The sequence below is a fragment of the Arachis stenosperma genome, chromosome 3 (assembly GCF_014773155.1).
Source record: "Arachis stenosperma cultivar V10309 chromosome 3, arast.V10309.gnm1.PFL2, whole genome shotgun sequence".
Taxonomy (NCBI): Eukaryota; Viridiplantae; Streptophyta; class Magnoliopsida; order Fabales; family Fabaceae; genus Arachis; species Arachis stenosperma.
In genome coordinates, this window is record NC_080379.1 from 141,556,019 (window position 1) to 141,626,959 (window position 70,941).

At 36.8% G+C, this 70,941-nt stretch overlaps 5 protein-coding genes across 13 annotated transcripts; 4 read left to right on the forward strand and 1 right to left on the reverse strand.

Annotated features, from left to right (window-relative positions):
• The first annotated feature begins 6,636 nt into the window (after positions 1-6,636).
• Positions 6,637-14,542, forward strand: LOC130968579 (protein MEI2-like 1). Of its 5 annotated transcripts, none has more exons than XM_057893930.1 (16): positions 6,637-6,913; positions 7,011-7,186; positions 7,922-8,090; positions 8,248-8,299; positions 8,886-9,212; positions 9,398-9,813; positions 9,922-10,080; positions 10,226-10,342; positions 10,428-10,564; positions 10,823-10,905; positions 11,065-11,469; positions 11,814-12,393; positions 12,661-12,745; positions 12,857-12,925; positions 13,038-13,217; positions 13,687-14,542. In XM_057893930.1, exons 3-16 carry the CDS (start codon positions 8,013-8,015, stop codon positions 13,822-13,824), a joined length of 2,826 nt encoding a protein of 941 aa, XP_057749913.1. In that variant the 5' UTR covers positions 6,637-6,913; positions 7,011-7,186; positions 7,922-8,012; the 3' UTR covers positions 13,825-14,542. The 5 variants fall into 5 exon arrangements, with proteins under 5 accessions (XP_057749913.1, XP_057749912.1, XP_057749911.1 ...); XM_057893929.1 differs by having other exon boundaries at positions 7,925-8,090; XM_057893928.1 differs by having other exon boundaries at positions 6,637-7,186.
• Positions 14,543-15,933: 1,391 nt separating this feature from the next.
• Positions 15,934-24,354, forward strand: LOC130968466 (PHD finger protein ING1-like). Of its 4 annotated transcripts, none has more exons than XM_057893748.1 (10): positions 15,934-16,389; positions 18,220-18,422; positions 18,532-18,654; positions 19,315-19,511; positions 19,671-19,742; positions 20,612-20,799; positions 21,365-21,428; positions 21,550-21,649; positions 23,739-23,895; positions 23,961-24,354. In XM_057893748.1, the coding sequence occupies exons 4-10, from the start codon at positions 19,484-19,486 to the stop codon at positions 24,069-24,071; spliced, it is 720 nt and encodes a 239-aa protein (XP_057749731.1). In that variant the 5' UTR covers positions 15,934-16,389; positions 18,220-18,422; positions 18,532-18,654; positions 19,315-19,483; the 3' UTR covers positions 24,072-24,354. The 4 variants fall into 4 exon arrangements, with proteins under 4 accessions (XP_057749731.1, XP_057749734.1, XP_057749732.1 ...); XM_057893751.1 differs by having other exon boundaries at positions 19,435-19,511; XM_057893749.1 differs by having other exon boundaries at positions 18,282-18,422.
• An 11,190-nt stretch (positions 24,355-35,544) lies between these two features.
• Positions 35,545-40,751, forward strand: LOC130965306 (PHD finger protein ING1-like). Of its 2 annotated transcripts, XM_057890059.1 has the most exons (7): positions 35,546-35,816; positions 35,976-36,047; positions 36,917-37,104; positions 37,728-37,791; positions 37,911-38,010; positions 40,122-40,278; positions 40,344-40,751. In XM_057890059.1, the coding sequence occupies exons 1-7, from the start codon at positions 35,789-35,791 to the stop codon at positions 40,452-40,454; spliced, it is 720 nt and encodes a 239-aa protein (XP_057746042.1). In that variant the 5' UTR covers positions 35,546-35,788; the 3' UTR covers positions 40,455-40,751. The 2 variants fall into 2 exon arrangements, with proteins under 2 accessions (XP_057746043.1, XP_057746042.1); XM_057890060.1 differs by lacking the exon at positions 35,976-36,047 and having other exon boundaries at positions 35,545-35,816.
• A 14,025-nt stretch (positions 40,752-54,776) lies between these two features.
• LOC130966781 (protein BONZAI 1-like) lies at positions 54,777-65,654 on the forward strand. Its single transcript, XM_057891604.1, has 6 exons — positions 54,777-54,903; positions 55,046-55,122; positions 55,208-55,345; positions 55,428-55,592; positions 55,856-55,906; positions 65,637-65,654. The coding sequence occupies exons 1-6, from the start codon at positions 54,882-54,884 to the stop codon at positions 65,652-65,654; spliced, it is 471 nt and encodes a 156-aa protein (XP_057747587.1). The 5' UTR covers positions 54,777-54,881.
• A 1,409-nt stretch (positions 65,655-67,063) lies between these two features.
• Positions 67,064-69,114, reverse strand: LOC130970120 (magnesium transporter MRS2-3-like). Its single transcript, XM_057896113.1, has 3 exons — positions 68,112-69,114; positions 67,810-68,026; positions 67,064-67,420 (listed from the first exon to the last, which is right to left on the reverse strand). The coding sequence occupies exons 1-3, from the start codon at positions 69,053-69,055 to the stop codon at positions 67,133-67,135; spliced, it is 1,449 nt and encodes a 482-aa protein (XP_057752096.1). The 5' UTR covers positions 69,056-69,114; the 3' UTR covers positions 67,064-67,132.
• Between the last annotated feature and the right edge of the window lie 1,827 nt (positions 69,115-70,941).

Consider the following 70,941-nt stretch of genomic DNA (forward strand, 5'->3'; position numbering starts at 1 on the left):
AAAAATATACTAAAAACTAACTAAAACATACTAAAAACTACATGAAATTACCCCCAAAAAGCGTATAAAATATCTGCTCATCAATGTGTCCTTTGAGTAGGACATCTTTTATATTTAACCTCCCTCTCATCACGAACCATACAAGCATTTTCAATTTTGGAGGAATCAGGCCACACCATATATCATCAAACATGTGCTTCATTGTTGGTAAACTATATGCTTTTTCTGTGGCTATACTGGTAAACGACTTTGTAGAATATCTTCCATTCGTATTATATGACCATGCCAAATTTTTTCTGTAACCTTCACAAAGAAACGCACTATTTAACTTATTTTGTTACTTTATAATTTGTGTTTTTTCTCTCTCTCAAAGAAATTTTTTCGCCATTGGAGGTTTTAGATCCACTCGGAGTCAATCCACACACTACATTCACTAATGTAACTCTCCTTCATGTTGGACACTGTAAATAGTCTTGGAAACTTCTCTTCTAAAGTTTTATTGTTCACCCACATATCCTTTCAGAATTTTATTTTTTGTCCATCTCCAACACACATTTTTCACCCTTCTCTGCAAATATTTTTTATTGCATTTTTATTTGCAATGTCAACAATGTCATTCCACAAACCATTAGACCTCTTGCACTTATGCTCACCCACAAATATATTTCCGTCCATATCATAGCACGAACTAATCATCATTTTTTACAATGTATCATTCTCATTTGAAAATCTCCACCACCATTTAAAAAGTATTGTAGCATTTTTCATTGTCATGTCATCTACTCTCATCCCTCCATGCTTCTTTGGCTTCTGTATAATACTCCACTTTATGTTTGGCATAACTTTTTTGTCTATGTTGTTTCTCCAAAAGAACTTATATTGCAGTGAGATAATCTTCTTCTCCACCTCTTTTAGAATATTGAATAGTCCAAAAAATACATTGGTAGACTATTAATAATAGACTTTATTATTACCAATTCTCTTGTCTTTGTTAGTAAGCTGACTTTTCATGAACTCAGTTTCTTCTCAATCTTATCAATCAGCGGCTTTCACGTGCTTACTCTTCTCGGATTTACCCCTAACAAAATGGCAAGATACGATATGGAAAAGTACCCGCATTGCATCTCATTGCAATCTTCAAATTATTTATCACCTGCTCATCACAATTTATTAGAATGATTGTTGACTTCTCAAAATTTATCTCTAGACCCAACAGTATACCAAAACGCAATGAAATTCTTCTATAGTTCCTCACGACCTCTAGTTTAGATGGACAAAAAGAAATTTTGTCGTCTGCAAATTGAAGGTGCAATAACAACACTTTCTTTTTACCCACTTCCAATCCTTTTACCATATGTGCACCTAGAGCATAGTCAATTAACATATAATGCACATCCGCAACCAACATAAATAGAACAGGTGATATAGAATCACCTTGTTTTAAACTTCTTTCCATCTTAAATGGCCTTATTAGGGAGCCATTGATTAAAATTGACATTTTTGTTGACTCTAGTAAGTTTTGAATCTAACTATGCCACACCTTTTCAAACCTTTTTCTTTCTAACATGTGATCAAGAAAATTCTACCTAACTGAGTCATATGCCTTTTTGAAGTCAAGTTTGATAACCATCCCAAACATTTTTACTTTCTTCAGCCACACTACCGTCTATGCAGTCAACGTACCATCCAAAATTTGGCGACTTTAGACAAACGTTGTCTAATTATCACCTACTAAATCATCCATGAGAGGCCTCAATCTTATAGTCATCACTTTTGATATAACCTTATATATGGTTCCAACTATACTAATAGGGCGTAGATCCTTGATCTCTCTTGCAGCACTCGACTTGACAACCAACACTACCCAAGTCGTGTTAACTTTTCTTAGCATTTTTCATTCAATAAAAAGTCTTTTTACTATATCTGTGAACTCCACTCCAATAGTGTCCCACACCTTCTTCACGAATCTTAAATTGTACCCATTTGGCTCTGAAGGTCTTGTTGATTCACATGATCGAACTACTGTCCTTATTTCATCATTCGAGGATATCGCTTCAATGCTTTGTGATTGATCTCCTTAATTTTAGGCATTATCCCATTCCGAATTCTAATACCAGACATCACTTTCGGAAAATATAACTCTTTAAAGTATCTTCTCACTACTTATTTTATTCTACTTGGCTCCCTAATCATCCTTCCTCCCACATGTACTTCATTTATCTAACTTTTTCGTATACATATCATTTTTTTTATTTATCTAACCTTCTTATTACTTTATTATATTTCTTATAACATATCTTACACCAATAGATTTATTGTTCCACTTTTATTCAAAAACAATATCTCTGTAAATTTTTTTTGGATCCAAAAGAGAGTACTTGAGTATCATGCCTGTTAAAATTATAATTTATTGATAAAGCATTGCTATATGAATATCTCCTTTTGTTATTTTTTAATTATAATTGTATAAGCTAATTAATTAATCAATTACAAAGTCTCACAAGATTATTAAAATATAAATTTTTTAAATTTTATTGAACCAAAATCAAATTTTTTCTTTATAGAAATTAAAACAAAAAAATAGATAGTCTACAAAAAACAAATACTGATTTAGGTCTTTATTTTAATATTATGCTTTTAAAATATAATTAACTATCATTATCATCTTAAAAAATAAAATAATATCCTTTCATAAGGAAATAAAGTAGTAGTACTATTTTGCTGAATAATTAGAACATAATTCAAGAAACACTGATTAAATCATCACTCTAGCTTTAGCTTGGTTGAAAATTATAGTACTACTATGATCTATTGGCTTGTAAATAAAACAATTCCTGCTAGTACATAAATTGTCCTTCCAAGACAAAACTTTTCTCCAAATATATATTACACTCACCTCCTGCTCCATCCAGAGATATGCACCAATTAAATAAGATCAGATGAGATTCAATATTGTGGATAAACGTCTAATGTATTTTTCTTAAATTATTAGCACAGGATATACTACTTTTTAAAAACAAGTTGAAAACTTGAACTCCATGTTTGTTTTAAATTTTTAATGGAAAAACGCCAAAAGAGGAAGGTAAGAAGAAACCGAGGAAGATCTCTTTTTCCATGAAAGGAGGAAGAAATGCAAGATTACGTTAATGGCTTTGGTTTAATTTTTATTTTCATTTCAAGCCATAGATGGATTCCGAAATTTTAATATCCAGGATCAAATTTCAAACAAAATTTTTAAGTATATTTTTTATTATATTAAAATAATTTAGATATAATATATATTTTTTATAAAAAAAATTTAAAATGCATTATGTGATTATTAAAATATTTTTTTGGTTGCACCCGACAGGTCAAAGACTAATCCGCCGCAGATCTGAGCTCCATTTAAGGGTTTGTCGTTGGTCAATGAGTTGCTACATGTACAAGACAAGATTCAAACCCCCGACACTTGTTTAAGGGGATGAGTGAGCTGACCACTCGACCAACCCAAGTTGGTTATACGATTATTAAAATATAATGATATAAGTCATTATTAATATTTTATATAATAATATAATGTTAAATATGTTAATATTTGAATATTATTAAAAAACAAATGAATTTTTTAAAAAGAGATATAAAATTGAGCATATAAAAATTAATTTAAAAAGTATAAAAAATTGAGTTATGATATTAAATTGGTTCAATAAAAAAATTAAAACATAAATATAAAAAAATACATATGAAGTTATTAAATTATATAATATTTTTTTAAAATACATATTTTATGGTAATTGACTGATTATTATGGTATTTAAAAGTATTTGTTTAGCTTATTAAAAAAATTAAAAATTAATATTTAATTTAAAAATATAAAAATAAATAATTATTAAATATTTAAAATTTGTCATAAAAAAATAAATTATATAAGAAATTAAAACTAAATTATAGATACGCTAAAATTCATAAATCATATATTGATATAATTTTTTAAAATTCTAGGCTATGAAGGCTACTATTTGCCCTTTATATATCTGTCCCTACAGCTGGACATTAGAAAATGATTATCTTTCGTACATGGAACAAAAAATAAACTGCTTGTAATATATTTTAAAAAATTATTCTAAAAGATTATTAAAAAGATTTAATTATTAAAAAAATTAATACCAAAATTATTAAAAAAATTAATTTTTGTAATATTAAAAAAATTATTTTTTAAAAATAAAGATAAATATATCTTTAAATTATTATTTATTTTTTTCTATAATTATCTATTATATTCAAATTTTTATTAATATAATTTTATCTATAACAAAAATTTATTATTGTAAAATGTAAATCACCAATTTATCATTAATAAATAATTTTATTGTTTTACTGCGCTCTTAAAATCTCACCCAGCAACAATATAAGAATAATAAAAAAAATTACTTTCATTAATTTTTTCAAACTTGAAATGGATAGCTAAACTATAGCTCACTTTAGACATCATCATCATCATTTCTTCGTTGTTATAATTATTTATATATATTTTTAAATTAATTTTGTCGCTTCTTTTTGTAAGGAATTAACCTTGATGTTGTTAGATAGTGTGAATTTCGTCTTCATTATTAACCGTACAAAATTAAATTTTATTATAGGATTTAACATGACTATCAATATATATAAAAGCTTTATGAAATTAGTACATTATAATTGGAGTAAGTTACATAAATAAATAGTGAGAGATTAAATTTATAAAAATATAACTTTTGAAAATAGGTAACATTTTTAATTTTAAACCAACTTTATGTAAATCGCTACGTTTTATCACGGTTTATTATTCATATGTAATCATTATAGGTATCACAAATTACACTCAAAATACACACCATCATAATTTACTATACCGCGAATTATGACTATAGTAAATTACACGTAAATAATAAATTATGATAGAATGTAGCGATTTACATAAGAATTAATTTAGGACAAGAATGTAATTTATTTTTAAAAGTTATATTTGTATAAATTTAATCTTTAAATAATTTATTTATATAACTTGTCTTTTTAATTAAATTGAGTTCTTTTCATAATTCACAAAAAGTAATAATAATAAAAAAATGAAAATATATATTTTCTATCTTCCTCTCTTAGTTTTTGTTCTGTGGTCGTTGTATTGGGTTTGAGTGGGTAAAGTAAAAGTATAAAATAAATGACAAAATTATTTACAATAAAATTTAAATAGAAAGTAGAGTAAGACTAAAAAATTAATTTGATGTATAGAAATATAGTTAAAAAATAGAAAAAAAAGATTCAATTAAAAAAATGTCTTTAAGAAATAAATAAATAAATAATTTAAAAATATATTTGTTTTTTAATAAAATATTTAATTTTTTAAATATTTTATAATTAATTATTTTTAATAATTTTGATAAAGATAGATTTCTTTTAATAATTAAAATTTTTTTAACTATTTTTTAGGAGAAATTTTTTATAGAGTAAAAATTCAATCCGTTTTTTATTCAAAAAATTTTTTGGCTCTTAACCATTTCATTTTAAGATAGTACGATCTATCTGTTAAAAAATCTGTTAAATAGTAACGAAAATTAGTTTTATAAGGATTTTATTTGTAATTTGTGGAGTTTTAAACTTTCACAAACTATTGATAAGTTTATTTTTAAAAATTTTTTCAATGATGGTAGTTAAGTAGAGAAAGACCATTGCTGAAATTGATATCACATGAAAAAAAAGTAATTACAATAGCAAAACCTTTTAAAGAAAAAAAATAAGATCAAACAAAAAATGAAATAAGATAATATTAATGTTGATGATATTTGTAATGGTAATAATGATAACAAAAGAAATAATGATAGTGATAAAATATGGTTACACAATAGAAATAATAGAGGTACAAAAAAAATGATGAGAATAAAAAAAATAGTAATAGTAATGGTCATTGTTTGATTATATTATTAAAAAATTTCATAAATTATAAATAAAACTTTAACAAAATTAAATTTTATTATTATTTAACAGATTTTTTAATTGAAAAATTATATTATCCTAAAATAAAAGAATTAAAAAATAAAATGCTCTGTTTTTGAACAAAAAACACCTCATTCTTGATAAAAATAGATAAGAATCGGGGGGTCTTTCCTCTTTTTTATATTTTATTTCATAATGTCTATCTCATTTATATTTTTGAAATTTTAAGTTCAATTTGTATTCAGTTTCAACATGAAAGAAATATATAAAATAAAATATACAGTTGTCAAGTCAAATACTCAAATTAGACTAAAAGTTGAATATAATTAACTTATCCAAAAAGCAAAATAAAAGAATCAGATCAGTTATAATGAGTCATGAGAACAACACACGCATAAGTAATAAGATAAGACAAAACATTAAAAAAAGAAAAGAAAAGAAAAAGGTCCATGTACGTAGCAAAAAATCTCTCCTCGTATTTAGAGAGAGAGAGGGATCTGTACAAATTCTATTTCCCAAAATCACATTCCATTATTACAAAATAATGACTACAAAACTAGGAATCCACTTGTCAAATCTGTCCTGTCACAGTAGTAATTTCATTTCTGGTTTCGTTTCGGTTTTGTTTGTTTTGTTTTCTTATTATTAAAAAAAGGCCAACTAACACGCTTTTCTTCTTTCCCCCTCTCTTTTCTTTTTCTTCTTCTATTCTCCTCTTTTCTTCTTTGCCTCTGTCACAAGTCTCTCGTAACATAACACAAACTCTCTCTCTCTTTTTTCTCCTGTTGAGTCGTCTCTTTCTCTCTCCTAAAATAGACGGCGACCGGCGAGCGCAATCTCGCCGGGGCTTCGCCGGAGATCAGCTTTCTTTAATTTCTCTCTCATTAATTAATTATCCGTACGCATAAACCAACAAGAAAAGAAGATAATATTTAAGGAAGAAGAAGAGAAAAGAAAAAAAACAAAGGTCCGGTTCTGTTCTGTTATGTGTACGAACGTATAAGCGTTTCTTTCTTGGTTTCTTGTGTATCTCGTGTGGTGAGATTAACGGAAAAGCAATGCAGGCGAGAACAGAGGAGATTTGGCCCAAATTATCATGAGATCTCCCCGCTTATGAATTTCCTTATGTCGTGTAGCCAAGGTTCAATTTTTGTTGCGGGTTCCTCTTTGTCTTTCTTCTTTTTGAGTTCAACTTCGTTGAATTTTCGGGAAGAAAAGAGACTCTGTTTCAATTTAGAAGGTGAGCATTTTATATCTTATGTTATGCCAGTCTTTCTGGGTTTAATTACCGTATTCTCTTTTTGAATTCAGCTCAGAATTCAGAAGTCTTTTCGTGTAGCTGAATTTCAGCTTAATGTGCAAAACGCTTCATCATTCTCGCAAAACCTGGATTCTTCTTCTTTTTTTTTTTTTTAATTCTTTCTGGGAGCTTGATCTATTCATAGTTACGGGGTTTCCTGTAAAATCCCCTTGGTTTCTTACATAGACAGGCTGGAATATTTAAACTTTGGTAGCTGCAGTTGTTTTTAATGCTCATATGAATAGGAATTTCCTAATTTCTATGGATGCTTTTTGGTTCAATTTCCAACTCTTTTTATTTTGAATTCAGTGCAAAAGAATGGTCCAATTGGATTAGGTCGTTGGTAGGTAAGCAACGGGCTTTCTTCTTTTATCCAATTTCATCTATTTTCAGGTGGTGTTTAGTTGAAGATGCAACTATTTCTAGCTTAATTTTTGTACCAATCCCTTTGAATTTAGCAATTAGAGTCTTAGGTAGAACAGTTCCAATTAGGGGTTGAGAGTGATTATGCCAGCAGCCAAGAACTAGGTCAATGTTACTGTCTTAGTCTGAGATTGCATCAAGTTTAACTCTTTCTTGGTTTTGATTCTGTTAGTGTTGTGGTCACTATGAATTTGCAATTTTTCCCCTTTCCTTTGATCAAGCAAATAGCCTTAAAAATAATTGAATTTCCAGCAGATGATAATGAGTAGAGCCTAACAAGCAAGCACGTGAAGAGCTTTTCCACAATACTTCTATTTCCAGATTTTGTTTTTTTTTTTATGGGATGCCTTCTCCAATGGTGGATCAGAGGGGAGTTTCTGCTTCATCTCACTTTTTTGATGACATTTCTTTTCGTTCTGAGGTAATTACATTTATTATTGTTCTCCCCACCCCCGAGAAAAAAAAAAAAAAAAGCTACCTTTTTCTAAATGTTATGTAGCTTCTCTATGGCCTAAATGACATTACCTATGTGAGCAAGCTGTTGGTTTTCTAAACCTGTCTCGAACTCTTCTGGGCAGAGGGATGCTGGAATACGGAAGCTCAAATCCATTCATGATCAATATCCACAAGGTGAGGACCAACAGCGGAAGTTCAAACTTAAGTTACTTCTGTCTGTGGCAGAACAGTTGTCTATTTAGAAATTTTCAATCAATCTTCCTCTTATATGAATAAATGAATTATGTCCACAATTATTAAATGCATCTTTGCTCCTGAATATTTATTGTTACTTATCAATTTAGTATGTACTTTTTAATACAAGCAATTGCATCAAACCTAAACTAACACTTCTGTTTCAGTTTGTGGAAATACCTAATTGCAGTAATTTCTACGTATTCAATGCCTTAATAATGCATGCAAAAGTGTCTTCCATGTTCTAGCAGCTCTTTAGTAGTAGTATAGCTGGAATAATGATGGTGATTTGATGTATATATATGCTGCACTCTGCAGGATTCAAGCTCATACATGTAATTTTTATACAGAAGATATCTAAAATTTCAAAGTTTTTACATCATGCTAATTTGAATGTTGTAATACCCCCCCCCCCCTTTTTCCCTGGCATACTTCTACATGTGATCTATATTTGCGTTTGTTCATGCATTTGCATATGCAGAAGATGTAGATGGATAAATGAATTTTGCTATATTCATTTTATCAGGAAAAAATGGAATGATAGCATCCCCTGGAAGCAATTTGAATTCTTCATCTGTACTGGAAAGAAGTGCAAAATCTGGTTTGCCAATGTCATGCACCAGTCTATCTATTGAAAATGTGGAACAGCTAAAATTTAGTGGTGAAGGCATTTTTGATGCGCTGATGGTTTCCAAGGAATCATCACATTATCATCACAGATCAAGGTCTGATGTATGTATGCGCTCCGGACCGAACTCACCTGGTGTAATCGGGGACAAGTTTGTTTCCAGTGCAGCCACATGTGAAAGTACTCTATTCTCGAGCTCATTGTCTGATATGTTTTGCCAAAAGTGTAAGTATGCGTTACTAGTAATGATTGTTACAGCATAGTCAAATGATCAGCACTTATGCCCTAATATGTTTCTATTTTCTAATGCTTGGAAACAATTTTCTGTTGCATCAGTTTGCTTGTATATCATCATTAGGTACATCTTAAGGTATTTTCTTATCAGTGTTTATATGCATATCATGATGCAGTGAGGTTGTTCGGGAAAGATGCTTTATCTGATCAGCCCGATATTATTGATTCTGTTCCCGAGGAAGAGCCTTATAAATCTCTTGAAGAAATAGAGGCTGAAACTATAGGGAATCTCCTTCCTGATGAAGATGATCTGTTTTCTGGTGTCAATGATGAGTCAAGATATAACAATACTAATGCCAGAAAAAATGATGACTTGGAGGATTTTGACTTGTTTAGCAGTGGGGGAGGCATGGAGCTGGAAAGAGATGAACATCTGAATGCAGGATTAAGAACTAGTGCTCTGGAGGGAGATTCAGGTTTTGTTGGAGGTCCTAAAGGAAAATTTCCTTTTGTCACACAACCTTCTAGAACACTCTTTGTTCGGAACATTAATAGCAACGTAGACGACTCTGAGCTAAAGGCTCTCTTTGAGGTGCGTCTTTGTTTTCCTTTCATGTTAGATGTTATGTTAGGATTTTCAGGAAGCATTTCACAACAGTTATCATAAAATGTAAAAGGACTATTATGTTTGTTCTGGCAGCAATATGGAGATATTAGAACCATGTATACAGCTTGTAAACATCGTGGTTTTGTCATGATTTCTTATTTTGACCTAAGAGCTGCACAAAGTGCAACGCAAGAACTTCAAAATTGGCCACTGAGGTTAAGGAAACTTGATATACATTATTCAATTCCAAAGGTATATTTCTGAGAAATTGTCAAATACGCATAATTCCACTCCATTGCTGTCATTTGTAATATTGTTATAGTATTACACTTTCTTTGTGTTCCTACTTCCTACCTTTTTATGCTTTGCTGATATATCTACCTTGATGGCATGTTAGGTCAATGCTTCTGAGAAGGATATTGGCCATGGTACGCTGATGCTATCTGGTCTTGATTCATCTATTTCAAATGATGAACTCAAACAGATTTTTGGATTTTATGGAGATATTAAAGAAGTGAGATGTCTATTCACCTATTTTTGTTGCTTATATCATATGAAGATAATACATGTTTCCTTTAATATTATGTTGTTAATTGCAGATTTTTGAATCTCCTGAAATGAAACAGCACAAATTTATAGAGTTTTATGATGTACGAGCTGCAGAAGCTGCTCTTCGTGCATTGAACAGGATTGACATTGCTGGGAAGCAGATCAAGATTGAACCAGGACATCCTAGGTTTGCAACATGGGGCCCATTTCTACTTTTTATATTTTAGACTGATTTTTTGTCTAACTTATAGCTCTTCTAATTATTTTCGCATTTTATGTGTACCTCTATATAACCGATGTTGTGTAGAGAAAGGTTATATTTTGGATATGCATTTATTCTTACCTCCTTTAATATTTATTTTGACTATGTAGATTATTCTTACCTCCTTTAAAGAGCACTCTGAGAACTTTCCTTAAAAGAATTATTTTAACATTTCTTATGCAGTTTCATGCAGCAGTCTCATAAGGGGCAAGATGAACCAGATCTTGGTCATAGTATTATTGACAACTTTGCACTGAGACAGAAGAGTAAGATCTTGTCTTTGTCAACTTACTCCTCCTCCCCCCCCCCAAAAACCACACGCACACACACACACACACACACACACACACAAACAAACACACATACAGACACACAAAAAAAAGAAAGCAAACACTTCTGGTGTTCTAACTGGACATCATGTGCAGCAACTGTGTCTGCTGGAGTGATTGGATCTGGCTTGGAAAATGGTTACAATCAGGGATTTCAATCTGGAATGGCGCAACCTTTAAACACGTATACTGATAATGCATTTGGACATATAAATTCTAGCATTCACAACACAGTGAGAGGGTCATCAGCTTCAAATGTTTCTGGCGTTTCTGAGTCCAATATATTTGTTGACGCAATAAAATTTGCTTCTAGTCCGAGATTTCATCCTCATTCCTTACCCGAGTATCATGATACTTTAGCTAATGGTAGTCCTTATAACTTTTCAAGCACCATTAGCAACATGACTAGCAGTGTCAATACTGGAGTGACCGAAGCCTCTGACAGCAGGCACATTCAGGGAATGGGCTCAACTGGGAACTTGGCAGAATTTAATGCAGGAGGTCAGTGCAATGGATTTTGATAGGCAAAAATAGCATAATGTATAACTTTCCTAATGCGTAACAGTTTTGAAATGATTCTTGTTTATAGAAAATTGAGATAGAAAGGAGTATAATTATTATCAAACCGTTTACTTTGGCACCCTAGCAATTTAAAACTCTTACAATACTAATTACTGTTTGATAGTTGAATTATTCAATTAAACTATTTCAGAGTTGCCTAACTATTGGGAAATTATAAGTGGTTGAAACTTGGTAATTGTATACTTGATATATTTGTTATGTGTATTTGGTAGGTTTACATTGAAATCTGGTTTGAAATCATTGTTTTTATTTTTAACCGACAGGAAATGGGATCCGGTCACATCATGGACTTTATCAGATGTGGAACAGCTCCAATTTGCATCAGCAGTCTTCATCAGGTACCATGCTGTGGCAGAAAAGACCATCATTTGTTAATCTTCCACAGATGCCAAGCTTTGCCAGAACACCACCTCATATGTTGAGGTCACAACACATGGACCACAATGTTGCATCAGCACCAGTGTCACCTTGGGGAAGGCAACATTCGCACCTAGCAGAATCCCCTGATGCTTCTGGTTTTGTGGGAAGTGGAGGTTTTCAGGGTTCCTGGCAATTGCTTTCTCCAGAATTTTCTCCTCGCTTGTTTCCTCATGCCAGTCCTAAAGGCACTGAACTGCCATCCAATGCTGGGCAGAGTTCTCCTAAGCATCATGGTTTCCCTGGAAGACATTCTATGAATTCAACGTCAAAATTTGATTCTGCCAATGAACGGATGAGAAGCCTTTATCACCGTAGGAGTGAAACAAACAATGCTGATAAAAAACAATTTGAACTTGACCTAGGTCGCATAATGCAGGGGGAAGACACCCGAACAACACTTATGATAAAAAATATTCCCAACAAGTACGTCACTGTTTGGATCTTGCGTTGCTTACCATGTTATCTTTTCACGTTCTGTTTACAACTGAATGTTTCACTGGTGAAATTGTTAGTTATCTTAATTCCAATGTTAAGATTGGGAAAATAAAATATCTGCATAAATTCATGTTTTGCATCATCATCTTATTGAAGTTGGCACTTGAGAATTTCTTATACTTCCATTCATTCTGTGTTCATTTGAGATATACCTTGTGTTTGACTCTTGATTTGTCCTACTTCTCTTTTCGCTAGGTATACCTCAAAGATGCTTCTTGCTGCTATTGATGAGCGTTGTAGGGGAACTTATGATTTTCTGTATTTGCCAATTGACTTCAAGGCATGTATTTACTTTTGTTTTTGTTTTTCTTTTTGTTGTTTTTTTTTTATATTTTACTTTAGAGGAGAATTCATAAATATGATTCTGATTCAAATCTACATGTGATTGCAGAATAAATGTAATGTTGGTTATGCATTTATAAATATGATCGATGCTGCTCAAATTATTCCTTTCCACCAGGTTAGTTATGAATTCTTATGTACTAGTAATATACTTTTGTGGAGTTCCTAGGTCTTGTTTTTTATTGTTTCTTCATGAATTGATGGAACTAATGTCAATAAGAATTATGCAGGCTTTTAATGGGAAAAAATGGGAGAAGTTCAATAGTGAAAAGGTAGCCTCACTTGCATATGCCCGAATTCAAGGAAAAGCTTCTCTCATTGCCCATTTCCAGAACTCAAGCCTGATGAATGAAGATAAACGTTGCCGCCCTATTCTCTTCCACACTGATGGTCCAAATGCTGGTGATCCAGTGAGTCCATCTTTTTCTTTAATTGCAGTTATTTCCAGTTGCTAAATGCTGTAATGGAGCTACCATATTTCCTTCTTTGTTTCCCCTTGATATTTCGCATTAAATACCAGTCTTGGCAAGAATTTATGTCAATCTTCAAACCAGCAACCGATATTTAATGTTAATACAGTAGCCATGCATTTTTTCCATGCACTGCGTGTTGGTACTATCCAATGCTTGAAGAGATTTCATGAAATTTGATTGGCTGAAAATAATGCGAGAGTATTGGTAATAATTGCTGATAGAAACAGCCTTCTCTTAGGAATAGTCACTAGAAGCACATACATGAGAACTAAAGTATAATGTCTCTATTTTGTTGGTTGAAAATTGTAAACCTTTTTTTATGCATAACATGTAAATTGAACAGATTCAACCCCTCCTTTAGAAGGCTAATAGAGGGTAACATTATTGACGAACTTTGTCTCTGCAGGAGCCTTTTCCCATGGGTACCAATATTAGAGTGAGACCTGGAAAATCTCGCACTGCTGGTAATGACGAAAGTCGCAACCAACCAAGTCCAAGAATTTTGATAAATGTAGAGTCTCCTAATGGACTTGACTCTGCTTAGACTCTTCATGAAACTCTAACTGATTAATCCTGGGGTCCTAACTGTTCAATATCGCATCATAAGTTATGTTCAACCCCGGATATGTACATTGACCTCTTTTTGTACTAGAAGGAAAAAAAGAAAAAAGAAAAAAGAAAAAAAATAGAAGAGAGCCGGAGCCTGGATTTCAAGCGGCTAAAATTTTTTTGCCTATAGAGAAACACTTGAACAAGTTTTCAGAGGCTGTAAGTACATAACCAGAATGAAATCACTGATTCTAGTATTTTTTTCCCCGAAATTTTTGCATGGAGTCCTGTTTATCATCTCACAACTTCAGAGTATTTGATATACTGAAGCTCAAAATTTTGGCCAGCTGATAAAGAGAGGTTTCACAATTTACAGAAATTTCCTTCACAAATCATTATGGGGTTCAAGGGACTTTGCTGATTTCGTTTTGATCATTGTTGTTAGAGGAATGCTAGGGACCAGCACCTTTTGTGTTTTGTAATCATCAATTGGCCATCGATAGTATTTTTAATGGTGTGAGATTATATCCAATGGTGAGAGATCACTCACTTTTCTTTTGATGGTTAAGTGCTGGCCACAAAACACAAAAGTTGCTGGCCCCTAGACTTTTCCTTATTGTTAATATGTAATTTTGTATTGTATTTTACTTCTGGGAATAGTTTTTGACTATAGGAAGTGATTGATTATCAAAAAAAAAGATACTTAATTGTAACCATTGTTATTAAAATCCGACCGGACCGGACGGTTCGACCAAAAAATTGATGAACTGGATCTTATACCAATCCGGTCTGATATTTGGACTGTGTAAGGCAACGAATCAATAGAAACCGGTTAAATTCGAATTGAATCATTGAAAATCGGTCAAATCCGATAAAGACCGGTCCGACCAAACCGATACGAATTGGCATTTTGTAGAAATGCTAGAGGCAGGATTCAAACCCCTTCCTTCATAAATGGAGGCGCCATTTACAGCCACTACTAGGCTGCTGTGCTCTCCAATAATATATATATATATATATATGCAAATTATATATATATAAATGGAGGCGCCATTTACAGCCACTACTAGGCTGCTGTGCTCTCCACTAATATATATATATATATATATATATATATATATATATATATATATATATCATCAAATTACTTCTATTTAATTTATTTTAATTTTAGTTATAAACTCACTCATTCTTAAATTAATTATATTTTTATTTAACAATAATTGTAAACTCATTTATTTTTTTTCATAATTATATAATATCAATTAATATTATTTTTTCAATAAATACATGTAGTATATAATAATACAATAAATATAAACTAATTAATAAATTATTAAAATTTAAAAATAATAGTTATTTTAATATAAAAGAAAAATAAAAATATTTATGATAGAATAAAAATAATAAAATATTTATTGTTTCTGTTTCATATTATTTTAAAATAACTTGATATTTTTAAAATGTTAGTAAAAATATGTATTTTAAATTTTTAAAAATTTTTATTTTTTATTTATATAGGACCGAGTCAACTGGTTCAACCAGTGACTCACTGGTTGAACAAATGATCCAGTGACCCAGTAATCTGACCGGTTTGATCATCGATTCTGTTTGATAACTATGATTGTAACCAATGTTCTGAAAATCGGATCGGACTGGTTGGTCTAACCGGTTTAACCATGAACGATCAGCTAAAATGGTTCGGTTTGCCATGCAAAACCGTTAATTTGAAAACCGAATTTAAACCACTGAACCGACTAGGAACCGTTCAGTCGGACCGGATTGGGACCCAGCTGGTTCTCATCAATCGATGTCGTTTTGCGTAAAAACTATTGTACTGAAAACTGAATCGGACTGGTCGGTTAAATCGGGTTAACCGAGAATCGGTCATCTAGCCGGTTGGATTGAAGTGCAAAACCGTCCGACAAAAAATGATAAAAAAAACCGGTCAAACTGGCAGTTAACCAATGAACCGTTTGAACCGAATGGTTTTTTTTCCCGGTTTTCTATTTAAAAAAATGAAAAAATAAAAAATGTATAAACCCTCCCCCATTTTCTCTCTCTTTCACTCACGCCCAAGACCCAGCCCCCCCCCCCCCCCTTCTCTATCTCCACTACACGGAACCCTAGCCCCCTTTTCTTTCTCTCTCCCGCCAACAGCAGCAGGAGGCCAGGAGCCACCGCCTAGTGCCCAACGCCGTCGTCGCCGACGAACTCGTCTCCTCAGCCAGCGTCCAGCCTCGTCGTCGCCGATCCTCTTCTCCTGGATCCCATCTCCTCGCGTCGCTAGGTCTCATCGCCGAACGGGTGGAGGGTGCTGTCGCCGCCGGGTGGAACTGATCGTGGTGGCATCAAGAATCATCGCCTGTGGAAGGTGAAGGTATACTCGTCGCCTGTCATCGTTTCTCTCTGTCGCCGTCGAGCTCTCTCTCTGACGCCGTCGAGCTCTCTCTGTGTCGCCGTCGTGCCCTCTCTGTGTCGCCGTCGAACCCTCTCTCTGTGTCGCCATTGAGCTCTCGATCTCTCTGTGTCGCCGTCGAGCTCAACGACCCTTCCTCCGGTAAATAATGTTGATTTTGTCCTTTTGTTAATAATGCTGATTGAGTTGCTGGTTTTACTATTTTAGTGATCTTGATTTGCTGAGTTAATAGTATTGAATTACTGATTTTGATTATTTTCTATTATCCTGAGTTGTTGAGTTGTTGATTTTTTGAAATGATGTTGCTAACTGGAATAATACTGTTGCTGGTTTTCTGGTTTTCTGATTTGGGTATGGCTGATGTTGTAAGTGAGTGGCAAGTCCATGCGGAGGTTCAGGCTCCTGAGAACGCCAAGATGGATCAAGTGAAGACATCCATGGAGAATGGTGTTCTTTAGTGTCACTGTTCCCCAGGCAGAAGTTAAGAAACCTGATGTTAAGCCCATTCAAATCACTGGTTAAACAATATAATTTTTTCTTAATCCTCCCTTCTGGTTTCAAGCCTGTGTTTGGGTTATGTTGTGAATTGTGATTGCCTGATATCTATGATGTTCATGTCCTAGAAATATAAATCATTTAATAGTGGTGAGTAAGAAAGCAAGATTATTATGATATGAGATGTCATCAAGTATGTAGTGCATGAATGGAACTTTTTCTGTGGCTATGCTTTGAAAATCCTATCTACGATAAAAATCCTGAAACTAACAATGATGATTATGATTTTTGATGATTAGAGTTTTGTTTAGTTAAAAAAGGTGAAATTTTAAATTTTATTAGATTAGAAATTATTGAATTTAAATATTTGAAACTATATATTTAATTTTTAATAATTTTGTTAAAAATTTATTTAAACCGGTTGAATCTCGGTCGAATTATTAAACCAGTGAACCAATTATCTTACTGGTTCATTGATCGAACCGATTTTCACAACCTTACTAAAAACCAAATAGAAGCACGCGTGAAGCCAGCAGTTAAGCCACAACCAACCCGTTCTCCAATTCTTCCATCTCCTTCCTCCTCTCCAAAGAAACAGAAACCCTAGCCTCACCGCCGCTGTCGCAGGTGTGAAGCACAGAAGCCTCACCTCATAACCCTAGAGCCCCTTCTCCGGTTTCTTTTATCTCCTTCCTTCTCCCCAAACAAAAACGGAAACCCTAGCCTCTTTGCCGTCCGTCGCAGTCAGGGGATCCTCTCTTCATTCTGTTGGCGTCCTCCAAAGAAGAACCCCTGTTGGCTCTCAGTCTTCGTTCTCTACTGTCGACGTCGTCTGCTCGCAATCGTCCTTCGAAGGTCAGTGCTCACTGCTCGCAGTCTTCGTTCTCTTCTACGCCGTCCGTCGTCCTGCTCGTCGCCTGGTCTCCGTCTCCGCTGCGCTTCTGCCCCTCGGCTCAGATGGCTCAGAACGAAGGCAAAAGCTTCATTTTTTTTTAATTTTGGTTCTCTGTTCTTCATTCTTTACTCAAAACATTGTTTAAATTTGAAATTTGAATCTAGCTGTATTATTCTTTGTTTTCTTGTTTTGGATTGAGTCATTAAATGATTAGTTGATTTATTTTGGTGGTTAATCTTTGTTAAAATTGTGCTGATTCAGTTGATTTAGTTCACTAGTTAATCTTGTTAATCTTCATTAAAATTGTGTGCTGTCTTTTGTTTTGTGTCATGATTCAATTGTGCTTAGATTGTGACTGACTTAAACTTGTGCTTAGATTGAATGATTAATTGATTATTGATTAGCTATGGCTGTTTTGATGTGTTGCTGTTTTGATGTATTGCTTAATTGATTATATAGGATAGTTGTTCTGCCATGCAATTGCTGCCTATATAAGTGTGTAGGTACCACTAAAATTAGTAACCCTCATTAAATTACCTCAGCTATACCATCAATTAAATATCCTGATTACTAATATGCAGTTGCTATTTCAATCTACATTCTGCATAATACTGTCTAAACATGCTGCTGCTACTTCAATCAGCATTCTGCAATATGCTTTAATGAAATGGCTCAAGATTGAAGATGATGAGGCAATCTTCTTCAGGAAGCAACACGTACAGTGAGATTACCACCTCTAGAAGAACTGTTTCTCATGATCTCAAATCTGTGTTTTGATGTTTTTGTGAGTTTGATCACTGTCTTTTCCTTCATTGTCTTGTCTTTTTGCTCCTTTACTACTCTCCAATACTCTATGTTTTTGCAGTGTAACCTTAGGCTATTATTTGTTGCAGGATTTGGTGCTTGATGTTAGTTTAGAAGAAGCCATTTTGGAATGAAATCAGATTTACATCTTATTAGTTTGGTGTTTGTTGACTGAACCAGATTGGTAGGAAAATCTTAACCAAAAATTATAGGTAAAGTTTTTTTTTTAATTCAAAATAAAAGATACACCAAAAATTACCAAAATGCATTTTTGATTGACTTATTATTGGTCATGATTTTATTGGTAGATTCACTACTTTTAACTAGCCTCATCAATTCTTCCTAGATACGAACTGTACATTCTTTTTTATTTTTTTTTGTCTATATAATTATTTTGTGTTTAACTTTATATAAATTTGTGTCCATCAAACTTCATAAAATTTTATATTTATATATATATATATATTTTTTTATAAAATTGTGCAAACTCTTGATTCATTGTATCTTTCTCAACCTTAATTTTGTTTATATAATTATTTTGTATTTAATTTCACAAATTTCTATACCAACGTTCATAAATTTTTGTGTTTTTATTATTTTTTATATAGAATTCTACACTTTCGGTTTTATTTTTTTGTTTATCTTCTTTGACAATAAACATGAAAATGTTTGAAGAAAACACAACTTTATAAACAATAACATAAAAAATGTGTTTTTTCCTATTCCTATTCCTACTCTTCTATTTCTACTACTTTCTTTTATTTCTTTCTCTTAGAATAAGGAAAAAAAATAATAAAAACACTAATTATTTGGGTACCATTTAGATAGTAGAGAGTTTTGTCGTAATATGATCTTCGGTACTATTTTGGTAGAAACGTCCCCCAACCTGCCTCTAGCGTCGTCCGCGCTCGCTTTCCTCTGTCACAGTCGGCTCTTCTTTTCTGGTTGAATGCTATCTCTCTCTGTCTAATCGTCTCAGCCGCATAACACAGGCCTGACAAAGCAGCGGAGACATCGGAGTCCGGACGGAGCACAGCCCTAATGTCGTTCCTTGAGGAATTTCAAGCCAGTAATTAACTCGCTTCCTTTCTCCATATCCTTTTCATTACTAACTAATTTTTTTAATTAATTTTTTAGGGTTCTAGAATATTTGTACCTTTAATTTTTCTTTTCAATTCACAATTATAACAATCTCTTTGGTTTTTTTTCCATCCTTGTCTACCTGCAGATTTGGAGTCTCTACCCGTTATTCTTCAGAAGAAGTATGCCTTGCTGCGTGACCTAGATAAGAGTTTACAGGGTATTTGTCCGTTTTTATTCCTTGCTATATTCTTGTTAAGAAAGGCAATTATCTAGTTTGTTCTGGTACAATCTTAGAAATTGTATTTGGTGGTTCATTGACATGATTTAATCGTGAGGCGAGCTGCCATTTCACACTCAAGGCGCATTTGTTGTGTCCCAAACTTGTAGTAATGCTGTTGAACTTCTCCTGGAATTATATTATTCTTTTAAATAAAGGTGAAATGTACCCAACCTAATTGGATAATTACATCATTGGCTTTTTCGGCGGCTTGAATTGTGACGTTGAGGTCACACGGAGATAACTTCATCGTTGCTCCAATGCTCCCCTTATAGGCGCTCACTACTATAAAAAATAAAAATAATGGGTTAGAAGCAACCAGAATTAGTTATTAGTTATGTGGTATATAATACACAAATCCAGTGTGGTGGGTGTTTAGAAACTTGTCTTAATGTCATAATGCTTGATACTTTGTTAAGAAAATGAATTTAGCACCTTTCTTATCTAAAATACATTTGTTAGGCTGGATTGTTTTAATGTGCGATGGGAAATTACCTAGGTACACCATATTTACTATTTAGTTTGTGATGGGAATTTAGCCTGTAGTTTAGCTCAGATATTTTGAAATCCATGTTTTTGGTTAATTTGATTCTAAAGGCTTATTACATTGTCTTAGTTTGTATATTTTATGTTGCTTACTTTGCTAATTGCTAATACTTATAATTAGTTTTTAGATATCAAATTAATGGCATGTATGCCCTTTATTATTGAAATCTTACACTCTGTCCAAAATGTTCTCCTGGAAAAAGTAATTCCCTTTGAGTCGTGTTAGTTTTCCTCCACATAACGACTCTGATCTCTGTGAGCAGAGATCCAAAGGCAAAATGAACACCGTTGTGAACAAGAAATTGAAGATATTAGGCGAGGAGTTAGGTCTGGAAACATCACACCCGATACTTCGGTTATTCGATTTTCCAATGAAGCACTTGATGAGCAAAAGCATAGCATTAGGATTGCTGATGAAAAGGTTGCCCTGGCTGTCCAGGCATATGATTTGGTAGTACACTTATCTTGCTACATGGAATTTTTTTTCAAGACCTTTGATTTATTCCTGGCTTTAGATATAATTGCTGGAATAAGTATTGCAGTTTTGTGGTAATACTTGTTCGATATAGCTAAATGATGGATTGTATTTGTATTTGTTTGACCGTACTATGTTTTTCTTGCTAGTTTTTTAATTTTATTTTTTTTTCCTCAATGATTTTGTTCTCAGTAGTCAATTATTTCACAATGACTTCATTGTACTCATGTACTGTAAGATTGATCTTCTCACAATGCCATAGTTATGCCCTTGTGAGTTTGGCTGCTCTTTTTAAGAGAGGCACGTACTGGCAGTACAATAATTGTTCAGATATGATTGTATGTTATTTTCATTTGCTTTTTTCACTTTTTGTCTTGCATTTTTAAATTTGGATTAAGAATATATATATACATATGATTTGGGAAAACAAATTTTGGTTTTGGAACAAAATATAGAGGAGTCAGCATTTATAACGTAAGTACAAAAACTTGTTGGCTTGTTGGTGTGGATTTTGTAATAATATATTTGTGATTTTTTGCAGGTGGATACACACATACAACAACTTGATCAGTATCTGAAGAAGTTTGATGAGGAGCTTAGGCGCGGTACTTTCTTTTATTCATCTCATGATCTATATAAGTTGTTAATGTGTTATATCGTAATTGATAACAAATGAATCTAATTATTTTTTTTTAATTAAGCATTTATTTTTTTTATTTATATCAGAAAGGGAAAATGCTGCAATAAGTGGAGTTCCTGCTTCAGCTCCTGATGGCAATACAAAATCTGGAAGGGGTAATGAAGGTGGCAGAGGAGGGCGTAAAAAGTATGAATCTTCTAGGACTATTTATGATTCAATTTTTGCTCACTTATCACATGTGTTTCTATGATTTTCAATTATCTTCACTTAATAAGATACCTTCTTCCATGGTTTTCCGTTATGGATTCAAATGATGGGCATATCTTCAAACGGACCATAATTATTTAGTAAAATGTTGAATGAAATAGAAGTTAAGACGTTTGGGAAATATATTTCCTGTTTTGGTAGCATTTAGGAGAAAAAGTGTTCAAACAGAGACATCTTAGTATGTGATGCCCTTGAGTGAATAGACAACTGGCAATAGATTGCAAAAGGAAAAACATTAGTCTCGCAAACATGCATTCCTAGTTTTCTTCTTCAGTTAATGCTTCTTTTGTTCACAATGGAGGTTGAAGTTATGTGATCTTATTGTAATGATTAGAGCTTGAAGATATTTTAGATACTATGCCTTTACAATATAATCTGCCATTCTGTTTGACATTCTTACATATTTCTTTGTAACGCTCTGTTGTCTTGATATCTGATATCCTACATTCCTGTAAGTACTACAAACTATACATAGAAATTCCAAATAATCCAAATCCTTTTGATGAGACGAAATTGTGTTGTCAAGCAACACTTGCCTTGGTTGGAAAACCAGGAATTAGATAATATTATTTTACCTAAATTTAGAAAGCCAAATATTTATTGCCAAGATAATTACTTTAGTGACTAAAGTGTTGTCATTATGCATGATTAAATTTGGAAGTTTATATATTTTATATAACATTTGGAAAATATATCTTAGTAATTGAAATAATTAAATAACATAATAGTGTTTATAATTATATAACAGAAACCATAATAGAAATATTAGAAATCTGGATTGAAATCAATGTGAAAGAGATGTTTTTGAGCAAGTATAGAGTGCTCATTGCTTCCGAATACCGAACCTTAACCTAAATCCTGGCCTAAAAATGTAAGGTTAACCTCCCTTTCCATCATATACCCTCTGCAGCATTCACTCTTTCCACATGCTACTGCCACTTCAGCAGTTAGTCACACTTAGACCCACTATAATTGCCCAAGTTCCCCTAGCTTCATATTAGTTTAATATTGGCCTATTTTAACTTGATCACAAAATAAGTGAAATAAACATCTTTAAAATATAACTCGAGACTAAATATTAGTATTTGGCTAGAGAGTAACTCTTGTACCTATAATGAGAAAAATTCAGATAGGCAAGCATTGTATTGTAGGATAGACATCCTTCTTCTACTTGGTGCAAGGCACATGGTCTCTTTAGAAACGTATCCCACAACAATAATTTTTTTCCCAATATTGAGAGATTTGAAAGTTTTGCAATTGTCTCCCCTAAAAACCAAATCTTTTGTATTGGATCTCTTGTCCTCAATACCTTTTATATTATCCTTCTCTCCTTATTAATACCAATTTTTTTAGAAAATGTAGACAAATATCCAACAAAAGTGGCAAAAAGGTGTACATCTTAAGGGCAAAAGTTTGAATGTGAACTTATAAACTTGGTTGTAGAATCATGAGTTTTGCAATTTTATTAGAATTTATGTAAGGTCATGAGTTTGACAAAGAGTGAGTTCTATGCTAATTAAGTCTATATGCATTTTTTTTTCAGAAAATAAAAATATAACTAAATTTTTTTGTATAAAAATTAGGTTACTAAGTTAAACAAATATTGCATAATCATAAGTAAATGAATATAAACTTATAAACTTGTGGAATCGATTAGTCAGTGATTTTGTTTCAATTTACATAAAAACTCATTCGAGTTTAACGTTAATTCATTTTTGCATGGTAATATTATGAAGAGAGTTAAAATATTAACTCTTGACTTTGGCTACTATGGTTTAGAATTGTATACATAATGAAAATTTGTTTCTTGAATTAAAATTTTGAATTCCACATTGTAGTTGTTAAGACGGACACGTAAAAAGGCTTATAATGTGACATGTCACATATCTATTGTTTCCGTTGTTTGTGTATGCCGCATGATGCATGTATTTATACAGCATTTATGGTATGATAATGGAAACAAAATGCAATCTTATAGAAATAACTTGATTCACAATTGCTATTGCAGACGCCAAACATCTGTTGCAGTGGCAACAGAAGCACAACCTGCACCTGTGAACCCAACTGGCATGGAATTGGATTTGCCAGTTGATCCAAATGAACCCACATACTGCTTTTGTAACCAAGTTAGCTATGGCGAGATGGTTGCCTGTGATAACCCTGACGTAAGTATTTAATTTACTTTCTTTCTTTTATCCCTAACATATTTTGACAATATTTGGGTTTGCAGTGCAAGATAGAGTGGTTTCATTTTGGTTGTGTTGGTCTGAAAGAACAACCAAAAGGAAAATGGTATTGTTCAAATTGCGCAGCAACAAAAAATCGTCGCAGAGGCAAATGAGGTTTGACAGAAGAACAAGATTAATAGTAAAATGGGTGACTGTATATTGTTAATATGTTTAGAAGACGCAACTTTAATGTTTCAGGGCCTTGAAACTTTGCATCACCGGCCGTCTTTGCATCTTACGTTATTGATCTTGCAAATGGAGCTATTATTTCGTTGTTAGGTCAAGCTTTCATAAAGAGAGGATATTTTTGTATAGATTTTGTGCAGAATGTAAACTAAAATTATTACAAAGTTTACTTGAATTATAGTTAATTCACCTAATAAGTTGACCAAGAAACCATCCTTCATTTACTCTCTATATTTATGTAAAATACCGTAACTACTTTTGAACTAGATGATACAATGTGGGAGAGTTCTTAGATGGTGAAAGTTATTTTGTGGTGTCTAAAGGACCAAGGTGTTTCGAGAAATTGTGAACGATTTCAAGCCTAATTTGTAAATATGGGTTTTTTAGCATAAGTTTTCAAATTCTCCCATGGTTTAATGAAGCAGGTAGATGTTATTATCAGGTTTTCTGTTACGTAACACCAACAATTATATTCATGCCATGCCAGTATTATTATTATTTAAAAGATACAAAATTATTATTAATTAAATACTATTTAATTTATATTAGAAAAAACAATTCTAAATATAAATGAAAAAATTTAATAATTTGAATTAGATCAATAAAATTTGTTAATTTTTTTATAATATAATTGAGAAAAAAATTTTCAGTGGATTTTAGAATAATAGCGGATAGAATAGGGTTTAAACTTCACTCAAATCCTATTTGTAGGTTTAAACATTTCAACTTAGGTTTAAACATTTCAACTTAAGCCCTGTTGTACTCTAAATTTTTTTAACTCAACCTGCAAAATAAATTTATTTTCACTATTTTCACTAAATATAATATTTAGTCATTTTACATTTCACATTAATGATACTAGATTCTTGTATGCAAAGGAGGAGACTTCGAATTTAAATCTTCGTTTGTTTAATTATATGTATTCGTATTTTTATCAGCATAGAAATTATATATTAAGAGTACACTATATCAATTGGGATACATCTAAAAAGTTAGATTTTCAACGGGAACAGGGCGGAGTTAGATGAAATATTTGAGGGAAATATTTGAGGGAGTTAAAAATATTTATATAATAAAATAATATTAAAATTAAATTTTAAAAGGGCTAAACTGAAATTTACATATAATTTACATGTAAAAAATTAAAATTAGGGGGCCATCGTCCCCTTGCTGAGTATGTAGCTCCGCCCCTGCCGGACATATTTTATTTTTATGATTAAAATATTTAGTGGTTAAATTTAAAAAACGTATTATACCATACACATTTGAACTTGCAATTATAGGCAAAGTTTTTTTTTTTAATACAAAATAAAAGATACACCAAAAATTACCAAAATGCATTTTGATTGCCTTATTATTGGTGATGATTTTTGTTACGGTGGGTAACCGGAGATTAATAAGATGGATGACGTTTGATGGCCCAAGTGTATGAAGGAGGAGAACTCCGGGTGTATCTGCAACTCGGGAGGCTCCGTCTGACCTGCGCGCGTGCAGGAATGGGGGGTGGTACCTGCAAAGACACTCCGATGCCTAAGTTAGCAAGAGTGTGAGCAGGTCTAGAGAGTATTAGGCTTAGCAATACCTGATTGGTGTCAGTGTACTTATAGTGGTGAGCCAATAACCACCGTTGGTGTAGTGCCGTATCTTTAGGGTGTTAACCGTCCCATTATCTTGGGGAGGTTAAGATATGGCTTTATGAAGTGGTTAGAGAGATTTTCGGGGCGGTTACTCATTTGAATGGGTGTTTATCTGCCAGCTAATCTCATAACCGACTTCTTCATACTAAGTCGTGGTTGGCACCGACTTCTTGAGTGGAGGTCGGTGCTTTTGCTAGGCTTAATCTATTGGATCAGGCCTTTTGGTTGGACCTGGGCCCTTAGCATTGGGCCAGGGTATGAACAGTGCCCCTACTTGAGCCCAAGATCCTTTTAAGGCTTGGGTTCAAGTATTCAACTCGGGTTCGTAGCCGACTTTCACGGGTTTTGGAACCGACGTGATTTTCGCGACCTTTTGTTTCTGACAGTTACGTCAATTCAAGCGTCGTGTCCGTTGAGGGATCATTTAGGGAATGAGGGCTTTGGTAACGGTGCAGTCTCATTAATGACTGCTTTGTTTATACCATTATGCCCCTTAGCCTATTTATAAATACTTTCCCTCTCTCTCGTTTTTCCGTTTCTGCAATCTTTCAAACTTCTCCTTTCCCTGCTTGTGCTGTATTCTTGTGCTTGAAGATTTCCGCTCTCTCCAACCTTCATTTCTTGGATAAAGGTTAGTTTTGTTTCTTCCATATCATGCTTTACATTTGCATGTTTTGTATTGTGAGTAGATAGGTTGGCCTGTAGATTCTTGGTTTCGCATCCCTCCCCTTTAGGGACCGTGTTTTTTATTTTCTCTTTTCCTTTTCCCTTTTGTAGGTTTCTGCCACTTTTCTTTATATATAAAAAATGGCTTCCGTAGACGTTCTTTCTCAGTGGGTTGATGTTACGGTCCTTGGGGAGGAACCGTTGGTCGATGCTGAGTTTATCACTCATCTTCGCACTCATCACCGGCTCTGTACTTCGGAGGAGGACGAGCCAAAATATGAGCTGATAACCCCGGGTCCTGAAGACCGGGTCTGTTTTGGGAGAGTTAATGAGGCGGCCCCTCATTTTTTCTTCATGTATGAATGTATGATCACCCGTTTGGGTGCTTTTCTTCCTTTTTCGGATTTCGAGATATCTGTCTTGCACCACTGTAGAGTTGCCCCTACTCAACTTCACCCCAATTCTTGGGGTTTTTTGAAGATCTACCAGTTTATTAGCCACGCTCTGGACTTTCCGACCTCTTTGAGGATTTTCTTCTTTCTTTTCCATATGACTAAGCCCTTTAGTGGGCTAAACAACAAACAGCAGTGGGTATCCTTCCGAGCCATACAAGGTCGGAGGATTTTCACCCTTTTCGACGAATCTTTCCATGATTTCAAAAACTTCTTTTTCAAAGTTCAAGCCGTAGAGGGTCACCACCCCTTTTTCCTTGATGAGCACTCCTCCCCTCGTTTTCCCCTTTATTAGTTGCCGGCCTCCCCTTGTGAGAAATATGGTCCAGATGACCTGGACGAGGTGGAGGCGGCCATTGTGGGGTTTTTCCGAGAAGCGTGGGGGAGGTCCCCATACTTGGATACCAGGAAAATCCTTCAGGGAACGCCGACTTTTGTTCAAACTCAATTAGGTAGTGCATGCATTCCTGATTTCCGAGTTGTTTCTACCGACTTTGAACATTACCGATTTGAACATTACCGACTTACGACTGTTGGTTGTTTTTCTTGTAGATATGGCAAAAAAGAATGCTCAGGAGGCTTACCAAAGGGTCCAGGAGGCTAAGGCGAAGTCCCGGGCTAGGTCGGGGGGTGCCAGGGCGATCACCTCTCCTCCTCCTCTTCCTCCTCTGCCTACAAATACTGGGACTCCTTCTCAACCTATTGTTATTTCTTCCTCAAGTTTGTCTCGACCACCCCCTTCTGCCCAAATTCTCTCCGAGCCAGAGAAGAAGAAGCGCAAGACTTTAGAGTCTGGCTCTTCTTCTTTTGATGGTGGGGTTAAGGCGGATGCTCTGGCATTCGTCCGAAAGAACATCTATCCTTTTATAAATATGAATGATATTTCTGTTCGAAACCACCTCACCACCATGGCCGAGGAGAGTTTTAGGACAACGGGTGTTTGTGGCAAACTTTTGGACATTTTTGAGAAGACTCCCCTCAGCTCTTTGGGGGCATCCTCGAAGGTTGAGGAGTTGGAGGGGAGGATTCTTCTTTATGAAAAACATGAGAAGGAGTTGAAGGAGGAGAGAGATAAGTTGAAGAAGGAGAGGGATCACCTTAAGGAGGAGGAGGGTAAGCTGCGGGCTCAATGTACTTTGGAGGCGAACTTGAGGAAAACGGCACAAGACAGCTATCACAGTTTATTTCAGGATATTGTGGCCGTGAGGAAGGACTTACTGAATTCTCGGAACGCATACGCCGAGTTGGAGGACTCTATTGCCGATGGTGCCGAGGAGTCTTGGAGAATTTTCTTGGAACAAGTCAGAGTTATCGCTCCCGACTTGGATCTTTCTCCTCTACATCCTGACAAGGTAGTTATTGATGGCGCCATCGTTTATCCTCCTGTCCCCGAGGTTGTTTCCGAGTCAGATTTGAAGACTCGGGGGCAGAGGATAATTGAGTCTCCTCCTCGAGATCCTCCGAGTTCGTCCTCCGTTCCTCCGACTTCCTCTTCAGCTCCTCCTCCTGGGCCTGGTGGTGGTGGTTCCTCTACTCCTCTGAAGAAATGACTTTTTATTTTTATGGCTATATGGGGGCCCGGCCTGTGGGTCCCCTTTTTTTAAACTTATTCATTATTGTTGGTTTGTGTGAACAATTTCTTTTTGGCCTTTTAAGGCCGTAAACAAAATGTTCTGCTCTGTGCCCCTTTTTTGGATAAGGGCTTTTAAACGAAAGTGAATGCCCCCTTTTTTGGATAAGGGTTTTAAATTACCATATGCGTGTATGCTTTTTCTGAGTTCCCCTTAGCTTTTTCTTGAAAACCTTTCTTTTTTGGATTGTTTGTTTTTCGTTGAGGACTTTCGAGGCGTCCTTGAAACTTCTCCTTAGGTTTTCCTATCTCTTTTTGTTATTCCTCCTACTCAACTTTTGTTTTAGCGAGTTCTCATGACTTAGGTTATTTCTGCGATGCGTTTTTCTTCTACTCGGTTTCACACTTCGATCTATGGATCGAAGTGTTTCCAAGCTTTCCTACTCGGGGTCTCGTTCCGACTTATGAGTCGGGTTGGTTCCCGAGTTTTTACGATCAACTCATATAACCTCTTTACACCGACTTGTACCTCGTCGTTTTATCCTGACGACCATCTAGGTCGATTCATGGGATTTTCACGTTTTGTCGAGCTTAAGTCGGCGCGTTTCGTAGAAAGACTTAGAAAAATAAAGGAGGATATTATAAGAGATATTATAAATGAAAAAGATCTTTATTGATTGGGGAGGTACCTTCTTTCGCTACTAAGGGTTTTGATAGTCTATTCCCTTAGTCTCTACTATGATGCCTCGTTAAAAACCCTTCTCCAGAAAAAACCCTCTTTTTGGGAAAAAATCATGAAGTTGGGAAAAGAGTACATCAGGGAGTAGAGTTCGCTTTTAACTGTAGTACCTTTTCATATTACAAGCATGCCACGACCTTGGTAGCTCGGTGCCATTCAGGTCGGTTACTTTATAATAACCTTTTCCTAACACTTCCTTGATTTTGTATGGCCCCTTCCAATTTGCGGCGAGCTTTCCTTCTCCTGATTTGTTGGCTCCAATGTCGTTTCTGATTAGGACCAAGTCGTCTAGGGCAAATGTTCTTCGAATGACTTTCTTGTTGTACCTGGCAGTCATCCTTTGTTTTAATGCCGCTTCTTTTATTTGGGCATTTTCTCGGACTTCGGGGAGCAGGTCGAGCTCCTCTTTGTGCCCCTGTATGTTTCCGACCTCGTCATGGAGAATTACCCTTGGGCTTTGCTCATTGATTTCTATTGGAATCATAGCTTCCACGCCATAGACTAGTCGGAAAGGTGTTTTCTCCTGTGGTGGATTGAGGAGTTGTCCTATAAGCCCATAACACTTGAGGGAGCTCTTCAGCCCAAGCTCCCTTTGCTTCCTGTAGTCTCTTCTTTAGTCCTGCCAGTATGACTTTGTTAGCCGCCTCGGCTTGCCCATTGGCTTGTGGGTGTTCAACCGAGGTGAATTGATGCTTGATTTTCAAACTGGCTACTAGACTTCTGAAGGTAGCGTCGGTAAATTGAGTACCATTGTCTGTGGTGATGGAATAAGGTATCCCATACCTTGTGATGATGTTTTTGTAGAGGAATCTGCGACTTCTTTGGGCGGTGATAGTGGCTAATGGTTCTGCTTCTATCCACTTTGTGAAGTAGTCTATACCCACGATTAAGTATTTGACTTGTCCTGGTGCTTGGGGAAAAGGACCTAGCAAATCCATTCCCCATTTTGCAAAGGGCCAGGGGGAAGTGATACTGATGAGCTCTTCCGGCGGAGCTGCGTGGAAATTTGCATGCATCTGACATGGTTGGCATTTTTTCACAAAGTCTGTGGCATCTTTCTGCAAGGTCGGCCAGTAGAATCCGGCTCGGATAACTTTTCTGGCTAATGATCTTGCTCCGAGATGATTTTCGCAGATCCCGCTATGTACTTCCTCCAACACCTCGGTGGTCCTTGAGGTTGGTACGCACTTTAGTAATGGCGTTGATATCCCTCTTCTGTAAAGGACATTTCTCACCAAGGTATAGTGTTGTGCTTCCCTTCGGATCTTTTTGGCTTCTTTTTCCTCTTTAGGGAGGATGTCGAATTTCAGGTATTCGACTAAAGGGTTCATCCATCCGAGGTTTAAACCGACTACCTCAAGTGTCTCTTGTTTATCTTCTGTTTTTGCTACCGAGGGTTCTTGAAGGGTTTCTTGAATCAGGCTTCTGTTGTTTCCTCCTGGTTTGGTACTTGCTAACTTGGAGAGGGCGTCCGCTCTACTATTTAGATCCCGAGTTATGTGCTTGACCTCGGTTTCCGCAAAGCGCCCGAGGTGCTCCAAGGTTTTTTCCAAGTACCTTTTCATACTAGGGTCCTTTGCCTGATACTCTCCGCTTATTTGGGAGGTCACCACCTGTGAGTCGCTGTAGATCGCCACCTTTGTAGCACCAACTTCCTCTGCTAATTTTAGTCCGGCAATCAAGGCTTCATATTCTGCCTGATTGTTTGAAGCTGGAAATTCAAATTTTAAGGAGACCTCTATCTGGGTTCCTTTTTCATCTACCAGTATTATGCCTGCGCCGCTTCCTGTTTTGTTGGAGGATCCGTCTACATAGAGTTCCCATGTAGTCGGTTTTTCTTCTTGTTCTCCTGCGTACTCTGCAACGAAGTCGGCGAGGCATTGGGCTTTAATTGCCGTCCGAGTTTCATACCTCAAATTGAACTCGGAGAGCTCTATCGCCCACTGAACCATTCTTCCTGCAACATCCGTCTTTTGGAGGATTTGCTTCATGGGTTGGTTTGTGCGGACTCTTATTGTGTGAGCCTGAAAGTAAGGTCGTAGCCTTCGTGAGGCTATCACTAAGGAGTAGGCAAACTTCTCTAGTTTGTGGTACCTTAGTTCAGGGCCTTGTAGGACTTTACTGATGAAGTAGACCGGGTGTTGTCCGACCTCGTCTTCTCTTATCAGGGCTGACGAGACAGCCCTGTTTGCTACGGATAGGTATAGGACGAGGTCTTTTCCCGGTATTGGTCGGGTCAAGATAGGAGGCTGGCTTAAGAACTTTTTGAACTCTTGGAACGCCTCCTCGCATTCCGGAGTCCATTCGAATCGGCATCCCTTTCTTAATAAAGAGAATAATGGAAGGGATTTTAGTGCCGAGCCTGCCAAAAATCTGGAGAGAGCTGCAAGTCGGCCATTGAGCTGTTGAACCTCTCTCAAACAAGTCAGGCTTTTCATTTCTAGGATGGCTCTGCATTTGTCGGGATTGGCCTCAATCCCTCTTTGTGTTAGCATAAACCCTAGAAATTTTCCTGCTTCCACCGCGAAGGCGCATTTTGCGGGATTTAGTCTCATCCCATGCGACCTTATAGTGTTGAAGACTTGTGAGAGGTCGGATAATAGGTCGACTTCTTGTTTGGTTTTTACTAACATGTCGTCGACGTATACTTCCATTAGGCTCCCTAGATGGGGGGAAAACACTTTATTCATCAGCCTTTGATACGTGGCTCCTGCATTCTTTAGTCCGAATGGCATGACCACGTAGCAATAATTTGCTCTCGGCGTGATGAAAGATGTTTTCTCCCGGTCGGGTTCGTACATCGGGATTTGGTTATATCCCGAGTAGGCGTCCATGAATGATAAGTATTGATACCCCGAGCTGGAGTCCACCAGGGTATCAATACTTGGTAGGGGATAAGGGTCCTTAGGACATGCCTTATTCAAGTCGGTATAGTCGACGCACATTCTCCATTTACCATTCTGTTTTTTGACTAGCACTACGTTGGCTAGCCATGTTGGGTATTTGACCTCTCTAATAAAGCTGGCTTCCAGGAGCGCCTGTACCTGCTCTTCTACTATTAGGGCTCGTTCCGAGCCGAGCTTGCGTCTTCTTTGTTGCACAGGTCGGGACCCTGGGTAAACCGAGAGTTTGTGGGACATGAGCTCGGGATCAATCCCGGGCATATCGGAAGCCTTCCATGCGAAGAGGTCAGAATTAACTCTCAGGAGTTCACCCAACCTTTGTTTTAGAGTTTCCCCTAGGTTGGCTCCTATGTAAGTGTTTTTCCCTTCCTCCTCTCCGACTTGTATCTCCTCGGTTTTTCCTCCCGGTTGGGGTCGCAGTTCTTCTCTGGTCCTTGTACCGCCTAACTCTATGGTGTGGACTTCTTTGCCCTTTCCTCTCAGATTTAGGCTTTCGTTGTAGCACTTTCTTGCCAATTTCTGATCTCCCCTCACCGTTGCTATTCCTCCTGGGGTTGGGAATTTCATGCAAAGGTGGGGAGTAGATACCACTGCTCCGAGGCGATTAAGAGTAGTCCTGCCGATTAAGGCATTGTAGGCTGACCCTTCATCGATGACTATGAAGTCTATGCTCAGAGTCCTTGATTTTTCCCCTTTTCCAAAAGTGGTGTGAAGGGGTAAGAAACCCAGTGGTTTTATTGGCGTATCCCCTAATCCATATAAGGTATCGGGGTAGGCTCTCAACTCTTTTTCCTCTAACCCTAGCTTGTCGAAGGCGGGCTTGAAAAGGATGTCCGCCGAGCTTCCTTGGTCCACTAGGGTTCTGTGGAGATGGGCATTGGCTAGGATCATAGTTATCACCACGGGATCATCATGCCCGGGGATTATCCCTTGCCCATCCTCTTTTGTGAACGAGATAGTAGGGAAGTCGGGTGTTTCTTCCTCGACTTGATAGACTCTTTTGAGATGTCTTTTGCGAGAGGATTTAGTGAGGCCTCCTCCCGCAAATCCTCCTGAGATCATATGAACATGTCTCTCTGGGGTCTGCGGCGGTGGATCTCTTCTATCCATATCATCTCGCTTTCTTTTTCCATGCGTGTCCGACCTTTCCATGAGATATCTATCAAGCCGACCTTCTCTGGCCAGCTTTTCTATCACATTTTTAAGGTCGTAACAGTCGTTGGTGGAGTGACCATATATTTTTATGGTACTCGCAGTAATCGCTGCGGCTTCCCCCTTTTTTGTTTTTAATAGGTCTTGGGGGTGGCAGCCTTTCGGTGTGGCAAATCTCTCTATATACATCCACTATAGAAGTTTTTAGAGGAGTATAAGAGTGATATTTCCTGGGCCTCTCGAGACCGAGTTCTTCCTTCTTCTTGACTTCCCTTTCCCTCTCCTTGGATGAGGGAGGGGGTCCGGGTCGCCAACTCAGGTCTCTTAATTTCGCATTCTCTTCCATGTTGATGTACTTTTCGGCCCTTTCTTGTACATCGCTTAGAGAAACTGGGTGTCTTTTAGATATGGACTGTGAGAAGGGACCTTCTCTGAGCCCATTGACTAACCCCATTATGACTGCCTCTGTGGGCAGGTCTTGGATCTCCAAACATGCCTTATTGAACCTTTCCATATAGGCTCGCAAAGACTCTCCGACCTCATGTTTTACTCCCAGGAGGCTCGGTGCATGTTTTACCTTATCTTTCTGAATTGAAAACCTCATCAAAAACTTCCTCGAGAGGTCTTCAAAGCTGGTGATTGATCTTGGTGGGAGGCTATCGAACCACTTCATTGCTGCTTTCGATAAAGTGGTCAGGAAAGCTTTGCATCTCGTAGCGTCGGAGGCATCAGCTAGATACATCCGACTTTTGAAGTTGCTTAGATGATGCTTTGGATCTGTGGTCCCATCATAGAGGTTCATATCAGGGCTTTTAAAGTTTCTTGGAACTTTTGCCCTCATTATGTCCTCGCTGAAAGGATCCTCTCCACCTGGGAATTGATCTTCTTGGTCGTCGCGGGAGTTGTGACCTTTGAGGGAGGATTCTAGCTGTAAGAGTTTTCTTTCTAACTCTTTTCGCTGTTCCATCTCCTCTTTGAGGTACCTTTCAGTTTCTTTCTGCTTCTCCCGCTCTTGCTCCAATTGTTCTAAGCGACTGTGGACTAACCCCATTAATTCAGTTATGTGGGATGGTCCACCTTTTCCCGATTCTCGCTCGTCTGAGGGGTTAGCCTTCGGGTTTTTTACCCCGGAGGTACCCTCTCTATTCTGATCATTAACTTCGTGGTGGAGGGTTACATCCACATTGTCGTTACCTGCGTTCAGATTCTCTTCTTCGGAATCCGTTTCCGTATGGCCTTCTTCGTGTGATCTATCCGCCATCGATGGATGATCTCTCGGGTCCCCGGCAACGGCGCCAATGTTACGGTGGGTAACCGGAGATTAATAAGATGGATGACGTTTGATGGCCCAAGTGTATGAAGGAGGAGAACTCCGGGTGTATCTGCAACTCGGGAGGCTCCGTCCGACCTGCGCGCGTGCAGGAATGGGGGGTGGTACCTGCAAAGACACTCCGATGCCTAAGTTAGCAAGAGTGTGAGCAGGTCTAGAGAGTATTGGGCTTAGCAATACCTGATTGGTGTCAGTGTACTTATAGTGGTGAGCCAATAACCACCGTTGGTGTAGTGCCGTATCTTTAGGGTGTTAACCGTCCCATTATCTTGGGGAGGTTAAGATATGGCTTTATGAAGTGGTTAGAGAGATTTTCGGGGCGGTTACTCATTTGAATGGGTGTTTATCTGCCAGCTAATCTCATAACCGACTTCTTCATACTAAGTCGTGGTTGGCACCGACTTCTTGAGTGGAGGTCGGTGCTTTTGCTAGGCTTAATCTATTGGATCAGGCCTTTTGGTTGGACCTGGGCCCTTAGCATTGGGCCAGGGTATGAACAATTTTATTGGTAGATTCACTACTTTTTACTAGTCTCATCAATTCTTCCTAGATACGAAGTGTACATTCTTTTTTATTTTTTTTGTCTATATAATTATTTTGTGTTTAACTTTATATAAATTTGTATCCATCTAACTTCATAACATTTTATATTTATATATTTTTTTATAAAATAGTGCAAACTCTTGATTCATTGTATGTTTCTCATCCTTAATTTTGTTTATATAATTATTTTGTATTTAATTTCACAAATTTCTATACCAACTTTCATAAATTTGTGTGTTTTTATTATTTTTTATAGAGAATTCTGCATTTTCGGTTTTATTTTTTTTGTTTATCTTCGTGGACAATAAACATGAAAATGTTTGAAGAAAACACATAACTTTATAAACAATAACATAAAAAATATGTGTTTTTTCCTATTCCTATTCCTATCCCTATCCCTATCCCTATTCCTATTCTTCTAATTATTTTGGTACCATTTAGATGTGTCGTAAATCGTAATATGATCTTCGGTACTATTTTGGTAAAAACGTCCCCCAACCCGCCTCTAGCGTCGTCAGCGCTCGCTTTTCTCTCACGATCGGCTCTTCTTTTCCGGTTGAATGCTATCTCTCTCCGTCTAAAGGTCTCAGCCGCATAACACAGGCCGGCCAAAGCAGCGGAGACATCGGTGTCCGGATGGAGCACAGACCTAATGTCGTTCCTTGAAGAATTTCAAGCCAGTAATTCACTCCCTTCCTTTCTCCATATCCTTTTCATTACTCACTAATTTTTTTAATTAATTTTTTAGGGTTCTAGAATATTTGTACCTTTAATTTTTCTTTTCAATTTACAATTATAACAATCTCTTTGTTTTTTTTCCCATCCTTGTCTACCTGCGGATTTGGAGTCTCTACCCGTTATTCTTCAGAAGAAGTATGCCTTGTTGCGTGACCTAGATAAGACTTTACAGGGTATTTGTCCGTTTTTATTCTTTGCTATATTCTTGTTCAGAAAGGCAATTATCTAGTTTGTTCTGGTACAATCTAAGAAACTATATTTGGTGGTTCATTGACATGATTTAATCGTGAGGCGAGTTGCCATTTCACCCTCAAGGCGCATTTGTTGTGTCGCAAACTTGTAGTAATGCTATTGAGCTTCTCCTGGAATTATATTATTCTTTTAAACAAAGGTGTATTGTACCCAGCCTAATCGCATAATTACATCATTGGCTGTTTCGGCGGCTTGAATTGTGACATTGAGGTCACACGGAGATAACTTAATCGTTGCTCCAATGCTCCCTTTATAGGCGCTCAGTACTATAAAAAATAAAAATAATGGGTTAGAAGCAACCAGAATTAGTTATTAGTTATGTGGTATATAATACACAAATCCAGTGTGGTGGGTGTTTAGAAACTTGTCTTAATGTCATAATGCTTGATAATTTGTTAAGAAAATGAATTTAGCACCTTTCTTATCTAAAATACATTTGTTAGGCTGGATTGTTTTAATGTACGATGGGAAATTACCTAGGTACACCATATTTACTATTTAGTTTGTGATGGGAATTTAGCCTGTCCTTTAGCTCAGATATTTTGAAATCCATGTTTTTGGTTAATTTGATTCTAAAGGCTTATTACATTGTCTTAGTTTGTATATTTTATGTTGCTTAATTTGCTAATTGCTAATACCTATAATTAGTTTTTAGATATCAAATTAATGGCATGTATGCCCTTTATTATTGTAATCTTACTCTCTGTCCAAAATGTTCTCCTGGAAAAAGTAATTCCCTTTGAGTCGTGTTAGTTTTCCTCCACATAACTACTGTGATCTCTGTGATTAGAGATTCAAAGGCAAAATGAACGCCGCTGTGAACAAGAAATTGAAGATATTAGGCGAGGAGTTAGGTCTGGAAACATCACACCTGATACTTCGGTTGTTCGATTTTCCGATGAAGCACTTGATGAGCAAAAGCATAGCATTAGGATTGCTGATGAAAAGGTTGCCCTGGCTGTCCAGGCATATGATTTGGTAGTACACTTATCTTGCTACATGGAATTTTTTTTCAAGACCTTTGATTGATTCCTAGCTTTAGATATAATTTGCTTGAATAAGTATTGCAGTTTTGTGGTAATACTTGTTCGATATAGCTAAATGATGGATTGTATTTGTATTTGTTTGACCGTACCTTGTTTTCCTTGCTAGTTTTTTAATTTTTTTTTTTCTCAATGATTTTGTTCTCAGTAGTCAATTATTTCACAATGACTTCATTGTACTCATGTACCGAAAGATTGATCTTATCACAATGCCAAGGTTATGCCCTTGTGAGTTTGGCTGCTCTTTTTAAGAGAGGCATGTACTGGCAGTACAATAATTGTTCAGATATCATTGTATGTTATTTTCGTTTGCTTTTTTCACTTTTTGTCTTGCATTTTTAAATTTGGATTAAGAATATATATATATATATATATATATATATATATATATATATATATATATATATATATATATATATATATATATATATGATTTGGGAAAAGAAATTTTGGTTTTGTTACAAAATATAGAGGAGTCAGCGCTTTTATAAGGTAAGTACAAAAACTTGTTGGTTGTTGGTGTGGATTTTGTAATAATATATTTGTGATTTTTTGCAGGTAGATACACACATACAACAACTTGATCAGTATCTGAAGAAGTTTGATGAGGAGCTTCGGCGTGGTACTTTCATTTATTCATCTCATGATCTATACAAGTTGTTAATGTGCTATATCGTAATTGATAACAAACGAATCTAAGTATTTTTATGAATTAAACATTTATTTTTTTATTTATATCAGAAAGAGAAAATGCTGCAATAAGTGGAGTTCCTGCTTCAGCTCCTGATGGTAATACAAAATCTGGAAGGGGTAATGAAGGTGGCAGAGGAGGGCGTAAAAAGTATGAATTTTCTAGGACTATTTATGATTCAATTTTTGCTCGCTTATCACATGATGTGTTCCTATGATTTTCAATTATCTTCACTTAATAAGATACCTTCTTCCATGGTTTTCCGTTATGGATTCAAATGATGGGCATATCTTCAAACAGACCATAATTATTTAGTAAAATGTTGAATGAAATAGAAGTTAAGACGTTTGGGAAATATATTTCTTGTTTTGGTAGCATTTAGGAGAAAAAGTGTTAAAACAGAGACATCTTAGTATGTGATGCCCTTGAGTGAATAGACAACTGGCAATAGATTGCAAAAGGAAAAACATTAGTCTCACAAACATGCATTCCTAGTTTTCTTCTTCAGTTAATACTTCTTTTGTTTACAATGGAGGTTGATGTTATGTGATCTTATTGTAATGATCAGAGCTTGAAGATATTGTAGATACTATGCCTTTACAATACAATCTGCCATTCTGTTGTTTGACATTCTTACATATTTCTTTGTAACGCTCTGTTGTCTTGATATCCGATATCCTACACTCCTGTATGTACTACAAACTATACATGGAAATGCCAAATAATCCAAAGTCCTTTTGATGATACGAAATTGTGTTGTCAAGCAACACTTGCCTTGGTTTGAAAACCAGGAATTAGATAATCTTATTTTACCTAAATTTAGAAAGCCAAATATTTATTGCCAAGATAATTACTTTAGTGACTAAAATGTTATCATTATCCATGATTAAATTTGGAAGTTTATATATTTTATATAACATTTGGAAAAGATATCTTTGTAATTGACATTATTAAATAACATAATAGTGTTTATAATTATATAACAGAAACCATAAATAGAAATAGTAGAAATCTGGATTGAAATCAATGTGAAAGAGATGTTTTGAGAAAGTATAGAGTGCTCATTTCTTCCGAATACCAAACCTTAACCTTAATCCTGGCCTAAAATGAAAGGTAAACCTCCTTTTACATCATATACCCTCTGCAGCATTCACTCTTTCCACATGCTACTGCCACTTCAGCAGTTAGTCACACTTAGACCCACTATAATTGCCCCAGGTTCCCCTAGCTTCATATTAGTTTAATATTGGCTTATTTTAACTTGATCACAAAATAAGTGAAATAAACATCTTTATAATATAACTCAAGAGACTAAATAATAGTATTTAGCTAGAGAGTAACTCTTGTACCTATAATGAGAAAAATTCAGATAGGCAAGCATTGTATTGTAGGATAGACATCCTTCTTCTACTTGGTGTAAGGCACATGGTCTCTTTAGAAACGTATCCCACAACAATCATTTTTTCCCCATTATTGAGAGATTTAAAAGTTTTGCAATTGTCCCCCCTAAAAACCAAATCTTTTGTATTGGATCTCTTGTCCTCAATGCCTTTTATATTATCCTTCTCTCCTTATTAATACCAATTCTTTTAGAAAATGTAGACAAATATCCAACAAAAGTGGCAAAAAGGTGTACATCTTAAGGGCAAAAGTAATGTTAACTTATAAACTTGGTTGTAGAATCATGAGTTTTGCAATTTTATTAGAATTTATGTAAGGTCATGAGTTTGACAAAGAGTGAGTTCTATGCTAATTTAGTCTATATGCATTTTTTTTTTGGAAAAAAAAATATAACTAAATTTATTTGTATCAAATTAGCTGAATAAGTTAAACAAATGTTGCATAATCATAAGTAAATGAATATAAACTTATAAACCTGTGGAATCGATTAGTTAATGATTTTGTTTCAATTTACATAAAAGCTCATACGAGTTTAACGTTAATTCATTTTTGCATGGTAACATTATGAAGAGAGTTAAATGACAACTATGGTTTAGAATTGTGTACATAAATGACCTGGATAACTTGGCAGATTTTAGTTTGCGACTGAATATTTGTTTCTTGAATTAAAATTTTGAATTCCACATTGAAGTTGTTAAGACGGACACGTAGAAAGGCTTATAATGTGACATGTCACATATCTATTGTTTCCGTTGTTTGTGTATGCTGCATGATGCATCCATTTATACAGCATTTATGGTATGATAATGGAAACAAAATGAAATCTAATAGAAATAACTTGATCACAACTGCTATTGCAGACGCCAAACATTTGTTGCAGTGGCAACAGAAGCACAACCTAGACCTGTGAACCAAACTGGCATGGAATTGGATTTACCAGTTGATCCAAATGAACCCACATACTGCTTTTGTAACCAAGTTAGCTATGGCGAGATGGTTGCCTGTGATAACCCTGACGTAAGTATTTACTTTACTTTCTTTCTTTTATCCCTAACATATTTTGACAATATCTGGTTTTGCAGTGCAAGATAGAGTGGTTTCATTTTGGTTGTGTTGGTTTGAAAGAACAACCAAAAGGAAAATGGTATTGTTCAAATTGCGCAGCAACAAAAAATCGTCGCAGAGGCAAATGAGGTTATACAGAAGAACAAGATTAATAGTAAAATGGGTGACTGTATATTGTTAATATGTTTAGAAGATGCAACTTTAATGTTTCAGGGGCTTGAAACTTTGCATCACTGGCCGTCTTTGCATCTTACGTTATTGATCTTGCAAATGGAGCTATTATTTCGTTGTTAGGTCAAGCTTCCATAAAGAGAGGATATTTTTGTATAGATTTTGTGCAGAATGTAAACTAAAATTATTACAAAGTTTACTTGAATTATAGTTAATTCTCCTATTTAGTTGACCAAGAAACCATCCTTCATTTACTCTTTATATTTATGTAAAATACCGTAACTACTTTTGAACTAGATGATACAATGTGGGAAAGTTCCTAGATGGTGAAAGTTATTTTGTGGTGTTTAAAGGACTAAGGTGTTTCTTGAAATTGTCAACAATTTCAAGCCTAATTTGTAAATATGGGTTTTTAAGCATAAGTTTTCAAATTCTCCCATGGTCTAATGAAGCAGGTAGGTGTTATTATCAGGTTTTCTGCTGCGTAACACCAACAATTATATTCATGCCGGTATTATTATTAGGATTTTTTATATTTATAAAAAAAATAAATATAAAATTTATCAAAGTAAATATTTTTACGAGTATTTACTCTATCATATCTTGTTTATACTGTGAACGAGATTATTTTTCACGTAGTGTAAACGAGATATGGCAAGTATGACTGGGACATATATATCTCGTTTACAGTGTATATTTGGTGCCACATATCGTACCACCTACCAAAGTCACCGAGGCACTTCTTACGGGGTTACCGTGTGCGCGTAGGTTCAGGTGGTACGCCATGTCCTACAGGGTGATAATGACCTCACCCCAGAGGAGATGAAACGTGTACGTCTTTCGACGCTATTGCTCCACCAGACACCAGTGCTGAAATTAGGGAGTTGTCAAAAGTAAAATCTTTGAGTGGCACGGTGTCGCCAAATCCGGTCTCGGCCAAATACGGGACGATAGCGTCCGATGGAGATAAAGTATGGCTCACTCGTCGGGACAGTAGGAGGCGAGGCCTATGACAAACAAAAATAATATTTAAATTATTTACAATCAATTATAACTTATAATTTTTTTTGACATTTTAAAATTTAATTTTACCTTTGATAATATTTATCTCCCAAAAGTCTCAAGGTTAATTATTTTTATTATTACTTTTATTACAAATTAAATAACATAATACAATAAAATAGAGTCCAAAATTTCTTATAAAATAAAATAGAAAACTTTAATAACATAAACAGTGTTATACTATAATAGCATTACATTTATAAACACTAACAACATAGCACAGGAATAATAGAGTTCCAAACTGATAACATTTATGTCATACAAACCTAGTACAAGCGGATAGAGTTTTAAATTAAGCCTACAGACCTAACTCCTAATTCATATACCAACGTTCTAGATCTACATGACTACCCTAACAATGCCAAAATCATTAAATTTAACAACCATAACAAAACTAACCTCGAAGTCGGCCGTCCCGGTGTAATGTGTCGTCTCATTCAGCCTGTTTATGTCCCAGTCATTCCCCACTTGGCGCGCCATCCCCACTCGGGTCAAAGGTATAGTCAGAAAGGGTTAAAAGAGAGGAGAAAGATGTCGAGAAAGTGAAATTGGGGCCCGAAAATCAGCTGTAAACGACTTCTATATATAGGGGCGTACGGGCCATATCTCATTTACAGTGTAAACGAGATGGCATTGTGCGTATCTCGTTTACAGTGTAAACGAGATATACACGTGTCACGCTTACGTGTCATATCTCTTTTATAGTGTAAACGAGATACGTGCAATGCCATCTCGTTTACACTATAAACGAGATATGGCAGGAAAATTTATTTCGGTAATTTTTTTAAAAATTATTTATTTTGGTAAATATTACATTTATTTTATTTATAAAAATAAAAAATTCTTATTGTTATTATTTAAAAGATACAAAATTATTATTAATTAAATACTATTTAATTTATATTAGAAAAATAATTCTAAATATAAATAAAAAATTTAATAATTTGAATTAGATCAATAAAGTTTTGTTAATTTTGTTTTTTTAATATAATTGAAAAAAAATTTCGGTTGATTTTAGAATAATAGTGGATAGAATAGGGTTTAAACTTCACTCAAATTTTATTTGTAGGCTTAAACATTTCAACCTAAGCCCTTTTGTACTCTAAATTTTTCAATTCAACCTGCAAAATAAATTTATTTTCACTAAATATAATATTTAGTCTTGAGATGGACAAGCCCATCACAAAAAGGAGGATGGAGCACGTCAGGGAGCCTGCACACGGACCACAACAAAAGCCTCTTCAGTCGCCTCCACCAGAGATTTCGAAGATGCCTCAGGGAATGTACTTCTCTCCCCGTGACTATTGGGACCAATTGACTACATCTCTAGGGGAGTTGACTTCATCTATGGATCAGCTGAGGATAGAGCACCAAGATCAATCTGCCATCCTCCATCAGATAAGGGAGGATCAGAGGAGCATAAGGAAGGAATAGAGGAATATGTGGGAGGAACAGTTGAGACAGGGGGCGAGACATTGAGGAGCTCAAACGTTCCAGATGATTCTCCAGAGGGAGCAGTAGTCGCCGTCACTGAGGTGGTCACGTTTCATTCTCCCTTTTGTCTATGTTATTTTTGTTTTCATTGTGCTTTATCTTATCATCTGTTTTCTCTTCTAGTGCATGATTACATTGAGTATTTCATCCTTTCTAGTGTTATTTTCTTTTCCTTGTTTGGTTATAAGATATCCTATGTATCCCTCATCAAGCTTAAGAGAAAAAAAATTATTGAAAAAAAAATCAGTGAATTACACAAGGTTTCGAGTATATCATAAGCTATTCCAATTACTTAAGATGTGGTGGCCCTATCTTTCTTTTCTGAATGTATGAATTAACTGTGCATAATTGATATTAAAGTTAAGCATGTTGACTCTTAAAAGAACAGTGAATTTAGAGAAGTATTATTGATTCTTTGAAAAATAAAAAATATTGATTCTTGAAGCAAAATAAATAGCAAAAAGAAAAAGAAAAAAATAAAAAGAAAAATAAAAATCAAAAGAAAAGGGTCCAAGGCTTTGAGTATCAATGGTTAGGAGGGTCAAAATTGGCATAAAAAGCTCAAATGAGTTGCTATCCCTAACTATATGCTTGTGGTGTGAAGGTGTCCAGTAAAAAGTTTGAGACTAAGCAGTTAAAATCATGATCCAAAGCAATAAAGAGTACGCTTAAGAACTCTGAGCACCACTGTCTGAGAATTTAAGCAAAGCTAAATTCGAATCGAAAGGGTTCCCCCAGTTAAGTGCTTGTGGCATTTATGTATCCGGTGGTAATACTTGAAAACAAAATGCTTAGAGTCACGGCTAGGCTCAAAGGTGCAAACCACCAAAAAGAAGCTGTGTTCAAGAATCAAGAAAAAAAACTAAAAGGAAGATAATCAATAATATCATCCGGATTCTAGTTCCAAGGGATGCCAATGTTTCTGAGCTTCAAGAGAAAGTGAGTTGCCAAAGCTGTTCAAAAAGAAGGAGCTAATAGCCCCATTCAGTAATTGGAACTGAGCTTCATTGACAACTCTAAGACCTTATGTAGTTTTCTCTTCTTTAGTCATAACTTGTTTTTGGTTGCTTTATGACAAGCAACAGTTTAAGTTTGTTGTTGTGATAAGTGGATATCTTATACGCTTTTTCATTGCATTTTCTTAGTGTTTTAAGTAGATTTTATCAAGTTTTAATATGTTTTAGGGAAAAAATTCATATTTGGATGCTACTTTGAGTTTTTGTATTTTTTCTATGATTTTAGGGGATTTTTGGGCAAATTTTCCTAAATTGGCGAAGTCTTGTTCAGAGATGAAGAAAGGATAGCAGATGCTGTCAAATTCTGACCTCCGTACATTCCAACGAGCATATATTGTGCTACAGAGATCCAATTGACGCGTTCTCAATAGCGTTGGAAAGTTAACTTCCAGAGCTCCTGTAATATATAATAGTCTATACTTCTCTTCCAGATCACTGCCCATAAATGGCGTTGAACGTCCACATCTGGAGTTCAACGCCCCAGAAGGACCAAGCCCAGCGTTGAACGTCCAAAGCTGGCATTCAACACCAACCAGAGACTAGAAGACAACACGTTCAACCTCCCTAACTGGCATTCAATGCCCATTCTCCAAGTTGAACACCAGGCTTGGACGAAGCGCAAGACCAAAGTGGGCCCAAAGTGGATTTTAGCACTCTTTAGCTTAGTTCCGTTTATCCTTGTACTTTTTAATTTAAATTAACATCTTTTAGGGTTAGCATCTCCTATTTAAAGAGGAGATCACTTAGGTTTAGGAATAACTTATCAATTCTTTACTATCAAATCTAAGTTTCTCTGTAAATTATGAGCAATTAAACCTCTTGGTTAAGGATAGGAGCTCTGCTTATTCCTATGGATTAATAATATTACTTTTCTATTTTAATATATGTTTGATTCTATTCTATGATGTATTGTCATTCTTCATCTATATGAATCTGGGGTGGAACGAGAGTATGACCCCTTATTCTACATGAGTTCTTGCGAGTCCTGACCCGGATAGTATTGAGCTAAAGCTTGAGAATACATCACCTGAACCAATAATTTATCTGGGCTAATTGGGATATGTGACATAAAATTCCATTAGTTATTGGTAATGAGGTTTCTGTGGCGCTAAGGCTAGAATTTTGAGCATCATTCTCTGATCCGAAAGATCTGACCTTGTCTGTGGCACTTTGAGTAGGATCAGCAGGAGTGTGAATTGTGTGCGCTTCATCTTCGTTCATATTGAATGACCACTGACAACGGCGTTTGATATGAATTAGGGGAGATTAATTGACCACGACCTATGGCGTTAATCACTTACAGCTTTGCTATAGAATGAACCATTCATTGTTAAAATGGTTGGTAAGAAGCATTAATCCGGAAAGATAAGCATCTCCGAGGCCTTAACTATTTTTATAAATTATCTTTTTATCAATCTTTAATTGCTTTTCTTTACTATTTTTCTTTATGCACCTACAACAGCAACTAATATCCTTCTATTCGCCTGACTAAGATTTGCAGGATAACCATTGCTTGCTCAATCCAACAATTCTCATGGGATCGACCCTCACTCACCTGAGGTATTACTTAAACGACTCGGTGCACTTGCCGGTGAAGTTGTGCGAGTTCAATTACGCGCACCAATTAACTAGTTTAATTTCTGTTACATTAGGATAGTTAGAGATGCATGTTAGTTGAGTAGGTGGTTAGATAATGTGAGCTGGATAGTGGATTTAGGTTTGTTATGCTAAATGCTGTTGTTTGGACATGTTATTGTTTCATTGTTTTCCTTGGTTTGTTGATGATTTCTTGATTTCCCTGTATCGGTTTGGTTTGTTTAATATTGCTGCTGATTTCTATTTTATTTGTCACTTGCCCAATTCATATGATTTTGTGTTGTATCCTGTTTGACTTGTCTTAAGTTCATATGAGTTGATTTTGTTGTTTGTTTATATCCGGAAATGTCCAATTTACTGCTGAAATGCCGCCAAAATTTTCTTGAAATTCGTGTTAATTGTTTCGGATTTGTTAATTTGGTCGGTGATCTGCCGCTTCAGTCTTATTTGGTCACCAGTTCAATTAATAAATGGCTCGGTTAGCATTTCTGTTGTTTTCAGTTCCCTTATGTTATATTGCTTGATGAATTGCAACAAGGAGCTATTTGACAAATTTTTGTGTCAAATAGACCCTTGTTGACTAATAGCCTTTGAATCTCTTCTATGTTTGGAATTTTCAAGGTTAGGCCAAAAATTTCATTTCTTCATGGTTTAACTTCAATTCTCTTCTCCTCAACCATTGAATTTTATGTTCTCAACTTCTCTTTTTGACCTAATCTCGGTTATTATTGATTGAGGTTCATTAAAGTTGTTAATTGAGTTGGTGAAATTGTTTACTTGGCCTCTTTTTCAATGGAATTACATGAATGGCCACATGTATATTCAATTCTCACTTAAGGCTTGATAATTTTGAATCCATATTGACATGCATACTTTCTTCTTCATTTGTTTTCATTGTACATGCATCATACATGGCTCAATTGTATCAATGCTTGATGGTTCTTAGTTGTGAACTTATGATTTTCTCACTTTCCTTTTCAGGATGAGAAAACCTCAAGGAAAGAAAATGGCATCTACTTCTAAGAAGCTGGCTCCAAAATCTAAGAAGCTGGTTGAACAAGTCATTGTGATCTGGGATCTTGACTTAGCCATTCCAGCTCAAGACCCAGTTCGGTTTCCTAACAAGTATTGTGCTCGTCATTATAAGTTATTTCGGGAAAAGAAGAAGTTAAATGTCGAGAGAGAGCTATGGATGGATGAGCCACCGCATGATCTCCGAGCATTAGTGGACTCTCATATTGAGACCCAGGGGTGGAGCTTCATGGATAGAGAGTTGAAGGAGACGAATGTTCGGTGGGTGATGGAGTTCTATGCCAATTTTCATAACGTCAACCTCAAGTTCGTCCTAGTTTAGGGCAAACAAATTCCTATCACCAAAGCAGCAATTGCTAACATTCTCCACATCCCACCCAAACTAAAAGGGTGATGTGCATATGCCAAGGCGCAAGTGGACCGCCAGTTGGGTACTTTAGACTTGGATAGGGTGCTGAAGAAGATAGATGTTCCTAACTCAAAATGGGTCATGAATGTGGAGAAGGTTCTTAAACCAAATGGTTTTTCAGTCAAGCAACTTACCTTTGATGATCAGATATGGCAACAACTACTAACGAGCTTTGCCATACCAACCACCCATGAGACCACCATTACATGGGAAATGGCTGTTTTGGTCTGGGCAGTTTTAGAAGGAGAATCGATCAACTTACTTAAGATCATTAGGACTTCAATGTGGAGAGTACCAGTGTCCCTTAAGCGGAAGGCAGCCTTTCTAGTTATGGTGACTGAGATGATTGCCAAGGCCGAACTTGAGTGGGAGGAGAACGACTACACACTAACCCTACCCAACAAGGATTTGTACATCCCACATGGAGACTGGCTAAAGGATTACTCCGGTTGGGCTGATGGGAAAAAGAAGAGGAGAAAGGTAACCATTGGGGAATCAAACCGACCAGTGGCAGCATCATCATCTGGTCTTCGTGGTCCCATGACCCAAGATTTAGGCCTCAAGATTCTAGAGCGGCTAGAGCGCTTAGAGAGGTGCTTAAACAGAAAATATGAGAACATCAAGCTGCAGAATAGAGACTGGGACCTGATGATCGAGACATTGGACACACCTGAGGAGCAGTCAGAGGAAAAGGATGCAGCTCAGGGAGATGGAATTGAGGCATCTCTGCCGCCGAGCACGAGGCTGAGACTGGAGCCATTGGTGTTGAGGTATCTCCACCGGCCCAGCAACTTGCTGACCAGCCTACATCATCACCTCAGGGAGCCGAGTGCATTGAGGTCTCTCAGCTGGCACATATGTCCGTTGATCACCCGACTTCTCCTTCTCCCAGAACTTCTAGCTGAGCACCGAGGACGGTGCACTTTTCAAAGTGTGGGGAGGTCGTCCGACCGGTAGTTTTTTTTTTGTTTTGGGTGACGAAACTCCATGCACATCTCAGCTCATTTTTCTATCTATGCTTTATTTTGATTCCTTATTAGCTTTTGAGTATTTTGGGAGCTTTAATAGTTTGAACTGCTTTAGGTATATTTTGATGTTTATTGCACTTTCTTAAAGCTTAACTAGTTTCTTTTGAGTATTTTGGATGCTTTAGTAGTTGAGGTGCTTGAGGTACATTTTGATGTTTATTACACTTTCTCTAACTCTTGTATATATGCCTTTCAGTTTATTATGTCTCTAGTTTAATTGTAGATTGTGATGAGAACTAGTTGATTGCACCTAGTTGTATTCCTAGATGTGCGATAAAGTGGTATTGTTTGGAAATAGGAATTTAACTTAGGAATTTTGGAAAACTTGCATCCAATCACAATTGCATATATATACATATACATATGCAAGAATAAGTTTGATCAAATTTTTCAGGAGCGTATCTTAAAAAAAAGAAGAAAATAATAATAATAATGTTTACATATAGAAGTACATATATATAAACTTTACTTTCTTTAGAATAATCCAGAAATTTAATTTGAGTTAAAGAAAATTTTCTTATGGAAACTTGCTTGGGAAAATATATTTTGTGAAGCTTATTTGATGAGCTAGAACATATTAACATGTGAGTTTTGAGTCTTATTGCATGTGATTGCATTATACAATCACTAATTCATTTCTTGTGTTTCTTTCTCTATGATGGTGATCTTTAATTTGTTCAATTCTTTATGTCTATTGTTCCATGTACACATGCATTTATATGATTGAGGCCCTCTTTTCAATTAACCTACTTACCCAAATGGCCACACTCCTTCTCTACCCTTGCTAACCAATTTGAGCCTTAATGAACCCTTTTGATTTTTAATTTAGCATGTTACCAACCTTAAGTGAAAAACCATTATATATGCACCTAATTTGGATCTTTGATTGATTTAAGTTGGTGAGGTTGTGTAATAGGTAAAATGTGGGAAATTAAGCATATTGGTAGATAGAAGTGGCTTTTGATTTCTCATTGTAAAAATCTTGGAATTCAGTATATGTCATGTTTTCAAGGATTGAATCATATGCATTAGCTCTTGCAAGGTTCTAAAAACCGGTTCGGATTGACCGGTTAAATCGGTTGAACCATGAACCGTGAAAAAATACAGCTCGGGCAAATAGAAAAATAGGAGATTTCGAAAATTGGAGTTGAACTGATGAATTGGCCAGGAACCGGTCGGTCAAACCGAACCGTGACCCGGCCAGTTTTTTTAATGAATAGCCAAATGTTACCGTTTCAACCTCTGCACTTAGCCAGTTAGCCCTAACTCCAACCTGATGCCCAGATCCAGCTTCCAGAAGTCCAGAACGCCTCTCTGGCTCTCTCACACGACAGGGCTCCTCCCAATGCTTATTTTGTCTGAGTACTTTTGGGGGTGGGGGAATTAATAGAATGAAAAAGCATTTGGCGAAGATAGGTGGAGATATTAAGAAATGTTCTAAGGTCCCTTATGACGTAGAAAAACAAATGGAAGGTTTATTAAAAGAGATACAGAAAAGTAAAAGTAGTAAAAGAAAAGCAAGTTTCAATAAAGAGGGTAGTGATGAGATTGAGAATGCAATTGACAAAGCAATAGCGCAAGAAGAACAACAAACTCCAAGTCAGTTACCAACTAAGCAGGTGATTGGAGGCGATCCCAAAAAGAAAGCAAAAACCATTATTCCTCCTATATTTGAAGAGTATCTTTGAGCACAAAATGGATTTACAAGCATTGGTTGTTGATACACACTTTACCGGACACAAATTAGGAAGGAGTGCTAATGGTAGAGTTGTGAGTACAATTATCCTAGACAATAAAATTTGGTATGATTGTTTTACTGCATGCAAAATTGTGAGTCCGTTGATTAAATTACTGAGGTTGGTAGATGCCGATGATAAAGCATCATTGGGAATTGTTTATCAAGGTATGCTGAGGTCAGAAAATGGAATCAAAGAAATGTTCAAGCATAGTAAGACTACATATCAACCTTACATAGAGATTATCAACTCAAGATAGGACAAACATTTGAAAAAAAATCTTCATGCAGCGGCTTATTTCTTGAATCCTGCTCGCTTTTTCGGTGAAAATTATAAAGAAGCACCTGATGTCATGCGAGATTTACTTGATCTTGTTACATTGCACTGCAAGGTTAATAATTTAGATTCAGTTTAGGTAATGAAAGAAATACACTTATATAGAGATCGAAAGGAAAACTTTGATAGCCCTGAAGCTTTTCGAGCTGGAAAAAAATTTCAACTTGGTAAGAGTATCTGTTTGATAATTACTTTTTTTAGTTATTTTATGTATTCATTTCCTTAATTTGATAACTAATAGTTAATGTTAGAATCGGGGTTTTTCACCTAAAACCGTTTTAATAAAATAATTGTAGTGCCCGGAGTAGATTTAAAATTTAGAAGTCTTAATTTAAAAATATAAATGTGAAACTTGATTTCAGTTAATTTTTCTGAGTTGGAAAATGTACCTTCTTCAAAAAGTTTTTGTAAAAAAGCGTACTAGCGCTTAAGCTGGCAGTACCTGCTCTAGTTTGTCCAGTACCACGTATTTTAGAAAATAAGGTTTTGAAAGTTGATTTGTTGTTTTGAAATAATAAAAATAATTTAGAATTGAAAACCGGGCACCGATCTTAAAGGTTTTGGCCCAAAGTGGGCCAAATAGACCTAAAACGCTAACGGATTGGACCGGACCCAAATTGGGCCCAAGCGCCAACATATATATGCATGTTTAATGAGCTTTCAGCTCATTTCTCACCTCCAAGAGAGAGAGAGAGAGCCGCGGATTAAGAGAGAAGGGAGAAGGAAGGGGGTGACACTATTCACTTCTACCTTTCGGGAGCCATATCTTGAGTTACGAAGTTCCGATTGACGAGCCGTTTGCGGCCACGCGAAACTCTCAACAAGCTATTCTTTTCTATTTAAAGAAATCTGGTAAGAAACCGAATCTCATGCTCCAGTTTCCCAGTACTAGTTCTGCACGTTTTTATGTTTGGTTTTTGAGTAGATTTTGTGGTTTTGGTTGTTTAGGTGATCTCTAGTAGTGGGTAATTATTGGATTTTACCTTTAATCTTGTTGTGCAAGGTAAGGTTTTACTAAACCTTTGTATTTAGTTATTTTGTGTATCTTAGGTTTTGATTTTGGTGATATATGTGTTGTTAGTTTGAGCTTTGGTATTTGTTGGAGTTGGTTGAGGCTTTGAATCAAGCTTGGTGGCTTCGTTTTGGTGTTTTAGTACGTTTGAAAATCGGCCAAGGTATGGTTTCGGTTTTCTATATATAATATGTAATGTTTATGGACACTTAAACTAGTTGACCCTAAGATAGGTTGAATGGTGTGATTGTATGGTTAATTGTTCATAAATGTAGGTTTGATGATGATTATTGATGAGTTATGTTGGTGGGTGTTGAGATTGGAAGATGAGTATTAATGATGATTTTTTATTGTTGGTTATTATTGATTATGGTAGTTGATGATGATGGTTGAAAATTATTGATGTTAATGATGTATTATGATGTTGATGAGAAAAGTGATGATTGGTGTTGTTGAATTGATAGATGTTGTATTGGTGTTGTGTGGAAGGAATTGGAATAATAATGATGACGATTGTATTATTTGATGATGAGTAATGATATTTGTGTATGTGGCTTGTATATAGGATAATGTTATTGTAATTGGGCTTATGGAATGAATTAAGGAATGGTTTTGATGAAGATTTGTATTGATTGTTGATGATGTTGATGGTTGATATTGATTATGAGTGTTATCATGGTTGTTGATATTGAGAAAATTGAGGATGAATGTTGATATTTGTTATGGTTGTTGAGAGTTGTTGGTATTGTTGATGATTATTAATGAGTTGTGTTGATTATGGTAAATGATGGTGTTGGTGTATGATGTGGGTATTGCGTAATGATGATTTTTTAGGATTGTTAATGATTGATGGGGTTTGTTGATGTTAATAAGGTTAATGGGAAGTGGAAAATGTGAATTAGGTTGGATTTAGAATTGTTGAATGGTTTGGAAGGTTGTGTGATTGAGAAAATGGTTGAAGTAGTGTTTGGTATAAATTTCGGGCTATTTTGGTATGGTTGAAATATGATTGAATTGGTATTGGATTGAGGTTTGTTTGGTTAAAATTGAGTTTTTGAGATTTTGGGTAAAAATAGATTTTTTGGTGAACTTTGATGGATCATTACTTGAGCCTCAAAGCTTGAAATTACATGAAACTTGTTTTAAATTAAAGATGGCTTTGAGAGCTTTAAATTGATATAAAGTTCATAAAATTTGAATTTTTGTAGAAGAAGTTATTATCATTCACAGTTTGGTATCAAAATCTAAAATTCTACAAAGTTGTAGAATTTTGTGATTTCTGGTATGTGCACACGCACAACCCGGTGCGTACGCACACCTCTGTGAAATCTATAACCTATGCGCGTGCATAGACCTGTACGCACGCACACGCAGAGGCAGGTAGTCTGTTTACAGCGTTAGCATAGCTTGTGCGCGCACATACTAATGAGGAATTGCAACCTGTGCGTGCGCACAACCCTGTGCGCACGCACACGTTGGGAAGGTCAGTCTGTTGGGGGTTCTCGCACGCCTTGTGCGAGCGAACAAAATTGCAAAATTTGGTACCTGTGCGTACACACACCCTTATGCGTACGCACACATTTTAAAACTCTCTTGGGCGTGCACACGCACACCCCTGTGCGTACGCACACGCCCTGTTTTTTAAACTTAAACATTGTTTTCAACTATTTTACCTTTCCAACAAGCTTGTAAATTTCTGTGACACCATTTTATGATTCTTGGGTTAGTTTTTGGGCATTAAAACATGGGAAGGGTCCTAGGAGGTTTGGTTTGGTATTTCTTTGAAAAGTTAGAAAATAGAGGTTTAGGTTTCTGGTGTATTGATGATGAGTCTGGTTGAGGGAGAAGGAAGAGTAGTGAAGTTGGTGATTTCTGGTAATGAATTGAGAAATTGATGAACCAATGAGTTCGGAATGGAATATTTATGATATTGGTGATGGATGTGATGAGTTGAAAACTTGGAAAGGAATGATTATGGTTAATGGAATGAGTTTGAGCGGAAGGGTGCTATGAGCACTAGCCTCTGAGATTGAATACATGATTATGATATGCATTGTGCTCTGTCGTAGGGTCTGTGGCAGTCTCCCGCCAATGTTCGGATGTAAGGTGTGAAGCTGGGCTTCTCACTCATATGTGTTGCTCAAGAGAAAGATGGTAGGGCACTTTCCCTCGAAATGTTTCCCTCTGAACGGAGAAGGTGGTAGGGCACTCATCCATTGAAAATTTTCCTTCTGAGCATGGGTCTCTCTCTGGTTGCAAGGTGGTAGGGCACTAACCCACGAAATTATGCGGCATCCAGAGGATGGTGGTAGGGAACTCTCCCTCGAAATGTTTCCCTCTGAAAGGAGAAGGTGGTAGGGCACTTATCCCTCGGAATTATTCCTCCTAAGTATGCGCAACAGAGAAACTAATCCAGGAGTTATCGTCCGAATTTTTTGTCGGGTTTGGCACATTAACCGACATGTGATATCACTGCCAATAGGACAAACATTCATCATATGCATCTTCTATATGCTTGCTTGCTTGCTTGCTTTGTTTACTTAAGCTTGCCTAATTGTATAACATACCTACTTGCTTCTTGAATTAGTTGCTGTAAATGAATATTACCTATGTTTTACTTGCTTGAATTTATCTTGTGATTGTCTGGTGCTGAGAAGGTTAGGTAGGCGGTGGCGATGGGATCGCACGGAGGTTAGGTTGGCGAAGGCTGTGGGATACAGCAGTGTGATTAATATTAGTTAGAATCCTTTAAGTTTAGAAAACCCTATTTATTGTTTAAGGTTTACGTTAATTATATTTGTTCTAAGCTTGAATATCCATATGCGATGTGAAGTTCTAGGATTGCCTTTGGCATCCCAGGGTCTTACATCTTACATTATTGGACACTATTACCATACTGAGAACCTCTGGTTCTCATACCATATGTTGTTGTTATTTTTCAGATGCATGTTGCAAATCCACCTCGGTGAGATTGCGGATATGGTGACAGAGAGGAGTATGGTTCCTCCTCGGTTCATTTCTATTTTACTTTGTTAAAGTTACTCTCACATCTCTTGTATATTTATCTATATAGCCTTAGAGGCTTACTTGAGAGATAAGTCGTATAAGCTGTTTTATGGAAGTATGAAAATATGGCCATGTTTTATGAGATTATATATGGAATAATATGTTGAACTTCATGATTTAGACACAGTGGAAGCTCTCTCATTTTTTCATTTTTATTATATACAGGACAATCCTTTGATACTAGAGTGTTATAACTTCAATACCAATGGCAAACATGATTTGATAGGGTAATTGGCAGTTACTTTTTAATTTCCTTCCTCTGTTTGTTCCTTTGTCTATCAATATACTTTCTAGGCTGAAATGCTTCTTTGTTTTATTAGAAAAGTGCAAAAGTCTTTGGCAGAGTTGGAGAAGCTTCATGCTAGTGGTCAAGGAGGAACTTTATTTTTGCTTACTGGTGGTGGTCGTAATTCTCATAACAAGGTTTTATTATAAAGTTTATTTGTGTCATGAATCCTTCTTTCTTTCTCTAAAAAGTATAAAACATATTTTTCTATAATACAGGTATTAAAGAGCCGGGTATATCTGGACAAATTTTCTGAAAGTGTCCAATATAGTTTCCTTGATTACTTGTCTGCGGGTTTTGAATTGAACTTCATGGTGGCCATTGATTTTACAGGTACAGCTCATATCCTCAAATGAAGTGTACCTTATTATTTTCTAGATTTCTGTAGTTGTCAACATGAGGGGCCTTAGATATACCTGGATGACAAAGGTTTATGCATTCTTAATCAAATATAAGTAACCTCCTGGTTTATCAGCTTCAAATGGGAATCCACGCCTTCCAGATTCTTTGCATTATATTGATCCTTCAGGACGGCCAAATGCATACCAGAAGGTGAGAACTGAGAAATGATCTTTAGTTTGAATCATTTGTTTTTCCAGCGATCCTTGTCTTGAACTTGTCACAACTTTATTTCTAGGCAATTGTTGAGGTTGGAGAGGTGCTACAGTTTTATGATTCAGACAAACGATTTCTTACATGGGGATTTGGTGCCCGACCAATTGATGGTCTTGTTTCCCATTGTTTTAACCTCAATGGAAGCAGTCACTATTGTGAGGTAGATATGCTACACCTGTTCTTGCTTTTGTTTTCACTTATCATAAAATAGTTCATCATGATTGAAGTTCTTTGTTTAACAGGTGGAAGGGATCCAAGGAATTATGATGGCATACACAAGTGCCCTGCTTAATGTTTCTCTTGCAGGACCAACTCTTTTTGGACCTGTCATAAGCAATGCTGCACTTACTGCCAGCCAATCTGTAGCAACTGGTGCAAGAAAATATTTTGTTTTGTTAATAATCACAGTGAGAAATATGAATTAGAATTTTTTTATTTCTCTCTAGAACTATGTAGCTGCAATTTACTCTTCCTGTAGTCTCTTTTCTTCCATGTCTCTTTCCGACGTGCGCCTTGATTCAGCCATATAATCATAGCAGAGCTAATCACTTTATATCTGTGTTGCATATGAGAAAAAATTCTTCTTTGTCGTGACTTCTAAGCCTGTGATGATTTTTTGCATCATCTTGCTTTTCCACTGCTGATGCTGACATTTAATTGACATCACTAGGATGGAGTGGTGACAGATCTCCAAGAAACAAAAGATGCCCTTGTTAAAGTGGTGCACGAAATTGCAATCACACTTTTGCAACCCCGCACAACTAACCAGCAAGTGCACTGGGTCGTCCAAGTAATACCTTACGTGAGTAAGGGTCGATCCCACGGAGATTGTCGGCTTGAAGCAAGCTATGGTTATCTTGTAAATCTTAGTCAGGATATCAGAAATTATCAGGATTGATTGTGAAAAGCAAAAGAACATGAAATAAGTACTTGTTATGCAGTAATGGAGAATAGGTTGAGGTTTTGGAGATGCTCCATCTTCTGAATCTCTGCTTTCCTACTGTCTTCTTCATCAAACACGCAAAGCTCCTTCCATGGCAAGCTGTATGTAGGGTTTCACCGTTGTCAGTGGCTACCTCCCATCCTCTCAGTGGAAATGTTCAACGCACCCTGTCACGGCATGGCTATCCATCTGTCGGTTCTCAATCAGGCCGGAATAGAATCCAATGATTCTTTTGCGTCTGTCACTAACGCCCCGCCCTCAGGAGTTTGAAGTTCGTCACAGTCATTCAATCATTGAATCCTACTCAGAATACCACAGACAAGGTTTAGACCTTCCGGATTCTCTTGAATGCCGCCATCAGTTCTAGCTTATACCACGAAGATTCTGATTAAAGAATCCAAGAGATATCTACTCAATCTAAAGTAGAACGGAGGTGGTTGTCAGGCACGCGTTCATAGTTGAGAATATGATGAGTGTCACGGGTCATCACATTCATCCGGGTTAAGAACAAGTGATATCTTAGAACGGAAGCAAGCATGATTGAATAAGAAACAGTAGTAATTGCAATAATCCATCAAGATACAGCAGAGCTCCTCACCCCCAACCATGGGGTTTAGAGACTCATGCCGTGGAAGGTACACAAAAAAACGTGTAAAGTGTCATGAGGTACAGATACAATGTCAAAAGATCCTATTAATAGTAAACTAGTAACCTAGGGTGTACAGAAATGAGTAAATGACGTAAAAATCCAGTTCTGGGTCCACTTAGTGTGTGCTTGGGCTGAGCAATGAAGCATTTTCGTGTAGAGACCTTTTCTGGAGTTAAACGCCAGCTTTTATGCCAGTTTGGGCGTTTAACTCCAAGTTTTATGCCAGTTCCAGCGTTAAACGCTGGAAATTCTGAGGCTGATTTGCCACGCCGGTTTGGGCCATCAAATCTCGGGCAAAGTATGGACTATTATACATTGCTGAAAAGCCCAGGATGTCTACCTTTCCAATGCCGTTGAGAGCGCGCCAATTGGGCTTCTGTAGCTCCAGAAAATCCACTTCGAGTTCAGGGAGGTCAGAATCCAACAGCATCTGCAGTCCTTTTCAGTCTCTGAATCAGATTTTTGCTCAGGGCCCTCAATTTCAGCCAGAAAATACCTGAAATCACAGAAAAACACACAAACTCATAGTAAAGTCCAGAAAAGTGAATTTTAACTAAAAACTAATAAAAATATACTAAAAACTAACTAGATCATACTAAAAACATACTAAAAACAATGCCAAAAAGCGTACAAATTATCCGCTCATCACAACACCAAACTTAAATTGTTGCTTGTCCCCAAGCAACTGAAAATGAAAATAGGATAAAAAGAAGAGAATATGCAATGAACTCCAAAAACATCTATGAAGATCAGTATTAATTAGATGAGCGGGGCTTTAGCTTTTTGCCTCTGAACAGTTTTGGCATCTCACTCTATCCTTTGAAATTCAGAATGATTGGCTTCTTTAGGAACTCAGAATCCAGATAGTGTTATTGATTCTCCTAGTTAAGTATGATGATTCTTGAACACAGCTACTTTATGAGTCTTGGTCGTGGCCCAAAGCACTCTGTCTTCCAGTATTACCACCGGATACATACATGCCACAGACACATAATTGGGTGAACCTTTTCAGATTGTGACTCAGCTTTGCTAGAGTCCCCAATTAGAGGTGTCCAGGGTTCTTAAGCACACTCTTTTTGCCTTGGATCACAACTTTATTTCTTTCTTTTTCTTTCTCTTTTTTTTTCCTTTTTTTTGTTTTTTTTTTGTATTCACTACTTTTTCTTGCTTCAAGAATCATTTTTTTATGATTTTTCAGATCCTCAGTAACATGTCTCCTTTTTCATCATTCTTTCAAGAGCCAACAACTTTAACATTCATGAACCACAAATTCAAAAGACATATGCACTGTTCAAGCATACATTCAGAAAACAAAAGTATTGCCACCACATCAAAATAATTAATCTGTTATAAAATCTGAAATTCATGCAATTCTTCTCCTTTTCAATTAAGAACATTTTTCTTAAGAAAGGTGATGGATTCATAGGACATTCATAACTTTAAGGCATAGACACTAAGATACTAATGATCACAAGACACAAACATGGATAAACATAAGCATGAAATTCGAAAAACAAGAAAATAAAGAACAAGGAAATTAAAGAACGGGTCCACCTTAGTGATGGCGGCTTGTTCTTCCTCTTGAAGATCTTATGGAGTGCTTGAGCTCCTCAATGTCTCTTCCTTGCTTTTGTTGCTCCTCTCTCATGATTCTATGATCTTCTTTAATTTCATGGAGGAGGATGGAATGTTCTTGGTGCTCCACCCTTAGTTGTCCCATGTTGGAACTCAATTCTCCTAGGGAGGTGTTAATTTGCTCCCAATAGTTTTGTGGAGGAAAGTGCATCCCTTGAGATGAATTTTTCCATCTCCCATGGCTCGGAGGTGGAAGCTTTTGGCTTCCCTTTTCTCTTTCTAGAGGTTTCTCCGGCCTTAGGTGCCATAAATGGTTATGGAGAAATAAAAAGCAATGCTTTTACCACACCAAACTTAGAAGGTTTGCTTGTCCTCGAGCAAAAGAAGAAAGAAGATAGAGAGTGGTGGGGTAGGTGGAGATCCTGTGGGGTCCACAGATCCTGAGGTGTCAAGCATAATTCATCCCTGCACCAAGTGGCGAGCAAAAATGCTCCTACTACCAATCCTGGCGTTAAACGCCGGGCTGGTGCCCATTTCTGGCGTTTAATGCCAGCTTGGTGCCCATTCCTGGCGTTTAACGCCAGTCTGGTGCCCCTTTCTGGCGTTAAACGCCCAGAATGGTGCCAGACTGGGCGTTAAACGCCCATTTGCTGCCCTTACTGGCGTTTAAACGCCAGCAAGGTTTTCCTCCAGGGTGAGCTATTTTTCTTCTTGTTTTTCATTCTGTTTCTGCTTTTTCAATTGAATTTGTGACTTCCCATGATCATCAACCTATAGAAAACATAAAATAACAAAGGAAAATAATAAATATAACATTGGGTTGCCTCCCAACAAAAGCTTCTTTAATGTCAGTAGCTTGACAGTGGGCTCTCATGGAGCCTCACAGATGTTCAGAGCAATGTTGGAACCTCCCAACACCAAACTTAGAGTTTGAATGTGGGGGTTCAACACCAAACTTAGAAGTTGGTGGTGGCCTCCCAACACCAAACTTAGAGTTTGACTGTGGGGGCTCTGTTTGACTCTGATTTGAGAGAAGCTCTTCATGCTTCCTCTCCATGGTTACAGAAGGAGAACCTTGAGTCTTATAGTTTGCACTGTCTGCAAGCCACGGAGCTTCCTGAATAGCAAACAATTGCTCATCTGGAAAGGTTTCAGAGATCTCAGTAGGAGGGAGGGATGCTCCTTCTACTGGTTCTATCCGGGATAGGTGATCAGCCACTTGATTCTCTATCCCTTTTCTGTCTCTTATTTCTATATCAAACTCTTGCAGAAGCAACACCCATCTTATGAGCCTGGGTTTTGAATCCTGCTTTGTGAGTAGATATTTAAGAGCAGCATGGTCAGTGTACACAATCACTTTTGATCCTACTAAATAAGACCTGAACTTGTCAATGGCATAAACCACTGCAAGTAACTCCTTTTCTGTGGTTGTGTAGTTCTTCTGTGCATCATTTAGAATACGGCTGCCATAATAAATGACGTACAGAAGCTTACCATGCCTTTGTCCCAGTACTGCACCAATGGCATGGTCACTAGCATCACACATTAGTTCAAATGGTAATGTCCAGTCTGGTGCAGAGATGACTGGTGCTGTGACCAGCTTAGCTTTCAGAGTTTCAAACGCCTGCAGACACTCATTATCAAAAATAAATGGAGTGTCAGCAGCTAGCAAATTACTCAGAGATTTGGCAATTTTTGAAAAATCCTTTATAAACCTTCTGTAGAATCCTGCATGCCCCAGAAAGCTTCTGATTGCCTTAACATTGGTAGGTGGTGGTAATTTTTCAATTACTTCAACTTTAGCTTGATCCACCTCTATTCCTTTGTTTGAAATTTTATGCCCAAGGACAATTCCTTCAGTCACCATAAAGTGACATTTTTCCCAGTTTAAAACTAGGTTGGTCTCTTGGCATCTTTTCAGAACAAGTGCTAGATGGTTAAGGCAGGAGCTGAATGAGTCTCCAAATACTGAAAAGTCATCCATGAAGACTTCCAGAAATTTCTCTACCATATCTGAGAAGATAGAGAGCATGCACCTCTGAAAGGTTGCAGGTGCATTGCACAGACCAAAAGGCATCCTTCTGTAGGCAAATACTCCAGAAGGACATGTAAATGCTGTTTTCTCTTGGTCCTAAGGATCTACTGCAATTTGGTTGTAACCTGAGTAGCCGTCCAAAAAGCAGTAGTATTCATGACCTGCTAGTCTCTCTAGCATCTGGTCTATGAATGGTAAAGGAAAATGATCCTTTCTGGTGACTGTATTGAGCCTTCTGTAGTCAATACACATGCGCCACCCTGTAACTGTTCTTGTAGGAACTAGTTCATTCTTTTCATTATGAACCACTGTCATGCCTCCCTTCTTAGGGACAATGTGGACAGGGCTCACCCAGGGGCTATCAGAAATAGGATAAATAATCCCAGCCTCTAGTAACTTAGTGACCTCTTTTTGCACCACCTCCTTCATGGCTGGATTTAGCCGCCTTTGTGGTTGAACCACTGGCTTAGCATCATCCTCCAATAGGATCTTGTGCATGCATCTTGCTGGGCTAATGCCCTTAAGATCACTTATGGACCACCCAAGAGCTGTCTTGTGTGTCCTTAGCACTTGAATTAGTGCTTCCTCTTCCTGTGGATTTAGAGCAGAGCTTATGATCACTGGAAAAGTGTCACCTTCTCCCAGAAATGCATATTTCAGGGATGGTGGTAGTGGCTTGAGCTCTGGTTTAGGAGGCTTATCTTCTTCCTGAGGAATTTTCAGAATTTCTTTTATTTCCTTTAGTTCCTCCAGATCAGGCTGAACATCTTTAAAGATGTCATCTAGCTCTGATTCAAGACTTTCAGTCATATTGACTTCCTCCACCAAAGAGTCAATAATATCAGTGCTCATGCAGTCATTTGATGTATCTGGATGCTGCATAGCTTTAACAACATTCAACTTGAACTCATCCTCATTGACTCTCAGGGTTATTTCCCCCTTTTGTACATCAATGAGAGTTCGTCCAGTTGCTAGGAAAGGTCTTCCTAGAATAAGAGTTGCACTCTTGTGCTCCTCCATTTCCAGCACTACAAAGTCAGTTGGAAAGGCAAATGGCCCAACCTTGACAATCATGTCCTCAATTATGCCTGATGGATATTTAATGGAGCCATCAGCAAGTTGGAGGCATATCCGGGTTGGTTTGACTTCTTCAGTCAACCCAAGCTTTCTGATAGTGGATGCAGGTATTAGATTGATGCTTGCTCCAAGGTCACACAGGGCTGTCTTGGTGCAAGCACCTTCTAATGTGCATGGTATCATAAAGCTTCCTGGATCTTGAAGCTTTTCTGGTAAGCTTTTCAAAATGACTGCACTACATTCTTCAGTGAGAAACACTTTTTCAATTTCTCTCCAATCCTTCTTATGACTTAAGATCTCTTTCATGAACTTAGCATAAGAAGGTATTTGCTCAAGTGCCTCTGTAAACGGAATCTTTATTTCAAGAGTCCTTAGATAGTCTGCAAAGCGGGCAAATTGCTTATCCTGTTTCGCTTGGCGGAGTCTCTGAGGATAAGGCATCTTGGCTTTATATTCTTCAACCTTAGTTGCTGCAGGTTTATTTCCTACAGAAGTGGTTGGAGAAGCCTGCTTAAGGGGGTTGTTATCAGCACTTGCAAGTGTCTGACCCCTTTGTGGCGTTTGAACACCAGATTTGGCTACCCATTGGGCGTTTAACGCCAACTTTTCCCCCTTTTCTGGCATTTGAACGCCAGAACTGGGCAAGGAATAGGCGTTTAACGCCAGCTTTCCTTCCCTCTCTGGCGTTTGAACGCCAAAAGTATTCCTCTCTGGGCTCTTACTGTCCTCAGAGGGATTTTGAACAGTGGGTTGGTTATCCTCTGTCAATTGTTCCTTATTTGGCCTTTTGCTCTTTTGAGCAGTGTTGTTCAGTATCTTCCCACTCCTCAGTTGAACTGCTTGACACTCTTCTGTTATCTGTTTGGATATTTGCTGTTTTGCTTGATTCAACTGCAGTTCTATGTTCTTGTTAGCAACTTTAGTTTCATGGAGCATCTCTTTAAATTCTGCTAACTGTTCTGTCATCAGGAGCAATTGTTGATTAAGCTCAATCATCTGTTCTTGAGGATTAGGATTAGTGACTACTGCCATGACTTCCTCTTTTGGAGAGAACTCATTGCTAGAGTATAAATATTGGTTTCTAGCAACAGTGTCTATAAGCTCTTGAGCCTCTTCAATTGTCTTCCTCATGTGTATAGATCCACCAGCTGAGTGGTCTAAAGACATCTGAGCTTTTTCTGTAAGCCCATAGTAGAAGATGTCTAACTGTACCCACTCTGAAAACATTTCAGAGGGGCATTTTCTTAGCATACCTCTATACCTCTCCCAGGCATTATAAAGGGATTCATTATTCTCTTGTTTAAAGCCTTGGATGTCCAGCCTTAGCTGTGTCATCCTCTTTGGAGGGTAAAAATGATTCAGGAATTTGTCTGATAACTGTTTCCATGTCTTTATGCTTGCTGTAGGTTGGTTATTCAACCACCTTTTAGCTTAATCTTTTACAGCAAATGGAAACAGTAATAGTCTGTAGACATCCTGATCCACCTCTTTATCATGTACTGTGTCAGCAATTTGTAAGAACTGTGCCAGAAACTCAGTAGGTTCTTCCTGTGGAAGACCGGAATACTGGCAATTTTGCTGCACTATGATAATGAGTTGAGGGTTTAGCTCAAAGCTGCTTGCTTTGATGGGAGGTATACAGATGCTACTCCCATATGCAGCTGTAATGGGGTTAGCATATGACCCCAAAGTCCTTCTGGACTGCTCAATTCCACTTAGGTCCATGATGGAGAAAGGGAAATGATATGGATTGCAAGTAGATTATTTATTTATTTATTTATTTATTTTTTTTAAAGTGACCGAAAAATATAAAATAAAATAAATAGAAAATAAAATAAAATTTCAAAAATTAAAAAAAATAAGATCAAAGCAAATTGAAAACTGAATCAATTAGTTAATTAAAAAGATTTTGAAATCAGCAATTGAAAAGATATGATTGAAAATTATTTTGAAAAAGATTTGATTTTTTTTTTGAAATGAGGAAAGAGAAAAACAACAAAATGACACTAAACTTAAAATTTTTAGAAAACTAAACACAAATTTTCGAAAATTTTAAAGGAAAAACACAAGGAGGACACCAAACTTAGAATTTTTAAAGAACAAGAAAGGACTAAAAACATGCAAATTCGAAAAATTAAAAGAAAACAAAGGCATGCAATTGACACCAAACTTAAAATATGAAACTAGACTCAAATAAAAGACTCTAAACCAACAAAAATAAAACAGTCCTAATCTAAGCAACAAGATAAACCGTCAGTTGTCCAAACTCGAACAATCCCCGGCAACGGCGCCAAAAACTTGGTGCACGAAATTGCAATCACACTTTTGCAACCCCGCACAACTAACCAGCAAGTGCACTGGGTCGTCCAAGTAATACCTTACGTGAGTAAGGGTCGATCCCACGGAGATTGTCGGCTTGAAGCAAGCTATGGTTATCTTGTAAATCTTAGTCAGGATATCAGAAATTATCAGGATTGATTGTGAAAAGCAAAAGAACATGAAATAAGTACTTGTTATGCAGTAATGGAGAATAGGTTGAGGTTTTGGAGATGCTCCATCTTCTGAATCTCTGCTTTCCTACTGTCTTCTTCATCAAACACGCAAAGCTCCTTCCATGGCAAGCTGTATGTAGGGTTTCACCGTTGTCAGTGGCTACCTCCCATCCTCTCAGTGGAAATGTTCAACGCACCCTGTCACGGCACGGCTATCCATCTGTCGGTTCTCAATCAGGCCGGAATAGAATCCAATGATTCTTTTGCGTCTGTCACTAACGCCCCGCCCTCAGGAGTTTGAAGTTCGTCACAGTCATTCAATCATTGAATCCTACTCAGAATACCACAGACAAGGTTTAGACCTTCCGGATTCTCTTGAATGCCGCCATCAGTTCTAGCTTATACCACGAAGATTCTGATTAAAGAATCCAAGAGATATCTACTCAATCTAAAGTAGAACGGAGGTGGTTGTCAGGCACGCGTTCATAGTTGAGAATATGATGAGTGTCACGGGTCATCACATTCATCCGGGTTAAGAACAAGTGATATCTTAGAACGGAAGCAAGCATGATTGAATAAGAAACAGTAGTAATTGCATTAATCCATCAAGACACAGCAGAGCTCCTCACCCCCAACCATGGGATTTAGAGACTCATGCCGTGGAAGGTACACAAAGAAACGTGTAAAGTGTCATGAGGTACAGATACAATATCAAAAGATCCTATTAATAGTAAACTAGTAACCTAGGGTGTACAGAAATGAGTAAATGACGTAAAAATCCACTTCTGGATCCACTTAGTGTGTGCTTGGGCTGAGCAATGAAGCATTTTCGTGTAGAGACCTTTTCTGGAGTTAAACGCCAGCTTTTATGCCAGTTTGGGCGTTTAACTCCAAGTTTTATGCCAGTTCCAGCGTTAAACGCTGGAAATTCTGAGGCTGATTTGCCACGCCGGTTTGGGCCATCAAATCTCGGACAAAATATGAACTATTATACATTGCTGGAAAGCCCAGGATGTCTAATTTCCAATGCCGTTGAGAGCGCGCCAATTGGGCTTCTGTAGCTTCAGAAAATCCACTTCGAGTGCAGAAAGGTTAGAATCCAACAGCATCTGCAGTCCTTTTCAGTCTCTGAATCAGATTTTTGCTCAGGGCCCTCAATTTCAGCCAGAAAATACCTGAAATCACAGAAAAACACACAAACTCATAGTAAAGTCCAGAAAAGTGAATTTTAACTAAAAAATAATAAAAATATACTAAAAACTAACTAGATCATACTAAAAACATACTAAAAACAATGCCAAAAAGCGTACAAATTATCCGCTCATCATAAAGCCTCTGACCTACCATTATCAATCCTTATCATTGGAGTTGGAGGAGCTGATTTCAAAGAAATGGAGGTATGAAAACATGTCGGCTTTTTATACATAACTGTTCCTCATGGGAACTGTGTGATCAGTATACCACAACTGGTTTTTCTTAGTTTTGCTACTCCTTTGAATAGATTTTAGATGCTGACAAGGGGAGAGATGCAAAAGTTCATTCGGACGTGTTGCTTCACGTGATATAGTCCAGTTTGTTCCATTTCGAGATGTTCAAAGTGGGTATCAGTTTGCATATTATGATGTAACTCCATCCTATTGCCTTCTAACTCAAAAAGTCTTTGCAATCTTCCCATTGCAGGTGGAGAAATTTCAGTAGTTCAAGCACTTCTAGCAGAATTACCTACTCAATTTTTATCGTACATGAGAAACAGGAATATCCAACCGACTCTCTAAGGCATGTAAAGAAGAAGCATTTTCAAACTACATAGTAAAACGTTCTATCCATTGATTGTTGTGCCATTTCAAGGCCTTCGCAGTATATTAAATTGAAATTTGGCTAAAGGGTGCAAACTCGCGCTTTGTGCTGAATGCTCATTTAATTGAAGGTCAAGAAGGGTTTGCTAGCCAACTGCATTTGTCCAAGATTTGTATCTGTCTGAGCGAGCTTTATGGGTAGGATTTCCTTTCCTTCTTGTACTCATGCTTTGTGGGTTTTGTCGCAGGTTCGTTCAGAACTACAAATTGGAGTTTGTTTTCTTCAAGCTCTGGGGAAAATTTTAGTCGTTCAGTGAACGTTGAAATCCAATAAGTGAAAATATTTGTGAATTGATACTTTGATGCAAGTTAGATCATTGATGTCTTTAGATGGAAATTGATTATATCCATGAAATTAGTAAAGGTTACTAGATGGAAATTTTAAATTTGTCATAAAAAAACAGGTGGGAGGGTGGACACAAGAATATGATTGACTCACCTTTGTAGCAATAAGGGGAGCAGGACATGAAGTTCCTTTGCATAGACCAAAACTTGCTCTTTCACTCTTCAAATCCTTCATAGCTGGAACCACCATGCCCACTCTTCAGCTTGTCAATGACTCCTAAAATATGCATCTCGAATGTAGTGCCTCTTGGAATGATCATTTGACAATTTATTTTCATTTTTCCAACTATGGATTTCTTATCCAATGAATAACTTCTCATACCACTTATACAGATGTATACCCTTTTTTTATCGCTAGAAATCGTGAGACTGTAATTTTTGTGTATGTGATCTTTGAAGTCAAGCAAATCTCATCATTGTAACAAGATCAATAAAATATACATGCTTTGAGATTTATAAAAATGTTAACAATTAATATTTTGTTACTCAATGATCAACGATTAATAACGTCTTTATTCATGTTTAATTTGTTTAAAATTTGGCAATTGATCAAAGTAAAGTAGGTAAACTATCAAAGAGCCAAATGTAACTGCCCCATAATTAGGTACTGAAAATGAAAATTAACTGGATATTCTCTTCCAATTTAAAGCTCAGGTAACAGCCATGAACCCCTCATTGTTCTTTCTCAAGCGTTTCTCAATTTATTTCACAATGAAAATGAACAAGTCTATGTACAGATCACAAATAACTGGCATGTTTCTACCATGTCCATAATGACCTTTCTTTCGATCTAGATAATATTTCCACAGAATATTGCGCAGAACGAATAAAATAGTTGAAGATCACAAATAGAAGTAGCAGCAGGTAATGTGGTAATGTTGCACTGTATTATTCGAATTTCAGGTGGATAAAAAAGGAGTGATTTTTGTATTGCATAACATTTCTTCTATGTGTGCACATAAACAGCGCGTGCAGCTACTCGAGCAAGCGTTTGTACTTGCACCAGGCAATGGCAACCACATACAAGAAAATGGTTCCAGCAGCACTGCCCCCAACAGTCCAGAAGAATTCTCCATTCCCGGTAATATTTGAATCAAATAGCTCAATATGAATGTTCATGCCAAAAATACCAGCGACAACGACAAAGGCACTCACTACCAGAGTTGCTGTGGTCAACATGACTCCCATTTGGAGCAGATGATTCTGTTTGTCATCCAGCATTATGTTGATGTAGTCCTCTGTGTCGTCCACGTATTCCCTTAGCTTCAACAGGATCACCACAACAAAACAACATCAAAACCAATCTTATCGTTAAGGTAACATGTAAATCACAAGAAGCTCACCAGACCAGAAATATGTTGGTTAAAATTTGTTTTAAGCATTTTCTTTGAAAAGACCATAGCCTAAAATTACCAAGGCACAATATTTGCCTCTATTACCCAAAAAGAGAAATTGTCCCTAAGATTTTGAATCTCTAACATGTTTGGATCTTTTGCAAGCAATAACAAGCGAAATCCTCAATTAGAAACCAGACAAGCGTCTCAATAATTCTTGGAAACGGGAATTAGTTGCTTATAAAACACAAGATTAAAAGTGTAAATGGTAGTTATAGGCAACGGATAAAGGCATGACAAAGAAATGAAAAGGCATACAGTAGAGAGCTTGTTGAGTGTGCCATCGATTTGCACAAAATATGCTTCCAGGAGCATCTCAAGCTCCTCCACATCAAGATGCTTAGTTGTGGTACTGTAGGTAGTGCTAGCACGGCTGTCCCTGCTAACTCCCACTAATAACCTGTCATCATCATGTTGATTATCGTCATCGCTTGCAACAGCTCCACCCTCTTCCAGTGATATTTCAGGAGGAATGCTGCTAAATGGAGAATTAGAATCAGTAAAGCAGTACTAACTAACAAGATTCAAGGCAAACAGAAAAGATTTACATGTACACGTGCCTGTCATCGACATCAAGCTGATTATGGTGGTCATTGTCAACATCATCATCATTTATAGAGGAGGCAGAAGAACTGTGGAGCTGTTGTAACTTGTCGGTGAGATACATCTCAGCCATATCGTCGTCGTCATCGAGCAAGTGTTCTAACTCATCCCTTACCTTCTGAACGCGACCAGTGATGGCAACAAGGCGGCTCTTAATTTGACGAACCCGTTCCAAATTGAGAGTACTGATCTTGGAAGTGAGCTTGTCCAAGGCAGGGTGGGCCTCCTGTTCCAGGGTTTTTGCCTCGTTCTCTAACACACTGCACGCAGCCTCCAGGCAGGCCTCCAGTGCCACAAACTCGAACGGCAGGATCTTCATGCCATCGCCGTTCTGGATACCATTCTGCTTCGATTGGGCTTTCACTTGCTCCCCAACGGGATCGGGATCTTCATCTTCATCCTGTTCCTCTCTTGATTGCCCTTCTTCCGAGTCGTACACTTTGCTTAGCTTGAAATCATCCGAAGCCGCAGCTGCCGCAGCAGCTCCCTGGACTTGGTGGTGCCGGAGGATCCTCAAGTGGAGCTCCTCCACGAAAGGGGTCACGGAGGGGTCCCGGGAGTTGAGGAGGAGGACCTCGTGGGCGGTGATGATGGCCTTGATGTGCTCGAGGTTGATCACGATGGCCCTCTCACGGCCTAGCACGGTCGAGGGGTAGGACAGGAGGGGGTCGAGGATACGTAGGTCACGGGCAGGGAGACCCGTGTGCCGCATGATGGCGTGCTTGCCGGTCTCCACAACCTGCTTCTGACCACTGGAATCGAGAAGCAGCCACGCCCTCACCCCGGTTCCCTTCTTCCTGCTTATCGGATTTGGAGCAACAGGAACCCCAATCCCATCCATCATCCCTGCCGCCGCTGCCGGAACCGGAGGCGGACCCTGACTCTGACCCCGAATATTCATCGGTTCGATTCCCTCCTTCACTTAATCAATTATTCAATTCTTGCCTTGTATTAATTGTATTCACCTGCTGAAACGATGTGGCTACATTAGGGGTAGAACCACACTAAAACAACTGGTGCTTCAACTGAAAAAACTGTTTTAGAATAAAATAATAAATAAATTATAAATAAACATCTTAAAATATAATTATAATCTAATATAAATCTTAAAATATCTTTTAAATTTAAAATACTACATAAAATATCATCAACTAAATTTATATGATTTTATTAAAATACATATTCAAAAGTTAAATAATAAAAAAATATCTAAATATTAAATACCAACATAAAGATTTATCAATCATCAAATGCATTGTTATCAAGAGGATTAGAATTGGCAGAGGATTAGAATTGGCAGGCAAGTTATTGTTCATAGATGCATTGGTCTCAGCAATTGCTTCTTGATTAATACTATCATCCATAACTGAAATTAATAAATCATTCACAAAATTAAAAACAGTAGCAGCACAGCCAGAAATAAAAAATTATCATTCAACACCAAACAGGACATTCAGCAACAAAACCACCATTACCAACAGCATTCAGCATTCAGCAACAAAAACACCATTACCAACAGCATTCAGCAACAAACAGGGCATTCAGCAACAAAGTGTCATCAATCAAATCCATATGATCTTTATCAAAATACAATCTCAAAAGTTAAATAGTAAAAATAAATATCTAAATATTAAAAACCAACATGAAGATTTATCAATCATCAAAATCCGTAAATTAGAAGAACCTTGTGACTGACCATTATTCGAACTATGTAGATTAGGATTAGCAGAATCATTTGAATTAGGAGGATTGGCAAATGAATTATTACTCAAACAGGCATGATCAACAACTGCTTCTTGATTAATACTTCCATCCATAACTAAAATCAATAAATCATAATCCAAATTAAAAACAGCAATAGAACGGCCAGAAATCAAATAATCATCCATAAGACCATAGAACAGAATCAGTAACAAATCCATTAATCAATTTCAGAATCAGTAACAAATCAGTAACAAAAGCACATATTAGAATAGAATCAGTAACATATCAGAAATCAATCACTATAAATCCCTAATTTCAGAACTTGCATATTTGAGTAATTTGAAATTTCAGAGTTCAGACCACTAATCTTGACTGAGAGAAAGACAACGCCGACGAGACAAGAAGGACGGCGACGGCGAGATGAGAAGGACAACGACGGCGAGACCACGGCTTGCAGCTCGAACTTGAGCAAGAAGACGACGCGACTACGTGCCGAGCTAGGGGTTTCGGTCTCAGACAGGGGGAAGGAGGAGGCGCCTCTGACGGACGGCGGCGAATTCATGGAAGAGGCTAGGCTTTTGGGTTGGGGGCTAGGGCTGTGGCTGGGGAGGGAGAGGGAGACATCGTTTGAAGTGTGACTGGGGTTAGGGCTAGCACGAACGAGTTTGGGGGGAGGGGTGACGTGTGAGTGTGTGACTCGTGCGTGGGGTTTGGCCTTTTTCGGGTTCCCTTTGTTTTTTTTAAGGTTCTGAGAATCGGACCGGTCATCGAACCGTTTTACTCACTGATTCACTGGTCCAACTGGTCTAACCGTAATTCAACCGAAAAAATCGTTTTAAAATAAAATAATAAATAAATTATAGAACAACTCTCATCCACACAATAAAAAACAATCAATAAATCATCAACACAATAAAAATTATAGAATATGTGTATTGCTATAAGATAAAATTACAGAAAAATGTCTACTGGCATGTTACTTATCCGTACCAATAACAGTTTATCCGTACCAATTTAGCATCAATCAATAAGCCAGTAACAGAGTTAATTAATCAAGAATAGGCTAGAACAAGCCAGAGTAGT

Bases quoted from the DNA above. Each gene is read 5' to 3' on its own strand.
- LOC130968579 (XM_057893928.1), top strand. From the start codon at position 8,013: ATGCCTTCTCCAATGGTGGATCAGAGGGGAGTTTCTGCTTCATCTCAC. The intron at 10,081-10,225 runs GTATATTTCTGA...ATGGCATGTTAG, and splicing joins TACATTATTCAATTCCAAAG to GTCAATGCTTCTGAGAAGGA. The intron at 12,926-13,037 runs GTTAGTTATGAA...AGAATTATGCAG, and splicing joins AAATTATTCCTTTCCACCAG to GCTTTTAATGGGAAAAAATG.
- LOC130968466 (XM_057893748.1), top strand. From the start codon at position 19,484: ATGTCGTTCCTTGAGGAATTTCAAGCCA. The intron at 20,800-21,364 runs GTAGTACACTTA...GATTTTTTGCAG, and splicing joins CTGTCCAGGCATATGATTTG to GTGGATACACACATACAACA. The intron at 21,650-23,738 runs GTATGAATCTTC...TTGCTATTGCAG, and splicing joins GGCAGAGGAGGGCGTAAAAA to ACGCCAAACATCTGTTGCAG.
- LOC130965306 (XM_057890059.1), top strand. From the start codon at position 35,789: ATGTCGTTCCTTGAAGAATTTCAAGCCA. The intron at 37,105-37,727 runs GTAGTACACTTA...GATTTTTTGCAG, and splicing joins CTGTCCAGGCATATGATTTG to GTAGATACACACATACAACA. The intron at 40,279-40,343 runs GTAAGTATTTAC...CTGGTTTTGCAG, and splicing joins TTGCCTGTGATAACCCTGAC to TGCAAGATAGAGTGGTTTCA.
- LOC130966781 (XM_057891604.1), top strand. From the start codon at position 54,882: ATGGTGGCCATTGATTTTACAG. The intron at 55,123-55,207 runs GTGAGAACTGAG...CTTTATTTCTAG, and splicing joins GGCCAAATGCATACCAGAAG to GCAATTGTTGAGGTTGGAGA. The intron at 55,346-55,427 runs GTAGATATGCTA...TTTGTTTAACAG, and splicing joins GAAGCAGTCACTATTGTGAG to GTGGAAGGGATCCAAGGAAT.
- LOC130970120 (XM_057896113.1), bottom strand. From the start codon at position 69,055: ATGAATATTCGGGGTCAGAGTCAGGGTCCGCCTCCGGTTCCGGCAGCG. The intron at 68,027-68,111 runs GCACGTGTACAT...TCCATTTAGCAG, and splicing joins CAGCTTGATGTCGATGACAG to CATTCCTCCTGAAATATCAC. The intron at 67,421-67,809 runs GTATGCCTTTTC...ATCCTGTTGAAG, and splicing joins CACTCAACAAGCTCTCTACT to CTAAGGGAATACGTGGACGA.